Source organism: Caretta caretta, chromosome 6 (assembly GCF_965140235.1).
Source record: "Caretta caretta isolate rCarCar2 chromosome 6, rCarCar1.hap1, whole genome shotgun sequence".
NCBI classification, from domain to species: domain Eukaryota; kingdom Metazoa; phylum Chordata; order Testudines; family Cheloniidae; genus Caretta; species Caretta caretta.
Genome location: NC_134211.1, coordinates 3,801,330 through 3,873,418, shown reverse-complemented (window position 1 = coordinate 3,873,418; position 72,089 = coordinate 3,801,330). Strand labels below are relative to the sequence as shown.

The 72,089-nt window shown below is 44.2% G+C and overlaps 2 protein-coding genes and 1 pseudogene across 2 annotated transcripts; all 3 read left to right on the top strand.

Moving 5' to 3' along the window:
- Positions 1–32,160: 32,160 nt before the first annotated feature.
- On the top strand, positions 32,161–33,099 carry LOC142072282 (olfactory receptor 5AR1-like). Its single transcript, XM_075128978.1, has one exon. It carries the CDS (start codon positions 32,161–32,163, stop codon positions 33,097–33,099), a length of 939 nt encoding a protein of 312 aa, XP_074985079.1.
- A 19,570-nt stretch (positions 33,100–52,669) lies between these two features.
- On the top strand, positions 52,670–53,606 carry LOC125629844 (olfactory receptor 5W2-like; annotated as a pseudogene).
- Positions 53,607–62,049: 8,443 nt separating this feature from the next.
- LOC142072281 (olfactory receptor 5W2-like) lies at positions 62,050–62,988 on the top strand. Its single transcript, XM_075128977.1, has one exon. The coding sequence runs from the start codon at positions 62,050–62,052 to the stop codon at positions 62,986–62,988; it is 939 nt and encodes a 312-aa protein (XP_074985078.1).
- Positions 62,989–72,089: the final 9,101 nt, after the last annotated feature.

The window sequence follows — 72,089 nt, the reverse complement described above, 5'->3', positions numbered from 1 at the left end:
CTCCTCCCTGGATTGGAACTGGTGATGCAAAGGGGAAAGGCACCTTGTCTCATCCTCAAAACCTTCAGCCATTCCCTTTCCCCAAAACTGTCTTTCTTAAAATCCTTCCTCTTTATCCCCCAACCACATTACTCAGCAATTAGCTCACTGCTTCAATTCTGCAGAGCAGACCACCACACATCAGAGAGAGGAGAGAGACTTTTTTAAACTTGATATCACTGTAAAGGCTGTACTGACCTGTGGGGCAATGTAAGTGATTTGTCCAGTTTGTGGCAGAGCAGAAGAATGAACCCAGGTCTGCTGAGTCCGAGTCCAGCAGACCATCTGCCCTCCATGGATCAGGGAGAGATGGATGAAATGATTCCTTCTCCTACCCAAAAGAATCTGCTATCCTGTGACCCTAAATCTTTACATAAATACACATTGGGTCAAATTTAATACCCCAAACCAAAACTCATGGATGTCCCATTATAAGAACATAAGAACGTTAAGAATGGCCATACTGAGTCAGATCAAAGGTCCATCCAGCCCAGTATCCTATCTACCAATGGTGGCCAATGCCAGGTGCCCCAGAGGGAATGAACCGAACAGGTAATGATCAAGTGATCACTCTCCTGCCATCCATCTCCACCCTCTGACAAACAGAGGCTGGGGACACCATTCCTTACCCATCCTGACTAATAGCCATTAAAATGGACTTAACTTCCATGAATTTATCCAGTTCTCTTTTAAACCCTGTTATAGTCCTAGGCTTCACAACCTCCTCAGGCAAGGAGTTCCACAGGTTGACTGTGCGCTCTGTGAAGACGAACTTCCTTTTATTTGTTTTAAATCTGCTGCCCATTAATTTCATTTGGTGGCCCCTAGTTCTTATATTATGGGAACAAGTAAATAATTTTCCCTTATTCACTTTCTCCACACCACTCAAGAATTCATATACCTTTATCATGTCCCCCCTTAGTCTCCTCTTTTCCTAACTGAAAAGTCCTAGCCCCTTTAATCTCTCCTCATATGGGACCCGTTCCAAAACCCTTATCATTTTAGTTGCCCTTCTCTGAACCTTTTCTCATGCCAGTGTATCTTTTTTGAGATGAGGAGACCACATCTGTACACAGTATTCAAGATGTGGGAGTACCATGGATTTATATAAGGGCAATAAGATATTCTCCATCTTATTCTCAATCCCTTTCTAATGATTCCTAACATCCTGTTTGCTTTTTTGACTGTCGCTGCACACTGGGTGAACGTCTTCAGAGAACTATCCACGATGACTCCAAGATCTTTTTCCTGATTAGCTGTAGCTAAATTAGCCCCATCATATTCTATGTATAGTTGGGGTTATTTTTTCCAATGTGCATTACTTTCCATTTTTCCACATTACATTTCATTTGCCATTTTGTTGCCCAAGTTTTGTGAGATCTTTTTGAAGTTCTTCACAGTCTGCTTTGGTCTTAACTATCTTGAGCAGTTTAGTATCATCTGCAAACTTTGCCACCTCACTGTTTACGCCTTTCTCCAGATCATTTATGAATAAGTTGAACAGGATTGGTCCTTGGACTGACCCTGGGGGAACACCACCAGTTACTCCTCTCCATTTTGAAAAATTACCATTTATTCCTACCCTTTGTTCCCTGTCTTTTAACAAGTTCTCAATCCAAGAAAGGATCTTCCCTCCTATCCCATGACAACTTAATTATCCCTTCCATCTATTATGTACCCATGTCAGTTGCTATAAGACATTATATCTCATTGGCTTAGCCAGTCCCCTTGTTGTTCTGCAGTTCCTCACTGGTGACTTTTTACCAGGTTATTCAAGAGATTCACTGAGTAAAGTACAAATGTTTCTTCTCTCAGGCTTACAGAATGATCGTTCTGTGACATGTACTTCTGAAACTGTCTGTCTGCCTCTCTGTCTACCTATCTACATTCTTATACAGGGCACATCACAGTCGAATTGGAGAGCCTTACAGACTGTTAAAGTGAGCAGATATGGGTCTCTAAAACTATTTTAAGGTCAGTGATTTCATGCCAAGCTTTCAGTGAGCATTTCTATGAGATGTGGTTATTATTTGCGTCACCTATGGAAAGAGCAAGTGCCAGAGAGAGCAGCCACCTCAAAGACATTCCCCGAAACAATACAGAGAGGAGATGAATATGTTTGTTATTGGTTATTAAAATTACAAGAAAATGCATTCATCTTGAAACCACTTCCCCTCCCCAGTGATCTCCCCTGTGCGTCCTTCACCTCCTTGTTTCTCAGGCTATGGATCGGGGGTTCAGCATGGGGATCGCCACCGTGTAGAACACTGAGGCCACCTGGTCTTGGCTCAGTGAGTAGCTCATGTTGGGGGATAAGTATGTCAAGATCAGAGTCCCGTAAAACATGGTGACTGGACTTGATGGCCTCTCGAGGTCCCTTCCAATTCTATGATTCTCTGAGCTGGGGAACAATTCATGTTCTGATCATGCAGTAACATTTATATTGCACTGGGAACTCTGGAACCACAAAGGAGACCTCCTCAAACCCCAAACCTCCTAATCTCCTAATTGTACTAAGCAGTTAAACAGTGCAGCCTCAGAACAGACTGGTTTAAATACATATTCAAATTTCAAAAGGAAACGCAGATGCTTAGATCTGCGCATCCTGCAGGACAGGACACTAAATGGAAAACATTAAAATCAAACCCAGCTATAGTTTTTGAGTGACTATTCTCGGAAAATAAACCATCCAAGAGGCTGAAGAGGGGAGGACAGAGTAACTCTTGGGAATGAGTTTTACTCCTTTTCCACTCAAGACATCAGATTGAAAGCTCAGCTGATAGTGATCAGAAATTGTGATTTATCTTAAGTCTGACTGATGTCCTTTGTGCAATGAGTTGGGTCCCTGACTGCATCTTCTAGCACGATAGGTGGCCACATCTAGAGCTGGTTGGGAATTTGTTTTTCCACTGAAAATTTCACATTTTCATTGAAAAATCATCATGTGTCATATTCTGGCTGTGCACTGAAATATTTTGACTTGGAAATGCTGTTGCAGTGCCCCATGGGATTTGTAGGCCAAGAGCCTCTTGCTCCCACTTTTCTCTCCAGGCCGCACTCCCTGGTTGGCCTGCGTGTTCCACGGTGCACTGTGGTCTCCCTTCTTGGTGAGGGGAGGAGGTGTATCATTACAGATACATGGCCCCAGTGCATCATGGGAGATGCAGTGGCGAATTGAAACATGAGTTACTGGAGCTACAGCTCCCATGAGGTACCCTGGCAGCATTTCAGAATTGAAGTATTTTAGTTTTCAAATTAAATCCAAAAATATTTGGGCTTTCAGGGATTCAGGTTTCAGAGGACAAAAAAAAAAAAAAAAAACCACTTAGGTGAAAGCCTAATATTTAATGAAAAATAATTTTGATGGAAAATGTTTGACCAGCTCTGCCCACATCATAAATTCCACCATTGCAATTAGTGCTTATTGGTACCTTGCTGGCAACTTCAGCAGAGAAAGCAAAGGGTGACGAGGCCGCAGAGACTGAATGCTCCTATCATCCCCTGGAGATGTTGCTTCTAAGTCAGCATTGAGGCACATTAGTTGGAACTGGCTGGCGTGTAACTTTATTGTAGCTGCCCACAGTGTGGCTGATGTGGGTGACTGAGAGCAGTCTTCAGTCTCCAGAGCTGTCCGTCAGACACCTATCACTCGCATCATGTTCACTTTAAGATGTAGTGAGCTCTTTGAAAAGTCACTTAGTAAAAAATGGCATCAAGGCTCTCAGTGTTTATTGTCTCTCACTAATATCTACACCAAGTATGCTCAGATCATATCTCACTGCTAACCTGGGAGTTTTTTGAAAACTTTGCCTGCTCTCTGAGAGTGAAATGGGGCATTGTCCATCTCATGCATCATCATCACGAGCCAAACAGGGCCCTCAGTGACACCTCTCCAGACACAGCACCTTCAGTAGGTTTGCCCAGATGTAAATGATTGGATCTGAAGAAACAATTTTACTGATGATGCATCAGATTGGAAAGTGTCCAGCTCCTTCTCTCTCCTCAATGTCAGTTCTCCAGAGCTAACAGAAATAATCAGCAGTAAAAACTGATTTCTGTCACTGAATATAGAAGATGTGACTGTAATGCAGACAGGGAGCAGGTCTGTGGTGTAGGCAGGTGACATTTTTCCACAGTCAGTTTTCAGAGATTGCCTGTGCTTGGTATGAGTGGGGAAAAGATACACACCAGAGAGGTTTATAGCCTTACTGTTCCTGGCCTTTACATAGATAGACAGGGTAAGAATGGCACAGCTGAGGAGGTTTTATGGGAGGGGGCGGAGCTGACAAGGAGGAGGCGGGGCATTCTGCATCCTGCCTCCAAAGCAGTTCCATCAGCATCCAGTTGCTATCAGCATCAGAGTTTATCCTGTTTCTTCATGAGCACTGGGGTCCCTAATCCCTGAGGCATGATTGTGACAGGCGTTCCCGGGGTGCAACCTGGAACTGGGGCACTGCTAAGCTCTCTGTCTTACCAACCCGGGCTCCCTTCCATATTGTAATAATGCAACAGGTGTTGCACTGACACAAACACTCACAGGCAGGGACACACTCAGCTGAGTTCCATGAATGCTTTTGCCAGCTGCTACGAACCAACAATAGGCTTCAGTCAGTTCCCTCTTGCTCCCCAGACTACGATCCCAGCCCTGTATTGTCCTGCCCTGGTCAGAAGCCTGACCAGTGTAAGTTATTACCCCATCCACCCTCCCTCAATGTGGAGAGGACAATGCACCAGCAGATTTCCCTTTCCACTTCAAACAACACACTGTTTTAGGTAAAAAAACATAAAACAGGTTTATTAACTACTGAAAGACAGATTTTAAGTGATTATAAGTAATAAGTGTACAGATCAAAGTAGATTACCTAAGAAATAAAACAAAATCACAATCTACGTTCTATAACCTAGACAGGATTTGAATCAAGCAGTTTCTCACCGTGATGGTACAAACAGCTCACCAGTCTTCCACAAACAGGCTGGAATTCCTCCTTTTCCGCCTGGGGCCACTTCCCCAGTCAAAGTCTTTGTCCTCTAGCCATCTTTCCAGGTGTTCAGTTGAGGGGGGAGTGAAGCCAAGTGATGATGTCACTTCCCCCTTTTATAGCTTCTGAGGTGTGGAGGAACTTCATTGTCCCAAACAAAGCCCCTAGCACAGTTAGTGGAAAAGTACAGGCACAAGATGGAGACCAGTGTCATAAGAGCTGATCACATGCCCTTGCATGCTTTGATGACTCACTGCAGGGGCCATTACCTATATGCTGGTGACAAAGTCTGCAAAATATCTATTGGGTCAGTGTTAGGATATAGATATTCAGGCCTGTCTGTGAAGGCCTATACTGTAAGAATTTAGATGTATTCTTATCACTTGGCTAGTTAGGGGTATAAAAGAAAGAATCAAAATCACTGTCTGCTGGTGTGAGAGCCTTCTCTTACTGTGACAGTCTGAGCCTGTGTGCTGAGGCTAAGATCTTTGGCTAAGCAGCAGAGGCAGCCATAAGCTGAGAGAGCGACCGGTCACATCCTCACCTTCCAAACTAGTCACATTGAAATAAGGTACTATTCGGCTGTTAGGAATACAATCCTGTCCTGTCACCTCCAGAGAAAGGGAAGTACCGAGAAAATGTAAAAGGAAACTTAGTTTGATAGCATCCTGTCTGGCAAGAACTCACTTATCAATACCTGGGACGTGAAATCCTCACTTCTGTATTGTTTTGTCATTATAGTTCCCACTTTGCTATTGTTTGTCTGTATAATCTCTGTCTGGTTCTGTGATTGTTTCTGTCTGCTGTAAAATTAATTTTGCTGGGTGTAAACTAATTCAGGTGGTGGGATATAATTGGTTAAATAATCATGTTACAATATGTTAGGATTGGTTAGTAAAATTTCAGTAAAATGATTGGTTAAGGTATAGCTAAGCAGAACTCAAGGTTTTACTATATAATCTACAGTCAATCAGGAAGTGTGTGTGTGTGTGGGGGGGGGAAATAGGAACAGGGAATGGGGTTTAGGAAATTGGAATCATGTTTTGCTAAAGGGGTAAATGGAAACAGGAAATGGGGGTAGGGAAATTGGAATAATGTTTTGCTAAGGGGGGAATGGGAACAGGGACAGGGAACAGGGACACAGGTTTAAGGCTCTGTGGTGTCAGAGCTAGGAAGGGGGACACTAAGGAAGGAAACTGGAATCATGCTTGCTGGAAGTTCACCCCAATAAACATCGAATTGTTTGCACCTTTGGACTTCGGGTATTGTTGCTCTCTGTTCATGTGAGAAGGACCAGGGAAGTAAGTGGGTGAAGGAATAAGCCCCTTAACAGTCAGGATAGCCTTATTCTCATTGCCCATCACTCTCACGATGTGATAACTTGTTTGTAGAAAGTTTCTTCCTAACACCCACTGGTTAGAGGTTGGTTTCTGCTCTAATGAATATGGTTTATATCTGTCCCTGCAAGGAGCAGAATGGGGTGGGACTAAGCCGTTGTTTCCGGTGCTGGGGGCTCCCCCACTTGCTCTGACCTAGGGCCCTGGGAGACCTTTATCCATCTCTGGTTGCCAGCCCAGATTCTACTATGCCTTAAACCTGTTGTCACAGTTTGAATGTCACGACTCTCCCAAAACTTAAGAATCTTTGTGCCGGCAATAAAGTTTTCTGTGCCATGGCTAGACCAGGACTGTCAGGCACAGGCTTATGCTGCACGGCCTGGGCCAGATCCTCAGCTGGTGTCAAACAGTGTAGCTCCATTCTCTGGCCCTTTGGTGCACTGAAATTTGGCCACAGATTACAAGGTAGGAAATTTCCTAGGCAACGCCTTTGTTAGCTAAAAGTGACAGCCGTCTTAGGGCAGACAATCCCAGTGATGCTGATGACCGACACAATCAATGTCAGTCTGAGAGCAGCCACTAGGAGGCAGTACCCCACACAAAGACTAATACATGACAGAAATGCAAGAAAATACATGACATATGGTCAGGGCTGATGTAGGTTGGCAGGGAGGGAGAACAATTGTACCAAGGCCCCAGGCTGAGGGAGGGCCTCAAAACGTCTGTAACTGGGGTGAAATGGAAGGGGTAGAGCTGCAGTGAACATGATATATCAGGTCCCCTGCCAATAATACAAGGTTAATGTGCTGTTGCTTGTCCCAAGACATAGGATTTGTGCCTGTAGGGTATTCCCTCTTTGAGGTGGTTAGCCCCAAAATTATATTAGGCCTTACGTCTGCACAGCAGGTTCTGTGAGGTGTTGTTAGTCCAAAAAATATTGAGATTTATATCTACAGAGCAGTTGCATTGCCAACCCATGGATTACCAGCCCTTAGATAGACCTGCAGAAAAATCATTGATGTTGTTAACTCAAAGACTATCAGATATAAGGCCTCCAATGTGATTTCTGTGTGGGGTGATGCAAGCTTAAGTCGTGTCATTTTTATATGTGTATAATACAGTGATGATGTGGTGTTGGATTCATATCTGAAGGATGAAGTCTGTTCTGTTGCTTTCCCAAAGATTATGACGCCCAGATGCCTGCGGGACAGAACCAGTGTGGCATTACTGACCCAAAGAGTATCAGGCCTTTTAATTATTAATAACTATCAGTATTATCTGCAGTGTAGCTGTGCCCATGTTGGTCCCAGGATATGCCCACTTCATTCTGAATGGTTTCTTGCAACAAGTGTTCATTCTTTATGTTTAACCATCTGTTCCACCTTGCATTTAGCTGTGACACTCTGAGTACCTTTCCCAGACCTGAAGCAGAGCTCTCTGGGAGCTTTGTCTCTTTCAGCAACAGACGTTGGTCCAAGAAAAGATATTATCTCACCCATCTTGCCCCTATTATTATTACAGCAGACGATCGCATGCGGCAATCCTTATTATTTAATCCTAAAGATTATTTGACTTTATGCCTGTGCAACATAGTTAGCCTCAAGCCTCTCCAGGAATTTATGCACGAAAAGATGTGTTGGGTCATGAGACTAACCAAACAGCTACTAGGCCTTTGCATCCGATGAAGTGAACTGTAGCTCACAAAAGCTTCTGCTCAAATAAATTTGTTAGTCTCTAAGGTGCCACAAGTCCTCCTTTTCTTTTTGCAGATACAGACTAACACGGCTGCTACTCAGAAACTAGGCCTTTGTGGTGTTTCTCGCCTAAAGACATAAGAATTTTGTAGACAGGGCCATCTTGTGGTGTGTTGCTAACTTTAAGGTGATAAAGCCTGATGTTCGCTCTGTTTTGCCACCATTTCAAAGATAATTAAACCTTTTCCTTCCCGGGCAGTGTCTTTGTGTGATGTTGGTAGCTTGAAGATTAAAACAGATGCTTGTGAAATACACTGAATTAGTGCATCTGATAGTGACAGTTCCCAACCACGGTAAAAGCATATTTCTTTCATTTAGCTAAAAAGATCTTTGGATGTCTTCGGTTTGATCTTTGTTGAACGTGTGAGTCCTTCTTTCACAGGAAAGCCTCATTACACCTGCCCATCGGTGTCTTTGTGGTATTAATGGCTCCAAGGAGATGAAGGCTAATGACTGCAGGGCAGGGTTTGTGAGGTGTCTCTAGCCCAGTAATTGTTAGGTTGTCTGTCTGGCCAGCAGGTTCTGTGTGGGGTTGCTAGCCCCAGAAATATTAGGAATGAGGCATATATGGCTATACCTGTGTGATGCTTCTGGGCCAAAGATCATTGTGCTTCCAGGGTTATTTGTGCCTGCGACATGTACTCGTCAAAAAACTAGGTCTTAAACGTACAGGATAATCCATACTGTTGCTAGCCTGGAGACCATCAGGTCTAAAGCCTTCTGGACAGCCTCTGCTGGTTCCTTCACTCGTGTCATTTCTTTTGTGTATCCTGAGGCCAAATAATTTTTAGGTGAGCAATACCACACAGGTTCTCCCCTACGGGCTTGAAGCTTTACAAACCTTAAGTGCACTTACCTCACAGTGGTGCCAACTCTCAAATTGCTATCAGTGAATGAGATTAATTATTACACAGTAATTATGTGCTCTTAGTAACTTAACAATTACTAGGCCTTATGCCTCTGTATTACACTGGCTTTGTGTGTGTGTGTGCACACGCACACATGTATGAATGTACGACCTTCCAGTAGCAGGCCTGGGGAGCAGTAGCAGTCAAGTAGCAGTCAAGCCATGTACTAAAGTTAAAGGGAATCACATTCAGCTCAGATAGTATGGAGCTGAGGATGGGCAAGAATGATGGCAGAATGGGCAGGAATGGCATCCCTAACCCTCTGTTTGCCAGAAGCTGGGAATGGGTGACAGGAGATGGATCACTTGAGATTACCTGTTCTGTTCATTCACTCTGGGACACCTGGCATTGGCCACTGTTGCAAGACAGGAGACTGGGCTAGATGGACCTTTGGTCTGAACCAGTCTGTCCATTCTTATGTTGACCTGTTTTTTCTGTGCGGAAGACCTCATAGTGAGTCTTTGCTGATAATCAAGATGCTCTCATGACTCATTAAATCTCCACAGCAGATTTGCATATATTTGCTTACCTACACGTTATTAGACTGCAAGCCTGTCGGGCAGTGCCCATGAGGTATGGCTTACTTACGGATTGTTAGTAGAGCGGATCAGAAATTTTCCAATGGCATGTTTTTTTACCAAAAAAAAATCATTTCCGTGGGAAAATGTTGATTTTTGCAGGGGAGGGGAACTCATTAAGAAAAAGAAATAATTGAAATGAAGGGTTTTGGTTGTAGTGTGGGAACATTTTGATTTTCTGTTCCAACATGACTTTTGGTTTCCCCCTTAGGACACTAGCCTATGTGGTATTGCTCTCCTAAATATTATTAGGCCTTGAGCCTAGATGGGAGTAGCTGTGTGGTATTTCTCCCCTAAATATTTGTAGGCCTTTAGCCTAGATGGAAGCACCTGTGAGGTATAACTGACCTCAAGATTACTGTATGTCAATACTTGTATAGCATTCCTCACCTACAAATGATTAGGCCCCTCATAACTGCCAGGCAGGGCCTGTGACATATTGCTCTCCTAAAGTGTATGAAGTCACCAGCCTGAAAAGCCGTACCTGTGTGGTATTGCTCACCCAAGTATTATTAGGCCATATGCCTGCACGACATTATGCATCTAGAGATGATTAGGCTTCAAGTAGTCCTTGTGAGGTTGTGACAGATGTTTTCCAAGGATTTTGAATTAAGGTGAAATATCTTTGGAGTCCATTGCATTAACTACAAAGCTCATGCATCAATGTGGGCCTGGATGATCAAAGTGCCATATTGAATAAGGTGGCAGAGAAGAATGGCCTTTTAGAACAATACATGTGAAGTGGATTTCATGGCCAATATCTAAGGAGAGGTGAAGACAAATTTCCCACCTCCAGTTATGCAAAACCCCAGCTTATTGAAGCTGTGGCCTGAACAGTGGGCCTTTTTCTGCCTACTACCTGTTCCCAGAGGCACAAGATCAGTGGCCAAGCTGTACAAAGTATAGACTGACCTATTCACAGGGGCGGGAGTTCTGAGCTGAGGCTGTTATGAACTTGTAGTCACAGGGAAAACCCCTAAGTGTGGTTTGAAAGACTGACTCCTACCAGAGCCCCTGCTGGATTTGGGAGGTGATTTGGGGTAACCTTATTAGCAGGTGTGTAGGTTCTCTTATTGTTTTTAATATATTTTTTCTGTAATAATTTCAGCATAAGAATACTTGTGCCAGTTTATCAAGGTCTGTGTAGTAATTTATAACTGCTGACAATTACACTGTTCATAATCTTTGATGAGAAAGCAAAGCACCGAAGCTGGCCTGTTTAGGCAGTCTGATTTGCAGGGGATATCACAGTGCAGGAAGGGAACTGGAAAATCCCCAGTTAGGTGGGGGAGAGATGCAGATCTCCGTCCAAGAGAGGTGTTGGCTGAGGAGCTGGGGGCCTAGAACGGATGCCCTTGGTGGACCAGTAGAGTAACCAGATGTCCTGATTTTATAGGGACAGTCCCGATTTTGGGGTCCTTTTCTTATATAGGCTCCTATTACCCCCCACCCCCTGTTCTGGCTTCAAAAAAGACTCCAGTGAGAAACTGCAGAACTGGAATTAATTTTCAAACTGGACACCATCAAATTAGGCCTGAATAAAGACTGGGAGTGGATGGGTCACTATGAAAACTAATATCCCCCTACTGTTGCTCACACCTTCTTGTCAATACTTTGAAATGGGCCACTCTGTCTACATTGGCCCCATTACCACTTCAAAAGTGATTTGTCCTCCCTTGGTATTCTACTATTGAGATTAGCCCACTTCCACTTTAACTGAATTGTCTCGTTAGCACTGACCCTCCACTAGGTAAGGCAACTCCCATCATTTCATGGACTGTGTCTATATACCAGCTTACTGTTTTTTTCCACTCCATGCATCTAATGACGTGAAAGCTTATGCCCAGATAAATGTGTGAGTCTCTAAGGTGCCACAAGTACTCCTCACTGTTTTTGTATAAATCCAGCTTCTCTTTCGACAGGATTCTTTTGGTTTAAGAAGCCTCTCAGAGTTCCCAAAGTTAGGACAGCAATCATCAAGCTTGGTCATTGATCTCTGGGAGCTGCTGATTTCAATGAATGTTTGCAATATCTTTGAAACACATTCTGGAAATCCTGGGCGCCCCATCATCTCAGGCATTGGCACCCTGACAGCAGGATTGTCTGGCTATGTAGACTCCCTCCTCAGGCCCTACGCTACCAGCACTCCCAGCTACCTTCGAGACACCACTGACTTCCTGAGGAAACTTCAATCCATTGGTGATCTTCCTGATAACACCATCCTGGCTACTATGGATGTAGAAGCCCTCTACACCAACATTCCACACAAAGATGGACTACAAGCCGTCAAGAACACTATCCCCGATAATGTCACGGCTAACCTGGTGGCTGAACTTTGTGACTTTGTCCTTACCCATAACTATTTCACATTTGGGGACAATGTATACCTTCAGATCAGCAGCACTGCTATGGGTACCCGCATGGCCCCACAGTATGCCAACATTTTTATGGCTGATTTAGAACAACGCTTCCTCAGCTCTCGTCCCCTAAAGCCCCTACTCTACTTGCGCTATATTGATGACATCTTCATCATCTGGACCCATGGAAAAGAAGCCCTTGAGGAATTCCACCATGATTTCAACAATTTCCATCCCACCACCAACCTCAGCCTGGTCCAGTCCACACAAGAGATCCACTTCCTGGACACTACAGTGCTAATAAACAATGGCCACATAAACACCACCCTATACCGGAAACCTACTGACCGCTATTCCTACCTGCATGCCTCCAGCTTTCACCCTGACCACACCACACGATCCATCGTCTACAGCCAAGCTCTGCGATACAACTGCATTTGCTCCAACCCCTCAGACAGAGACAAACACCTACAAGATCTCTGTCAAGCTTTCTTACAACTACAATACCCACCTGCAGAAGTAAAGAAACAGATTGATAGAGCCAGAAGAGTTCCCAGAAGTTACCTACTACAGGACAGGCCTAACAAAGAAAATAACAGAACGCCACTAGCGGTCACCTTCAGCCCCCAACTAAAACCCCTCCAACGCATTATTAAGGATCTACAACCTATCCTAAAGGATGACCCAACACTCTCACAAGTCTTGGGAGACAGGCCAGTCCTTGCCTACAGACAGCCCCGCAACCTGAAGCAAATACTCACCAACAACCACATACCACACAACAGAACCACTAACCCAGGAACTTATCCTTGCAACAAAGCCCGTTGCCAATTGTGCCCACATATCTATTCAGGGGACACCATCACAGGGCCTAATAACATCAGCCACACTATCAGAGGCTCTTTCACCTGCACATCCACCAATGTGATATATGCCATCATGTGCCAGCAATGCCCCTCTGCCATGTACATTGGTCAAACTGGACAGTCTCTACGTAAAAGAATAAATGGACACAAATCAGATGTCAAGAATTATAACATTCATAAACCAGTCGGAGAACACTTCAATCTCTCTGGTCACGCAATCACAGACATGAAGGTCGCTATCTTAAAACAAAAAAACTTCAAATCCAGACTCCAGCGAGAAACTGCTGAATTGGAATTCATTTGCAAATTGGATACTATTAATTTAGGCTTAAATAGAGACTGGGAGTGGCTAAGTCATTATGCAAGGTAGCCTGTTTCCTCTTGTTTTTTCCTACCCCCCCCCCCCAGATGTTCTGGTTTAACTTGGATTTAAACTTGGAGAGTGGTCAGTTTAGATGAGCTATTACCAGCAGGAGAGTGAGTTTGTGTGTGTATGGGGGTGGGGGGGATGTGAGAAAACCTGGATCTATGCAGGAAATAGCCCGACTTGATTATGTAAAGAGTTGTCACTTTGGATGGGCTAGCACCAGCAGGAGAGTGAATTTGTGTGGGGGGGTGGAGGGTGAGAAAACCTGGATTTGTGCTGGAAATGGCCCACCTGTTGATCACTTTAGATAAGCTATTACCAGCAGGTCAGTGGGGTGGGAGGAGGTATTGTTTCATATTCTCTGTGTGTATATAAAGTCTGCTGCAGTTTCCACGGTATACATCTGATGAAGTGAGCTGTAGCTCACGAAAGCTCATGCTCAAATAAATTGGTTAGTCTCTAAGGTGCCACAAGTACTCCTTTTCTTATTCCGATTTTAATGATGCACAGTGGACCCACTTTAACCACACTTCCAAACTTGCTTGCCAAGTTACGCAATCTCAGTTTGGCAGACACAAACTTTCTCCTCATGCCCACAGAGAGCTTATTAAAATGATCAGAAGCTAATACCGTTTCTGGAGAGATGGGTCAATGACACTAAATTGATCGCCTCAGGTCCTGGAAGTATAACCTCCCTGGAATTTGCATTTTTGTTTTGTTGCCAGAGCCAGGCTGGTTATTTTGAACCAGCACGCATAATCTCCAAAGTGCATTACCTTGTTCCTCACAGGGGAATTAAAGAAATTACCAGCAGAGAATTCCCTATGAGGGAATATACAGAGACAGAGACTAATCATTTGATTTGTAATTGCAAAACTGCACAGAAGATACATTTTAAATTCAGAACTGTTGTTCCAGTGACAATATTAGTATCAGTCAAATAATTCTATAATTTCTACTAATGTCAGACCTACAAATCCACCTCTCTTTCTATAGCCCACACACCCTCTCCCCAGACCTTGGAGACCAGGACACACACATCTTGATTGGATGCACCTCAATACCGTGGGGAAACAGCGAAAGAATATGGACAGAATAAACAGGTTTTAAACTGAAACTGCTTTCACAGCTACAGGTTACGAAACAGGCTCTCCCATAGGATAGAATAATTCCCTGTGCTGCAGGAATGATTGGAATAGTCTGACCTGTGGCATGCAGGACATGAGACTATCTGATAATCATGACCTTTTCTGGCCTTAAAATCTATGGACCCGTGTACAGACTTAATTTCCTGTTTAAAAATAATGCAAAGAGAAGCCTCTGTGTTCAGAACTGTTTGGGTGAATGCAGAGTGGAATACAAAAAAAAAAAATAAAACCAGTTGCTAAAGACAGAAAAGAATATTTTGAAAATCCACCCACTCCCCAAATAGACAGTACACTTCATTTCAGATCTGTCACAACCCTCCTGGCATATCTATTTCTACTCCTGGATCCCCTGCCATTCCAGTCCTGTCCATCTCATCTCTAATCTGCAGGATTCCCACACATGCCCCCAGCTCTGCATCAAATCCTAATTTGCATCCCCTTGATTTTCATTACATTAAATATGAAGGATATGTGCGCACACACACACACACACACACACACACACTCTCTCTCTCTCTATCAACACACTTTAGTTGAGAGGATAGATAGCCCAGCATTTAGGGGACCTGTGGCAGGGCAGGGAGGCTAGCCGTAGTGGGGGCAAAGACACAATTGGAGGTTGGGAACTGGCTAGAGCAACATTTCGGGTGCTAGCCTGTTAGATGAGGTGGGTTCATGTCCCTGCCCCCCGTCAATGAGATTTTGACAGTCAATAATATTTACATTTCTAAGTGCCCCAAAACCTTTTTAAAATGATATTGGAGCAACATACCCTACGAAGGGCGTGACACCCGAAGAAGTTGTTGACTGACGTGTGCAGGCAGCAGCAGAGGGCGCCAGAGAGCTACCTCTGCCTGCAGCGCCAACTCCAGATTGCAAGGGGCTCCAACACTGTGAGAACAGGAGCCACATAAGGAACTTAGCTAACGAGACCTGACCTGTAATAACCCCTCTAATTCTTTGCCTGGAGCCCCTGGAATTGCAGTCATAGCCTGTCCACACAGCTCTGCTGATGCCCCTCAATCCTGTTGTGCTAGAGGCCACCCCCACCGTTATGTTTCAGTCTTTGCCCCCTCACCACACCTCACACAGCTCTGCTAAAGTCTTTTCCATAAAATATTCCATGAGTAAATGCACTGAATTCGTTTCAGCTGATAAAGCCTTAGGTGCAATGCAATGAAACTCTTGGGCAGAATTGTTGATACACGGTGAGCTTTGTGTCCTGAAGGGGGGCTGGTTTTTCCTGCAATCTCCATCCTAAAGAAAGTCTAAAGTCCCCAGGCCATTTCCTTCCTGGAAGCGCCTTAGTCTGCTCAGTGGTTCCAAGCTCACTGTGGACCAATGCTGAGCAAGGAAGCACCACTTGGACTGAGTGTCCTGCCACTCCCTGCAACTGACGAAGTTGGTTATAGCCCACAAAAGCTTATCCCCAAATAAATGTGTTAGTCTCTAAGGCGCCACTGGACTCCTCGTTGTTTTTGAGTGTACTGAATTTCTCTGCTCCCACACTACCCTTGTGCCTCTGAGAGGCATCACAAAGACAAGGGAATGTGTAGCAGAGCATGTCCGGGGACAGGAGTGGGGGTGTGTATTATGGTGTTGGGCCCAATAGAGATAGTGTAATGAACCTGCTGGCTCGTGGTCTGGTCCCAACTCCCACCCCACTCTAGAATTAGCTGGAGGAAAAGGATGGGGCTACAGCTCATCCTGGGAGGGGATCTGGTTCATGTATGTCCACCAGAGGGCGCTGTCTGTACCGAAGTTCCGCATCGTGACAGCGGAGGGGTCCATGTGAACAGGCAAGGTGGTAACACCCAGAGGGCAGGAGAGGATGAGAGTCAGCCAGGGAGCTACTGAGAATGGGCAGTGGCCAGCCAGAGGCTGCAGCCTGGGAGGCGCCCGTGGAAGGACAAGTAGCAGGCAGCCTGAGAGCAGGGACAGAGGCTGGGGATGAGAAGTTGTAAGCAGAGCATGAAAACACCTGAGGCTCTCAGAAGGCAAAGTGTTTAATGGGGACCCACCCAGGGATGGAGAACCCACCAAGAGCCTAGTGCTTGGAGGGCCCACGGCTCTGACCTCTGTGCTCATGTTACACAGAGCTCACTAGAAGGGACTGGTAAACTCACAGCAACACCCTCCAGTGGGGACAGTAGATTCGATAGCAGCAAAGGAAGAGTGGGACTGTTCCTTGCATCGTTCGGGCCCCGATTGTGCCTAATTCACATTGAACTCAATGGGGCCCAGATATGAAATCAATAGATCTATTAACTTCAGTGGGATTTACAGCAGGCCCATAGCTAACAGCACATCCTCCCGTTCAGGTCCAGTCATCTCTGCTGCCTTCTAAGAGGAAGGGGGAACATGACCCTATCTCCCCCCTGCTTGTCCCCTGCTTTTGGGGGACAGCTCGCAGCCAAAAGGGGATGAGCAGGGAGCGATGCTTGGACTCAGGAAAGCAAAGAGAATGCAGTCATGCCTGCTGTCTGTGCAGGGGTGCTATGGTATTCACTGTTGTCTTAACCCTGCTCATTCAAGCAAGGACAATGTGATCGCAACTGCTCTCCTAGAAACTTAGCTGTGCACAAATCCCCAGGCCTAGAAAACATGTCCTGCCTGAAAACTGTGTGTCATAATTGCTTATAGGACCCAAGACCTTCAGCACCAAAGCATAGGCCCTTGAGCGCATAGTTACTCCATTTGCTGGTCGCTGTAATAGATTTTTATCTTCCCTACGGACCAGCCACTAGATGGGGGCAGGGAGCATTTAGCTCGTATGTTACCTTCACTCCAAGTTTTCCCTGTGGAAAACGCTCCCATAGAACTTTTAATTTGCTGGAATCTTGGTGTTTCAGGGTTTAATAGAATATTTCTCTTTCAGAACCTCTTCACGTAGAGAGTTTCAAAGGCTGGAGTGATGAGGCATGAATGACCAAGAATGGAAAAAGCTATTTGTTTAGGCCCAGTCTACCCTAGAAAGGTTTGCCTGTTTAGCTATACTGGTACAGCTACGCAGGCAAACCCGCATCGCGTAGCCTCAGTTTATGTGAGCAAAGGAGCATTTTTGTCTCTATAACTTATATCCTTTCCCCAAAAGAAATAACTAAATCAGCAAAAACACTTTTTTTTTTGCCATTATACCTGCATCTCCATTAGGGGCTGGGTTACACTAGAAACTTAGATCGACCCGGCTTTGTTACTCAGGGGTGTGGAAACATCACACCCCAAGCAATGTAGTTAAGCCAACCTAAGTCCACAAGTAGGCAGCACTAGCTAGCACCTCTCAAGGAGGCGGATTACCTCTGCCGACAAGAGAACACCTCCTGTCAGCACCGATAGCCTCTACACTGAGGAGCTACAGAGGTGTCCCTGTAACAGTCCAAGTGTAGACAGGACCTATGGATTTTGCTGGTACAGAAATGTTGTTTAAAAAAAAAATCACACGCCTAACCCACATTCTTATACTGGCAAAAAGTTTTTAGGGTACACCTGGCCTCAAGCAGGTCAAATACCAAAACCATAATTTGTGAGAGTTTTAACGAATAAAAGTGCCATTGTCGGCCGGCTCTGATTCCTATGGACATAGTATAGAAGTTACCCAAAGGAGGCTGTGCATTGGTGATCCTTAGCTCAGATCCTCGGCGGGTGCAAATTGGCTCAGGAGTCACACCTGCAGTGGCTCCGGCCTGTTGGCTCTTCGGGACCACTCCAATTTACACCACCCAGAAGCTCGAAATGACTGATGTCAGTTACACCAGCAAAGAATCTGGTGTCGTGACTTCGATGGGGCTTCTTTGCTTCACACCACCTAAGGATCTGGCCCACTGACTTCAGTGGATCAAAGCTGATTTATGCCAGCTGGGGATCTGGACCCTTTGAATTGCATAGTGTTTGTGGCCAATGTACATTGTCAGGAGATCTGGGCAATTAACTTGAATAGAGCATTTCTTATTTACACCTGGTCCATTGGCATCAAGAGAGTTATGCTGATGCAGACCAGCCATGAATCAAGCTGTCACATGGCTGAGTGGGGAAAAACAGTGATGTTTAAAGAATGCTGTCAAGGTTCCTTCCCCACTCTGAACTCTAGGATACAGATGTAGGGACCTGCATGAAAACCTCCTAAACTTACTTTTACCAGCTTAGGTTAAAACTTCCCCAAGGTACAAATTAATTTTACCCTTTGCCCTTCGATTTCCACTGCCACCACCAAACTTTATCTGGGTTTACTGGGAAACGTAGTTTGGACACATCTGCCCCCCCCCAAATCCTCCCAACCCTTGCACCCCACTTCCTGGGGAAGGTTTGGTAAAAATCCTCACCAATTTGCATAGGTGACCACAGACCCAAACCCTTGGATCTTAGAACAATGAAAAAGCATTCCGTTTTCTTACAAGAAGACTTTTAATAGAAGTAAAGGAATCACCTCTGTAAAATAAGGATGGTAGATACCTTACAGAGTAATTAGATTCAAAACATAGAGAATCCCTCTAGGCAAAACCTTAAGTTACAAAAAAGACAAATAGGCAGGAATAGTCATTCTTTTCAGCACAACTCTTTTCTCAGCCATTTAAAGAAATCATAATCTAACACATACCTAGCTAGATTACTTACTAAAAGTTCTAAGCCTCCATTCCTGTTCTGTGCCCGGAAAAAGCAGCATACAGACAGACACAGACCCTTTGTTTTTCTCCCTCCTCCCAGCTTTTGAAAGTATCTTGTCTCCTCATTGGTCATTTTGGTCAGGTGACAGTGAAGTTACCTTTAGCTTCTTAACCCTTTACAGGTGAGAGGATTTTTCCTCTGGCCAGGAGGGATCTCAAAGGGGTTTACCCTTTCCTTTATATTTATGACAAATGCTAATACGAGTTTGATTCCCATTCGTACTCACTCCCTTTATGGGTTTGGTTCTGAGGTGGGGGACGAAGGCTAGAAGAGTGAAGCTGCTCACTAGAGTCAAGCTTTTCAAAAGTGAATAGTGATTTTGGGTACCTAGCTTGAAGCACCTCAAAAGGACTGGACTTTCAGAGAGCGCTGAGCACCCACCTGTGATGGGTTGGACCACAGAAACCCCCTTAGGAGCTGCCAACTTATGTGTCGAGACTACTTCTGCACCTGCTTTCCTGCCCTGGCAGCTTGGGACTTCAGTGCCCTGCCTGGTTTGAGCCAGACCCGCTAGCCTGCTGCAAACCCAGACCCAGGTCTGAACCATGTCCCCTAACAACTGTCGGTTTTCCTGGAAGCAGCTTAAAAAATGTTCATGTCTTTAACACTCAGATGCTCAACTTGCAATGGGGCACTTAACTTGCACATTCCTTACCCCACAAGCTGACCAAATGCTCTACTAGGCTACTTAAAATCAAGCAAGTACACAGCCAATATTCATAACTCCATCTACAAAAATGATACGTGCATACAAATAGAAGGAATATATCCAGGAGATCATAACCTCTGTAGAGATATGTTACATGGCCTATCTAGCATAAAACATATTCCAGTTATGTCATATTTACAGTTATAAGCATATTTCTAGAAAGCATTATGGGGTGTAATGTCACACCCTCCTCCTGAACATACTGCCAGAGACTTGGACACTGTCTGTGGCAGAGACAGTACATGTAAAATCCCTGTTTGTTTCTGGTCACAACCCCTTTTAGTGCCTTTAAACCATAGGAGGTCATTCATAGGTGTTCAAACAAGGTTTGGGGTTCCTGGTATCATAGAATCATACAATATCATGGTTGGAAGGTACCTGAGGAGGTCATCTAGTCCAACCCCCTGCTCAAAGCAGGACCAATCCCCAATTTTTGCCCCAGATCCCAAATGGCCCCCTCAAGGATTGAACTCACAACCCTGGATTTAGCAGGCTAATGCTTAACCCACTGAGCTATCCCTCCCCCGTGGTCCCTGGATGCCTGAAAACAAGTTGGGGTATAGTATTGCTAACAGAATGCAGACAGCAATATCTGTTAAAGTGGAGTTGTCTTGGCATTTAGCCACAAATGCCTTGAGGCGGAGTGCCTCAGTTTCCCCTTCCACACAGCAATGTAGGCCTGTTATGCTTTTCCTGTGGTGCCAAACTTCCAGCCTGTTTACAGGTATAAGCTGAATAGCAACATGCTTGTTGGACTGTCTTGCCACCATCCCTAGCATGAACAAAAGTTGTTTTTGTTTTGTTTTTTTTCCCACAAAGTAGGTGTGTCCCACACGTTTAAAGGATTTACCACTCGTATTAGCTCCTTTGTCTTGACCCAGAAATGAAGAAGTAAAAGACACACGATTAACAGGAAATCTTCCGCATACAGGCTTTGTTCACACAATTTAGCTTGTTTAGTGTCTATTGCATTTCCCAACTCCTTTGTGTACCCTGGCAGGGGCTCTGATGCAGATTCTTCTGCCTCTTTGGAGAAGGCTTTTAATTCAGGCCTGTGTTTGAGGCTTTGGCAAGGAAAGGGGCACTGCAACTTTGCCTGCCCTCGGCCTCTCCCTCTTGTGAAGCTTCCCAAGTGCAGAGTTTTTCTCCCACCAGCCTTGAAGAGAGAGTGTTATTTTTTAAAAGGGTAACAGGAATAACATTCTTTAATAGAGTGCTCTGGATCGGTAAGATCCCCTCAGTTACCCCACTCTCTGCTTCCAACAGGTCAGCTGGGTGGGCACTCCCCTCCAGGAGATCTGACCCTCTGTCTTCCCTTAAAACCTGATTCACAGGAGAGGGTTCTGGCATTTTAAATGCAGATTTTTCACCCTCCTCCTGGGAAAAAGCCCCCCTACAAAATGTGGGCAGACCCTCCGGTCTCCCCTCACCTTCCTCTCTTGGCTCCCCACTGGGGCAGACACTCCTGTGTCCCTGAAAAGGGAAGGGGACCCTGGTCCAGCTGTGGGCTACCAGCTATGACAGACCATTCCCTGGCCAATACTATCCCCATCTTTCCCTCAGGTTGGGCTTGCTTCCAGCTACAGAGTCTCTGGGGTCTGTTCCCACCTCAGCTGTTACCACGACCCCAACTTCCACCTTTGGGGTACTTGTTTCTGTGCACCCCAGGGAGGGCCTCTCCCCTACCAACCTGCAACTTCCTGGCAGGCTCTATCTTTCTCATCAAAAAACTTTGTTTTATTGTTTTAGCTAATTCAGTGTGTTTTAATAGAAGTGTCTGAGAAACTAAGTTGCATGCATATTAGTGCTGTTAAAGAAATAATGGACAATGTAGCTTGTATGGTCCAGGAGAGGACTGGGCAGCACAGGACGTACATTTCTGGTCGGAAATCAAAGATTGGAGAATGTGCTGGGGTCACCCTCCAGTATAGCCAAGGGTGGTGAGAGCCTGAGTGTAGCCCAACTATTCCTGGCCAGGCTGCAGTTACACCCACATGCTCAGGGTGTGGTTTGTATGTGAGATGGTTGTTTCTGAGTGGCCCAGGTGGAAGCCACTTCAGCAAGGCATTGCAAGGTTGCGGGCAGGTATGACACAGCTGCTGATTAGTCTGGGTTGGACCCTGGTATGTCACAGCCACCAACCTAGAAAATATCCCAGTAACACCAAAGGTGTAATGCTGATGACAGTTGGGTTCAATTGATATGAAAGTGTGAGATCACCACAGGGATGGGCCCATGCACTGATTCATGGCTGCAGATGCACAAGGACATTGTAGTCATCACCTCCCCACAAGGAGATCCCTGGCAGTCCCAGAGATGACTCTTCCCTTCTTTACTATGGTAGGGGAAATTATCCCCCATGGGTCTGCAGGCTTGGCTGGTATTATCAGTGCTTCAGGGAATGTTGGTGCCCCCTTCTCCTAGGTGGTGCCAACCTGTGAGGCATTGCAGGGTTGATTGTATTAGGAGGAAAAATTGATGATCCAAGTCAGCTATATTCTTTGGAATAATCCGTGGGGGAGGGGTTTCAAAGAATGGAGGGAAAGTTCTGCTTCCCTGAACACCAGTAGAAACAACCAACAACTAGCAATCTCTGTATTCAGAAACTCCCAAGTCTGTGACTCCAGGTCTGTGCCCAGGAAACACTATGCCCTACTTACTCTCTAGGTCATGCTCATAACTCCTCCTCCTGGTTTCTCTGCCTACTGTGACCTAGAGCTGCCTGGACAGTCCTCACTGAAAATGCCAAGGTCAGGGCAGGCTGCAAAAATGAGAAATTTCCCCAAACTGGTCATTAACACTGAAGATCTCTGCATCATCTCTGCAGATGTTCCTAAAGTATATCTCTGAGCAAGTCAGCTCCCTCCCGATTCTTTTGTTCATTTTATTTATTTCATATAATATATAGTCCGTGAAACAGAGTGTGACGTCGCACCCCATAATGTTTTGTAGAAATATGCTTATGAATGTAAATATGACGGAACTGGAATGTGGTTTATGCGAGATATGCGATGTAACATATCTCTTCAAAGGTTACCATCTACTGGATATAGTCATCCCATTTCCATGCATGTATCATTTTTGTATTCGAAGTTATGAATATTGGCTATGTACTTGTTTGATTTTAAGTAGACTCAGTGAAGTGGTTGGTCAGTTTCTTGAGAAAAGATTATTCTCTGGAAGTGCCCTTCCAGAAACACTTAAGCTAAGAATGAACTTTGAGAGAAACCAGTCCACATGTGAGCTTTCCTGGGAATGTGGCTTCGGCCTGTAAGGGACTGAGTCATGCATGGACATGTGACTTGCCCATATGGCTCCAAAACTCCATCTTGGAGCTGGATTCTGCAGAGGAGAGGGGAAGGGGTTTCCACCCCCAAGAGAGAGAGTATCTAAGCTTTTTGTAAGTATTTACTGTATTAGGCTTAGACTTACATGTTTTATTTTATTTTTTTGGTAATTCTCTTTGTTCTGTCTATTACTCCCACTTAAATCCTACATTTTGTAATTAATGATATCACTTTTTACTTTTTAAGTAATACCTGGCTGGAGGGAAAACAGTGTTATAGAGGGCAAACAATTAATGAGTTTACCCTGTATAAACATTAAACAGGGTTAAACGGATTTATTGGGGTTTGGACCCCACTGGGAGCTGGACCTCTGAGTGCTGGAGACAGGATCTCTTCTTAAGCTGTTTTCAGTTAAGCCTGCAGCTTGTGTGGGACATGGTTCAGACTTTGGTCTTGGTTTTCAGCAGGCAATCGTGCCTGGCTCATACAAGTTAAGGTACTGAAGTCCCAAGCTGGAAGGGAAAACAGGGTCAGGGGTAGTCTAGGCACATCAGGTGGCAGTTTCAAAGGGGTTTCTGACACGCAACCCGTCACACAGAGTTTAAGAATAAAATTGCAAAATAATGTGGGAGTAGGGGAAGGATAGGACAAGGACCGATGGACTTCAATTCCAGCATGGGCGGTTTAGATTGGACAATAGGAAAAACATCCCAACAGTGAGGGTGGCTAAGCACTGACATAACTTGCCCAGGAAGGTTGTGGAATCTCCACCAGTGGAGATTTTTTGAGAGGAGGTTTGACAAACAGCTGGCAATGAGATAGGACTAGATTTGACAACTGGTCTTTTCCATGGGCAGCTTCTCTGAGGCCTGGTTTATGCTTAAAAATTAGATCAACAGAGCTCTGTAGCACAGGGCGGGGAATCTTTTCACAGCCTGTGCGAGGCATTTAGCTTGTACTGACCCTCAGTGTAATTCTTTCATTGACCGAGCTACTTCCTCTCAGGGACATGGATTAACTACATTGAAGGAAAAACTCTTCCATCAACGTGGAAAGCATCTACACGAAAGCGCTGCTGCACACCATAGCTGAGTCAATGTAATGGCCTTAGGATAGACATTATCTGACTTGATGGGGGAGTTTTCCCCCTTCCCATTAAAGCGATTTTTCTCTCCTTTTCCATCATTCTTCTCCCTCCCCTGTAAAGATCTTTCCTTCTTTTGATAGGTAAATAAGTTCAGAAATTTTTCCTCTCAGCATAATTCCTTCCTTTGCCTCCCATGAATGTCATTTCAATTAAAGGCTGAAATGCTCTGAAACAGACTTGTTTGCCCATGACTTGGTGGTACCTCTTTCTTTTTCCTCCCGTCACTTACAATGAGTTGAGAAGGACGGAAGCAGTACCTGATAAGAAACTCTAAAATCAGACATAGAGTCGAGTCTTTCCCTGTTTGCTAACCACACCAATGTTCCCCTTTATACCTCTGGAACTGCTTCCTTGGCAGGGGAGGTTAAATTTGGCTTTGATGACTTTGAGATTTGCTCCCTGGAGCATCTTTGCTCCCAGGACAACAGGTGTGCCCAGCACATGCAATGAATGTTCTTGCTGTGTCTTTCCTTGTGGAAATGGAACACAGACGGCCAGATCATCAGCTGGCCTGGATCGCTGTCTCTCCCGGAGGTCATTTTAATATGATACAAAACTGAGGTGACTGTATTCCACTTTATTTGTTCGTCACCTCTCCAAATGTCTTTTTAAGTAATTTACCAGCATTGTGACGCAAAGGTGTCTATAAATCAGTGAATTACTTCGGGACTAATCATTTATTGTCAAAAACAATACCGTTTGGATTGACCTGAAACTCTTCACGAATGTGTTACAAATATGCCAAATTGCTTTGTCCCAAAACAATGGGTGTGTGCGGGGGGAGGATTTTCATACCGGTCGCAACACAGCCACTGTAGGAGGCAGTGCTGGGCCTTACCTTTGTAATTTTTAATCCAATATTTGGGGTGTTCACTTGTGAGGTGGGAGATCTGAGTTCAATTCCCCCTTCTGTCCAGTGCTGGGCAAAGCTCTGTATGACATTGCACTCCATATTCTTTATGAAAATATGCTTCTAAATATGACATCACTGGAATATGCTTTATGCTAAGTGCCCCTTGCAACATGTCATTATAAAGCCTATAATCTACAAAGTGTGTTCATCCTATTTGTTTACTTGGATTATTTTTATGTCTGGAATTAGGAGAATAAGATATTAACTTGTATTACTGATTTAGACATATTAAATGAAAGCCTTTAAAGATGCTTCAGAATCAATGAACTGTGAATGGCTTTGTTTACACTCAAGCCTTCCTGTGTACATGTGGGAGAAACCATGAAGAATGGAGACTGGGGTCTTACAGTGACATGTGACCATGTTGCCAGATACCGAACTCCGTCTTGAAGCTGGTACTATTCCTGAGCGGGGTGGAATTCCAAACAAAGGTTTCCCGCCTTGGGGAAGTTCTATATAAAGTGGGGAAGCAAACAATGAGTGTCTTCAACTGGCTTAAGAGACAGCCTCCCCACCCCACAGAGATACCCACAAGCACCTGGAAACAAAAGGACTGTAAGTACAAGGGTGGGTGAGGCCAGGCTGGACCCAGGTCAGAAAAAGCATCTGATCTGAGAAGGATTTTACCTAAAGTAACAACTGGGGTGAGAAGTTAAAATTTGTAACTGATTTCTGAGTGTATTAAGCTCAGCCTTGCACAATTTACTTTGTGATTTACTTTATTCTATCTGTTACGACTTAAAATTACTTAAATCCTACTTTTTATACTTAATAAAATCACTTTTGTTTATTTACAAATGCAGTGTGAGTAATTGTTGCCTTGGGTGGCAAACCGCTGTGCATATCTTTCCTGAAGTGATACAGGGCCGAACATGTATCATTTTACCCTGTATAAGCTTTATACAGAGTAAAATTGATTTATTTGGGGTTTATATCCCTCTGGGAGCTGGGTGTCTGCATGCTGTAGGCAGGTGTCCTACTGAGCTGGTTTCCGTCTAGATCTGCAGCTTTGGGGGTGTGGCCTGGACCCTTGGTCTGTGTTGCAGCAGGCGAGCATGTCTGGCTCAACAAGGCAGGGTTCTGGAGGCCCAGGCTGGCAGGGAAAACAGCACATCAGATGACATGAGGGAGGGAGGGGGGTGGCATGCTTGGAGATACTTTGTTGCAGCATCTGCAGAGATGCTGCAGGGGTCTTCAGTGTTAACCACCAGTGACCAGCAAATGAAGGGGAACACAGTCACCTCAGTTTCGTACTACATTCAAAAGGCCTCACGGGAAAGAGAGCAATCGAGACCAGCTGATTCTCTGGCCCTCTGTGTTCCCTTTCCACAAGGAAAGAAACAGCAACAACATGAATTGCATGTGCTGTGCACACCTGTCATTGTGGGAGCAAAGATGCTTCTGGGAGCAAATGTCAAAGCCATCCCAGGAATCAGCTCCAGAGATATTAAGGGTGATGTTGGTGTGGTTAGCAAACAGCGAAAGATTCAACTTTTGATTTCACGGTTCTGATTTTAGGGTTCTGAGCAGGTACTGCTTCCGTCCTCAACTCATTGTAAGTGAAAGGAGGGAAAACAAAGAGGTACCACCAAGTCACAGGCAAACAAACCAGATTCAGAGCTTTTCAGCCTTTAGTTGACATGACAGTGAGCCATTCATGGGAGGGAAAGGAAGGAAGGAAGGAACTATCCTGAGAGAAGCTATTTCAACTTTTCTGAACACATTTACTTTCAAAAGAAGATAAGAGCTTTACAAGGGAGGCAGAAGAATGATGGAAAAGAGGAGAAAATCGCTTTAATAGGAAGGAGGAAAACTCACCCATCAATTCAGGGAATGTCTATACTAAGGCCATTACATTGACTCATCTATGATGTACAGCCGCACCACAGTGTAGATGCTTTCCACATTGATGGAAGGGTTTTTCCATCATTGTAATTAATCCACTTCTCCGAGAGGCAGTAGCTCGGTCAATGAAAGGATTACACTGAGGGTCTGTACAAGCTAACTGACTTGCACAGGCTGTGAAATGTTTCCCCGCCCTCTGTGACGGAGCTCTGTTGTTCTAATTTTTAAGCATAAACCAGGCCTCAGAGAAGCTGCTGATCAAAAAGAACAGTTGGAAAATCTCGTCCTATCTCCCTGACAGGTGTTCGTCTTACCTGCTCTCAAAAAATCTCCAGTGGTGGAGATTCCACAACCTTCCTGGGCAAGTTATTCCAGTGCTTAGCCATCCTCGCTGTTGGGGTCTTTTTCCTATTGTCCAACCTAAACCGCCCTTGCTGCAATTGAAGTCCATCCAGTCTTGTCCTCTCCTTCACCTACTCCCACATTGTTTTACAATTTTATTCGTAAACTGTGTGTGACGGGTTGTGTCACAGTAACCCCTTTGGGACTGCCACCTGATGTGCTTAGACTATCTCTGATCCTGTTTTCCCTGCCAACTTGGGACTTCAGTACCTTAATTTCTTTGAGCCAGGCACGATTGCTTGCTGCAAACATAGATCCAAATCTGAACCACGTCCCCCACAAGCTGCAGGCTTAACTGAAAACAGCTCAAGAAGTGTTCCTGTCTCTAACACTCAGATGCCCAACTCCCAATGGGATCCAAACCCCAATAAATCTGTTTAACCCTACATAATGTTTATACAGGGTAAACTCTTAAATTGTTAGCCCTCTATAACACTGATATGCATAGCTGTTTGCCCCCCCCCCACACACACACACATCCACCGTTATTAATACATACTCTGGGTTACTTAATAAGTAAAAAGTAATTTTATTAAATACAAAAGTGGGATTTAAGTGGTTCCAGGTAATAACAGACAGAACAAAGTTAATTGCCAAACAAAATAAAATAAAACACGTAAGTCTAAGCCCAATACAGTAAAAACTAAATGCAGGTAAATCTCACCTCAGAGATGTTCCAATAAGCCTCTTTTACAGACGAGACTTCCTCCTAGTTTGGGTCCAGCAATCACTCACATCCCTGTAGTTACTGTCCATTGTTCCAGTTTCTTTCAGGCATCTCCTTGGGGTGGAGGGGCTATATTTTGTGCCAGCTGAAGACAAAATGGAAGGGTTTCCGAAGGGGCTTATATAGTTTCTCTCTTCTTCCTTCACCTCTCCTCTGCAGAATCCATCTCCAAGATGGACTTTTAGAGTCACATGGGCAAGTCACATGTCCATGCATGACTCAGTTCCTTACAGGCCGATGCCACATTCACAGGAAAGCTCAGTTGTGGATTGGCGTCTCTCAAAGTTCATTGTTAGCTGAAGTGTTTCTTGACTGGGCACTTACACAGAATAGTCTCTTCTCAAGAAGCTGATCAACTGCTTCACTGAGGCTACTTAAAATGAAACAAGTACATATCCAATATTCATAACTTTGAATACAAAAATTTTACATGCATGCAAATAGGATGAATATATCCAGTAGATCATAACCTTTTCGGAGATATGTTACATGGTCTATCTAGCATAAAACATATTCCAGTTATGTCATATTTACACTCTTAACAATATTTTTATTAAGCATTATGGGTGCAACGTCACACTATGTTTCACTGACTATAATTTGTAGGAAATAAATAAAATGAACAAAAGAATTGAGAGGGAGATGGCTTGCTCAGAGATATTTTGAAGCAGCATCTGCAGAGATGCTGCAGAGATCTTGAGCGTTAACCACCAGTTTGGGGAATAGTCTCCTTTTTGCAGCCTGCCCTGACCATGGCATTCTCAGTGAGGACTGTCTCAGGCAGCTCTGGGTCACAGGAGGGAGAAAGCCAGGAGGAGGAGTTATGAGCATGACTCTTAGAGGAAGTAGGGGCACAGTGTTTCCTGGGCACAGACCTGGAGTGACAGACTTTGGAGTTTCTGAATACAGAGATTGCTGATTGTTGGTTGTTTCTACTGGTGTTCAGGGAAGGAGGATGTTGTGTATATTCTTTGTAACCCCTCATCCACAGATTGTACTAAAGAATATAGCTGACTTGGATCATTAATTTTTCCTCCTAATACTATCGACCGTGCAATGCCTCACAGGTTAGCACCACTTCAGAGAAGCGGGTACCAACATGCCCTGGTGCACTGATAATACCAGGCAAGCCTGAACACTCATGAGGGATAATTTCTGCTACCACAGTGAAGAAGAGAAGGGTCATTACTGGGCCTGCCTTGGATCTCCTTGGTGGGAGGTGATGACCACAATGTCCTTGTGCATCTGCAGCCATGGATCAGTGAATTGGCCCATGCCTATGGTGACCTCACCCTTTCATGTCAATCGAACACTACTGTCAGTCCGCACCACACCTTTCATGTTATTGGGATATTTTCTAGGTTGGTGGCTGTGACATACCAGGGTTCAACCCAGACTAATCAGCAGCTGTGTCATACCTGCCTGCAACCTTGCAATGCCTTGCTGAAGTGACTTCCACCTGGGCCACTCACAGACAACCGTCAAGCATGGAAATCTCACCTGAGGCATGTGTGTGTAACTGCAGGCTGGCCAGGAATAATTGGATTACACTCAGGCTCTCACCAACCTTGGTTATACTGCAGGGTGACCCCAACATATTCCCCAGTCTTTGATTCCCTCCTGAAATGTACGTCCTGTGCTGCCCAGTCCTCTCCTGGACAATACAAGCAACATTGTCCATTATTTCTTTATCAGCACGAATATGCAGGCAACTCTCAGACATTTCTATTTAAACACACTGGATTAGATAAAACAATAAAACAAAGTGTATTGAATACAAAGATAGATTTTCAGTGAGTGCAAATGAGAAGGCATAGAAGTCAGACATGGTTAAAAGAAAAATAGAGCTAGAATGCAACATTTGCCTCAGTTAATAAATTATGTGTAATTCAAAGGAAAAGTTTCCTCTTCAGACGCAGTAAATCAATGGGCAGAGAGAAAGAGAGAGAAAGAGAGAGAGTGGTGCCTTGGGAAATCTGCCCCTTCTTTTTATAGTCCTATCCCTACTTTGAGGAACATTTCCACCTGCTTACCGGAAGAGAAAAAAAATCTATGTAGAAGGATGTTCCCTTCTGCTTTTTCCTCACCTTTTGGGGATACCTTTGTTTCCTTTCCTGCTTAATGACTCTGATTACTGTTTAGATACAAAATTAAGTAGAGTGAACATTTCTTTGTTGAAGAGAGACCAGTTTGCCAGCCTCAGTTTGGAACGTGTATGAATAACATGATACAGTGTGATCTTTTAACTTCTCATACATTATCAAAAAATGTTTTAATATGTGTGATGGGATCATGACTATTTCTAGTTGACTCATAAATTTATTTTGCATCTAAAACTGAGCTCTGTGTGCAAATAATATGCAGATAATATTCATGCAAAAGGAGTAGTTTTGTGAACTGCAGAAGTCCGTAGCATGCTGTGGTCTCCTCCTGAGCGCCTGAACTCCTCTGGTCATCATGTGGTCTCCAGCAAGCAAAAGGCGTGAACCGATCTTTTCTACTTTAGGGAGTAACCTAGCAAAGGAAGGACATAGGATATCATGGTGATTGGCATCCTATAAATAGCTTGATAATCTGGAGTCCTCTTACATGTCTTACAGGCTCTACATTCCACTTCTTGGGGCCAGGACAATGAGGTTACTCTCAAACCAGGAATAACTGAGAAGATACCATCTACAGCTGCAAACAGTTTGTACATTTCACCTGTATCTAACTTTCAGTTCCTTTGATTCCAAATTTGTTGCTAAGGCTGGTTGAAATTTTTTCTTAAGACTTTTTTCCATGGAAAATTGGATTTTGCATTCAACAATTTTTTTCATGAAATTATTCTTCCATGGAAATTATCAGCTTTCTGTCAAAATACAAAACTTCCCTCCTCCCTAAATTATGGCTGTGGGACTCTGATGAAGTTCCAGAGCAGTTCAGCAAGAGGAGAGACCATCATGCATAGGGGGGAATGTAATCCAGCCTGGGCGCCAGGAACATGGAAGAGATTGGTGGTGTGTGGTATCTGAGGCACCCCCGGGGTACTTCCAAGTGAAAATATTAAGTTTTTAGCTAAAAGATTTTGGTCACCACAAAAAAAAAAAAACCCTTTGTGGATTAGGTCTACACAGTACCCAACTTACATTGAATACACCAGGATGAAATATACCTTAACCTCATACTCTGTAACTCTGGTAGAATTTGCATCATTTAATAACACAGTAGGAAAGAGTAGGTCAAATTAATCCCCAGGGCACCAAATACACCAAGCTGGCTTTAGTTCACCGAATGCATTAATTAGGTGTTGTGGGTCTCTGAACTCAGGTATTCCCAGTTGCTTCTTGAATCATGGGCCATAGATGGCACATCTCAGTATAAAATTCCCTGCATGCTCCCAGACTGGCAGTTTCTATTGACGGGGAAATGCCACCACATCTCTCTCTCTCTCTCTCTTCTCAGCAGGTACGTGCTATTGTCCTGAATTACAGTCAGACACACAGAGAGACACCATGGGGATCAGCATCTATTCAATTCCAGACCTCCAGCACTAAAAGCCTCAGCCCCAACTCCTACCCCTTCAGCTAAAGGACCTACCTCATGGGCTGGAAAAAAATAGGCAATTACAAAGTCACTGAAGCCAGGGCTTCCCATGATGTCGCTGGGTTTTCATACAGGCTCAAGTAAATGCCAAAAAGCTTAATTAGAACAGTAAGCAACTTTACCCAAAATGGACGTGCCAAGCCACAGAGCTCCCCTTGCCCAAAGAGGGTCAAAAGATTGACACTCCTTCACTCTCACCCCTTCTTTAGATAAGGAATAATCCCTTCAGACTGATTCTCTCCCAGCAGAGTTACAAGTCACTGTTTTCTGTTTGGATTAGTGAACAGGAGTCTTTGTGTGTGTGGGGGGGGGCATGATTAACCTGTGTGTCATTGTATTTGCACAGTGTCTGCATTTTATCGAACATCTGGAATGACCAGCTGTGAACATCTGGCTCTGTGGACTAAGCCTTTCCCTGAGCTCGTACTGATGACCATTAAGAAACTGATCTCCATTTATCTTCAGTTTCTTCATTGCAGAGAAGGGACAGGTTTTCCTCACTATCTACCTGCCCACATCTCTGTAGCTGTCCGATCTCTGTTGAGAGGAGATGGAAAAGGGAAATCACTCGGAGGCGACTGAGTTCATTCTCTCAGGACTGACAGATAATCCACAGCTGCAGGTTCCCCTGTTTGGGGTGTTCCTACTGATTTATGGTATCACCCTGCTGGGGAATGGGGGGATGATCTTGTTAATCACGATTGATCTCCGACTCCACACCCCTATGTACTTTTTCCTCAGGAATTTGTCTTTCTGTGACCTTTGCCTTTCATCAACAATTTCCCCTAAGATGCTGCTGAATTTCTTAGCCGAGAGGAAAAGCATTTCTTTCACTGCCTGCGCTGTGCAAATGTATCTCTCTATCCTTTTTGCAGATGCTGAGTGCCTCTTGCTGGCTGTGATGGCATATGACCGTTATGTAGCCATCTGTAACCCGCTGCTCTATACGGTCACCATGTCCAAGCAGCTTTGTAAAAAGCTGGTGGTTGGTGTGTACACTGTGGGGTTGGTGGATTCAGTGTTAAACACGTGTTGTACATTTCGGCTGTCATTCTGCAGCTCCAACATCATCAATCATTTCTTCTGTGACGTCCCCGCGCTGCTGGCTCTCTCCTGTTCTGAGACCCACATCAATGAGATTGTGATGTTTGTTTCAATGTGCTGCATTCAAGTCATCAGCTTTGTGACTGTCCTCCTCTCCTATGTTTATATCACCTCCACCATCCTGCAGATGTGCTCTGCCGAGGGCCGACACAAAGCCTTCTCCACCTGCACTTTCCACTTGACCGCTGTGGTCCTGTTTTATGGCACTAGCCTCTTCATGTATTTACGTCCCAACTCCAGCTATTCCATGGATACAGACAAAGTGGCCTCTGTGTTTTACATGCTGGTGATCCCCATGTTGAACCCCCTCATCTACAGCCTGAGGAACACGGAGGTGAAGGACGCCCTGAGGAAAGCAATGAATAAACTGCTAACCAATTCTTGAATCTGTTTCATTCAGTACTGGTTTAGTGGAGGGGACTGGAAACAGGTGAATTCAATTCTCAGCCCATGATAAAATAATTTCGGAGAGCCCCTGGTAGTTTGTTCATTATTATATTGTTATTATTATTAATTTGTTTGTATTCCAATGAGGTCTGCAGTCCCCAATGGAGATCAGTGGACAAAAAATGGAAGCATCACAGAAAATGCAGGAAACCCAAGTCCATAGTGTGCCGGGTTCGGTCACAGAGACCCTCAATGGAAGTGTCACCTCATATGCTGAAATTACCTCTGAGCCCATTTTCCCTTCCAGCCTGGGCCTCCAGAACCCTGTCTTGTTGAGCCAGACACATGAGCCAGCTGCAACACAGACCTAGGCTCTGGGTGATTCCCCCAAAGCTGCAGATCTAGACTGAAACCAGCTCAGCTGGACACCTGTCTCCAGTACACAGATACCCAGCTCCCAATGGGATCTAAACCCCAAATAAATCTGTTTTACTCTGTATAAAGCTTATACAGTATAAAATGATAAATGCTTGCCCTCTATATCACTGCAAGGGAGATATGCACAGCTGTTCCCCCCCCCACACACACACACACCGGTGACAATTACTTATACTAAGTTTATAAATAAAGAAAAGTGATTTTATTAAGTATAAAAAGTAGGATTTAAGTGTTTTTAAGTAATAACAGACAGAACAAAGCAAAATAAAACAAAACACTCAAGCTAAGCTTAATACACTCAGAAATCAGTTACAAATGTTCCAGTTTTTCTGAGGATAGAGGACTGTTGCCTGCAAGCAGTGAAAGGTTTGAATAAGCCAGATGAACACCATTTCCTCCATGTCATCCTTCTTTATTAATTTATTCAAATCCACCACAAATGGTATTTATTACCACACATTTTTTTATTGCCATAACTCATTTCATTTTCTTCTTTCAGTCCTTCTGGGAGCAACCATAATATTTTTTAATAAAGTTATAGGTCAATAAACACTCGTCTTTCTCATGTTCTGTCCCGCTTTCTAGAAGAATGAAAAAGCTGTGGAAAGAGGTGCAACCACTCAAAATGGATCTCAGCATCTGCTCTGCTGCTGAGATAATGTCCTTGGCTTTCCCCATGGTGCTGTTTCCATACATGGAATGTTGGTCCCATTCGCTGAACAGGGTGTGGGGAAAAAAAAGATCTGTGACCTAAAGCTGAAAACAATCGTATCCCATTTCAAGACCCATCATCTTTCTGGGCTCATGGATCTTGACCTCCTCCCTGGACTGGAACTGGTGATGCAAAGGGGAAAGGAACCTTGTCTCAGCCTCAAAACCTTCAGCCATTCCCTTTCCCCAAAACTGTCTTTCTTAAAATCCTTACTGTTTATCCCCCACGCACATTGCTCAGCAATTAGCTCACTGCTTCAATTCTGCAGAGCAGACCACCACACATCGGAGTGAGGAGAGAGACTTTTTTAAACTTGATATCACTGTAAAGGTGGTACTGATCTATGGGGCAATTTAAGTGATTTGTCCACTTTGTGACAGAGCAGAAGAATGAACCCAGGTCTGCTGAGTCCGAGTCCAGCAGACCATCTGCCCTCCATGGATCAGGGAGAGATGGATGAAATTATTCCTTTCCTACCCAAAAGAATCTGCTATCCTGTGACCCTAAATCTTTAAATAAACAAATATTGGGTCAAATGTAATACCCCAAACCAAAACACATGCATGTCCCATTATAAGAACATAAGAACATTAAGAATGGCCATACTGAATGAGACCAAAGGTCCATCCAGTCCAGTATCCTGTCTACCAACAGTGGCCAATGCCAGGTGCCCCAGAGGGAGTGAACCTAACAGGTAATGATCAAGTGATCACTCTCCTGCCATCCATCTCCACCCACTGACAAACAGAGGCTAGGGACACCATTCCTTACCTATCTTGGCTAATAGCCATTAAAATGGACTTAACCTCCATGAATTTATCCAGTTCTCTTTTAAACCCTGTTATAGTCCTCGCCTTCACAACCTCCTCAGGCAAGGAGTTCCACAGGTTGACTGTGCGCTGTGTGAAGAAGAACTTCCTTTTATTTCTTTTAAACCTGCTGCCCATTAATTTCATTTGGTGGCCCTAGTTCTTATGTTATGGGAACAAGTAAATAACTTTTCCTTATTCACTTTCTCCACACCACTTATGAATTTATATACCTCTACCATATCCCCCCTTAGTCTCCTCTTTTCCTAGTTGAGAAGTCCTAGCCCCTTTAATCTCTCCTCATATGGGACCTGTTCCAAACCCCTTATCATTTTAGTTGCCCTTCTCTGAACCTTTTCTCATGCCAGTGTATCTTTTTTGAGATGAGGAGACCACATCTGTACAAAGTATTGGAGATGTGGGCGTACCATGGATTAATATAAGGCTAATAAGATATTCTCCATCTTATTCTCTATCCCTTTTTTAATGATTCCTAACATCCTGTTTGCTTTTTTGACTGCCGCTGCACACTGTATGGACGTCTTCAGAGAGCTATCCACGATGATCCAAGATCTTTTTCCTGATTAGCTGTAGCTAAATTAGCCCCCATCATATTGTATGTATACTTGGATTTTTTTTCCAATGTGCATTACTTTATATTTCTCCACATTACATTTCATTTGCCATTTTCTTGCCCAAGTTTTGTGAGATCTTTTTGAAGTTCTTCACAGTCTGCTTTGGGCTTAACTATCTTGAGCAGTTTAGTATCACCTGAAACTTTGCCACCTCACTGTTTACGCCTTTCTCCAGATCTTTTATGAATAAGATGAATAGAACTGGTCCTCAGAAGGACCCTGGGAGAACACCACCAGTTACCCCTCTCCATTTTGAAAATTTACCATTTATTCCTACTCTTTGTTACCTGTCTTTTAACCAGTTCTCAATCCATGAAAGGATCTTTTCTCCTATCCCATGACAACTTAATTATCCCTTACATCTGTTTTGTAATCATGTCTGTTGCTATAGGACATTTTATCTCATTGGCTTAGCCAGTCCCCTTGTTGTTCTGCAGTTCCTCACTGGTGACTGTTTACCAGGTTAATCAAGAGATTAACTGAGCAAGAACCTCAGGAGAGAGATGATGATTAAAATGTAGGCGATGAGGACAACGAGGAGGGAGATGATTTCCATGGAACTGCCATAGTTATAGAGAAGGAGTTGATTGAGGGAAGTGTCGGAGCTCAAGAACTTGAGGAGCTGTCAGGGTTCCCTCCCCACTCTGAACTCTAGGGTACAGATGTCAGGACCCGCATGAAAGATCCCCTAAGCTTTTTTTTCGCCAGCTTAGGTTAAAACTTCCCCAAAGCACAAATTCTTCCTTGTACCTTGGATTAGGTAAACGCTGCCACCACCAAGTGATTCAACAAACATTTAGGGAGGACCACTTGGAGCCCTATCTTCCCCCTAATTTCCCCCCAAGTCCTACACCACCTTTCCTGGGGTGGCTTGAGAATAAACAAGATGACCACAGACCAACCTTGGGTTTTTTTAAGACAGAGAACTTTATTAGAAAGAAAAAAGGTAAAAGAAGCACCTCCGTAAAATTAGAATGGAAGATAATCTCACAGGGCAATCAGATTCAAAACACAGAGGATTTTCCTCTTGGCAAAACCTTAAAGTTACAAAAAGAAAAAAAAATAACCAGGAATACAACTTCCTCTCAACACAGAGAAAATCACAAGCCAAAACAAAATATAATCTAATGTATCCCCTTGCTAGTGCTTACTCATTGTATACGAGTTGAATTGCTTGCTTTCTTGATCTGACTCCGGAAAGACCCAAACGGAACAGAAAGAACAAATCTGTACCCTCCCTCCCCCCAGATTTGAAAGTATCTTGTCCCCTTATTGGTCATCATGGTCCAGTGCCAGCCACGTTACTTGAGCTCCTTAACCCTTTTCCGGTAAGAGGATTTTGTGCCTCTGGCCAGGAGGGATTTTACAGTACTGTATACAGAATGGTGGTTACCCTTCTGTCATAAATATAAAGGGAAGGATAAACCCCTTTAAAATTCCTCCTGGCCAGTGGAAAAATCCTCTCACCTGTAAAGGGTTAAGAAGCTAGGATAACCTCACTGGCACCTGACCAAAATGACCAATGAGGAGACAAGATGCTTTCAAAAGCTGGGGGGAGGGAAAAAACAAAGGGTCTGTCTGTGTGATGCTTTTGCCAGGGACAGAACAGGAATGGAGTATTAGAATTTAGCAAGTAATCTAGCTAGATATGTGTTAGATTAGGATTTCTTTAAATGGCTGAAAAATTAAGTTGTGCTGAATAGAATGGATATTCCTGTCTGTGTGTCTTTTTTTAACTTAAGGTTTTGCCTAGAAGGATTCTCTATGTTTTGAATCTAATTAGCCTATATGGTATTTACCATCCTGATTTTACAGAGATGATTCTTTTTTACTGTTTCTTCTATTAAAATATTTCTTTTCCAGAACTGAATGCTTTTTCATTGTTCTAAGATGCAAGGGTTTGGGTCTGTGGTCACCTATGCAAATTGGTGAGGATTTTTACCAAACCTTCCCCAGGAAGTGGGGTGCAAGGGTTGGGAGGATTTTGGGGAAAGATGTTTCCAAACAACGCTTTCCTAATAAAAATAAACCCAGATAAACGTTTGGTGGTGGCAGTGGAAGTCTAAGGGCAAAGGATAAAATAGTTTGCACCATGGGGAAGTTTTAACCTAAGCTGGTAAAAGTAAGTTTAGGAGGTTTACTTGCAGGTCCCCACATCTGTACTTAAGAGTTCAGAGTAGGGAAGGAACCTTGACATGGTGGCAGAGCGGTGGGGTTAACTTGAAATCATTTTGAGATCAATTTGAGATTTTTTGAACCAGAAAAACAGATTTTAAAAGGAAATTTTTAAAATCCTTTGGGCTGCTAGAAAGCAGGTCTCCAAGTGGAAATAGTTGGAAGGTTTTTTTTTGCTTTGCTTTGGGGCCAAGGCAGAGACAAAAGGGAATTAACTTTTGTGAATTGCAGTTTTCTCTACCTAAAGGCAGAGTCGTTAACCTCCTGCAGGGAAATTCACAAGTCTTCTCAGACCTGAAGATTTTTTTTTACCTAAAAGTAACTGGAGGGGTTTTCTGCCTATTTCCCTGGAGGCAAAAGTGTTAGGGTTTGGGGGAGGGGGGTGGTTTGAATTTTTTTTATTCTTGTTGTTGTTGGGGTGTTGGTTTTTTTTGTTTGTTTGTTTTTTTGGATTTTTCTGTAGGCTGACAATCCCTATCAGAGAATATAGGTATCCTATTACAGAACAGCAAAATTTTACAAGCCAAGTTTTGTTTGTTTTATTTCTAACCCTCGGGTGTAAAGTTAGTTAAAAACAGAGAGGTAAAAATGACAGACACCAAGGCACTACACAAATTGGAGTTAGCCAAACTGGAGGCAGTGAAAGCAGCCAAAAAAGCCCTAGAAGCTACTCACAGGAGAGAAATGGAGGCAAAGGACAAAGAAAGGGAGGCAGCAAAAGAGGCAGAACAACACCAAGTGGCTGCTCACAAGAGAGCAATGGAGGCAAAGGAAAAAGAAGTGGAGGCAAGGGCCAAAGAACTGGAGGAGAAGGAAAAACAAAGGGAGCATGAACTGGAGATGGAGAAGGCAAAGGCTCAGCAGAATATATCAACAAACCCTAGCAATCCTTCTCCAGGTACCACTTCCCATCCCACAAAGTTCCCCACCTACAAAGGGACCCCAAAATCTGGACTGTCCCTATAAAATCGGGACATCTGGTTACCCTACTGGTCCACCAAGGGCATCCGTTCTAGGCCCCCAGCTCCTCAGCCAACACCTCTCTTGGACAGAGATCTGTATTTCTCTCCCACCTAACTCGAGATTTTCCAGTTCCCTTCCTACACTGTGATATCCCCTGCAAATCAGACTGCCAAAACAGGCCAGCTTCTGTACTTTGCTTTCTCATCAAAGATTATGAACAGTGTAATTGCCAGTAGTTATAAATTACTACAGAGACCTTGATAAGCTGGCACATGTAGTCTTAAGGTGAAATTATTACAGAGAAAACATATTAAAAACAATAAGAGAACCTACACACCTGCTAATGAGCTTACCCCAAATCACCTCCCAAATCCAGCAGGGGCTCTGGTAGGAGTCAGTCTTTCAAACCACACTTAGGGGTTTTCCCTGTGACTACAAGTTCATAAGAGCCTCAGCTCAGAACTCCCGCCCCTGTGAACAGGTCAGTCTATCCTTTGTACAGCTTGGCCACTGATCTTGTGCCTCTGGGAACAGGTAGTCAGCAGAAAAAGGCCCACTCTTCAGGCCACAGCTTCAATAAGCTGGGTTTTTGCATAACTGGAGGTGGGAAATTTGTCTTCACCTCTCCTTAGATATTGGCCATGAAATCCACTTCACATGTATTGTTCTAAAAGACCATTCTTGTCTGCCACCTTATTCAATATGGCACTTTGATCATCCAGGCCCACATTAATGCATGAGCTTTGTAATTAATACAATGGACTCCAAAGATATTTCACCTTAATTCAATATCCTTGGAAAACATCTGTCACAACCACACAAGGACTACTAGAAGCCTAATCATCTCTGGATGCGTAATGCCGTGCAGGCATATGGCCTAATAATACCTGGGTGAGCAACACCACACAGGTACGGCTATACAGGCTGGTGACTTCATACACTTTAGGAGAGCAATATGTCACAGGCCCTGCCTGGCAGTTATGAGGGGCCAAATCATTTTTAAGTGAGAAATGCTATACAAGTGTGGACATACAGATTTGTGGCCTAGTAATCTTTAGGTCCGTTATACCTCACAGGTGCTTCCATCAAGGCTCAAGGACTAATAATATTTAGGAGAGGCATACCACATAGGTAACACATAGGCTACTGTCCTAACGGGAAAAAAAAAAGAAACAAAAAGTCATGTCAGAACACAAAATCAAAAGGTTCCCTGTCCAATGCCACCAAAACACTTCATTTCAATTGTTTATTTTTCTTAATGAGTATCCTTCCCCCCCCGCCCCAGAATAAACATGTTCCCATGGAAATGACAGTGTTGACTAAATGATTTTTTTTTTTTTTGGTAAAAAAACATTCCATTGGAAAATTTACGATCCTATCTACTAACAATCCATAGGTAAGCCATACCTCCTGGGCACTGCCCTACAGGCTTTTAATCTAATAACGTGTAGGTAAGCATATATATCCAAATCTGCTGTGCAGGTGTAATGAGCCATGAGGGCATCTTGATTATCTACAAAGACTCACGATGAGGTTTTCGGCACAGAAAAAACAGATCAACAAAAGAATGGCCAGACTGGGTCAGACCAAAGGTCCATCTAGCCCAGTCTCCTGTCTTGCAACAGTGGCCAATGCCAGGTGCCCCTGAGGGAATGTACAGAACAGGTAATCTCAAGTGATCCATCTCCTGTCACCCATTCCCTGCTTCTGGCAAACAGAGGGTTAGGGATGCCATTCCTGCCCATCCTCAGGTCCATACAATCTGAGCTGAATGAGATTCCCTTTACTTTAATACATGGCTTGACTGCTACTGCTCCCCAATCATGCTTCTGGAAGGTCATACATTCATGCATGTGTGTGCGTAAACACACACACACACGAAGCCAGTGTAATACATAGGCATAAGACCTAGTAATTGTTCAGTTACTAACATCACCTAATTACTATGTCCGTTGTTGACTGATAGCATTTTGAGAGTTTTAGAGTAACAGCCGTGTTAGTCTGTATTCGCAAAAAGAAAAGGAGTACTTGTGGCAACTTAGAGAGTAACCAATTTATTTGAGCATAAGCTTTCGTGAGCTACAGCTCACTTCATTGGATGCATACTGTGGAAAGTACAGAAGATCTTTTTATACACACAAACCATGAAAAAATGGGTGTTTACCACTACAAAAGGTTTTCTCTCCCCCCACCCCACTCTCCAGCTGGTAATAGCTTATCTAAAGTGATCACTCTCCTTACAATGTGTATGATAATCAAGGTGGGCCATCTCCAGCACAAATCCAGGGTTTAAGAAGAACCTCTGGGGGGGTGGGGGTAGGAAAAAAGAAAGAGAAATAGGTTACCTTGCATAATGACTTAGCCACTCCCAGTCTCTATTCAAGCCTAAGTTAATTGTATCCAATTTGCAAATGAATTCCAATTCAACAGTCTCTCACTGGAGTCTGGTTTTGAAGTTTTTTTTGTTGTAATATCGCAACTTTCATGTCGTAATTGCGTGACCAGAGAGATTGAAGTGTTCTCCAACCAGTTTTTGAATGTTATAATTCTTGACATCTGATTTGTGTCCATTTATTCTTTTACGTAGAGACTGTCCAGTTTGACCAATGTACATGGCAGAGGGGCATTACTGGCACATGATGGCATATATCACATTGGTGGATGTGCAGGTGAACGAGCCTCTGATAGTGTGGCTGATATTATTAGGCCCTGTGATGGTGTCCCCTGAATAGATATGTGGACACAGTTGGCAACAGGCTTTGTTGCAAGGATAGGTTCCTGGGTTAGTGGTTCTGTTGTGTGGTATGTAGTTGCTGGTGAGTATTTGCTTCATGTTAGGGGGCTGTCTGTAGGCAAGGACTGGCCTGTCTCCCAAGATTTGTGAGAGTGTTGGATCATCTTTCAGGATAGGTTGTAGGTCCTTAATAATGTGTTGGAGGGGCTTTAGTTGGGGGCTGACGGTGACGGCTAGTGGCGTTCTGTTTTTCTTTGTTAGGCCTGTCCTGTAGTAGGTGACTTCTGGAAACTCTTCTGGCTCTATCAATCTGTTTCTTCACTTCCGCAGGTGGGTATTGTAGTTGTAAGAATGATTGATAGAGATGTTGTAGGTGTTTGTCTCTTCAAAGAGAATGCAGTCGTGCATGGTATCTGTGCAGGAGCGAAATGGTGGATACTTTCCTTGCATTGTCTCCTTAACCCTGCACATTCAAGCAAGGACAATGTGACCATTTGCAGGCAACTCCTCCCCTAGAAACTGAGCTGTGCACAAATCCCCAGGCCTAGAAAACATATCCTGCACCAAAACTATGTGTCATAATTGTGGAAACATCACACCCCAAGCGACGTAGTCAAGCCAACCTCAGTCCCCAAGTAGGGAGCACTAGCTAGCACCTCTCAAGGAGGCAGATTACCTCTGCTGACAAGAGAACACCTCCTGTCAGCACCGAGAGCCTCTACACTGAAGCACTACAGAGGTGCCCCTGTAACAGTCCAAGTGTAGACAGGACCGATGGATTTTGCTGGTACAGAAATGTTGTTAAAAAAAAAAAAAATCACATGCCTAACCCACATCGCAATACTGACAAAAAGTTTCTTGCATAAAACCTGGCCTCAAGCTGGTCAAATACCAAACCCACAATTTGTGAGAGTTTTAATAAATAAAAGTGCCATTGTCGGCCGGCTCTGATTCCTACGGACATAGTATAGAAGTTACCCAAAGGAGGCTGTGCATTGGTGATCCTTAGCTCAGATCCTCGGCGGGTGCAAATTGGCACAAGAGTCACACCTGCAGTGGCTCCGGCCTGTTGACTTCAATGGGAACATTCCAATTTACACCACCCAGAAGCTCCAAATGACCAGTGTCAGTTACACCAGCAAAGAATCTGGTGTCGAGACTTCGATGGGGCTTCTTTGCTTCACACCACCTAAGGATCTGGCCCACTGACTTCAGTGGATCTAAGCTGATTTATGCCAGCTGGGGATCTGGACCCTTTGAATTACATAGTGTTTGTGGCCAATGTACATTAGCAGGAGATCTGGGCAATTAACTTGAATAGAGCATTTCTTATTTACACCTGGTCCATTGGCATCAATAGAGTTATGCTGACACAGACCAGCCAGGAATCCAGCTTTCACATGGCTGAATGGGGAAAAACAGTGATGTTTAAAGAATGCTAATATGAGTTTGATTCCCTTTAGTACTCACTCCCTTTATCGGTTTGGGTCTGAGGTGGGGGACGAAGGCTAGAAGAGTGAAGCTGCTCAGTGGAGTCAAGCTTTTCAAAAGCAAATAGTGATTTTAGGTACCTAGCTTGAAGCACCTCAAAAGGACTGGACTTTCAGAGAGCGCTGAGCACCCACCTGTGATGGGTTTGATCACAGAAACCCCCTTAGGAGCTGCCAACTTATGTGCCGAGACTCCTTCTGCCCCTGCTTTCCTGCCCTGGCAGCTTGGGACTTCAGTGCCCTGCCTGGTTTGAGCCAGACCCGCTAGCCTGCTGCAAACCCAGACCCAGGTCTGAACCATGTCCCCTAACAGCTGTAGGTTTTCCTGGAAGCAGCTTAAGAAATGTTCCTGTCTTTAACACTCAGATGCTCAACTCCCAATGGGGTCCAAACCCTGAATAAATCTGTTTTACCATGTATATTGCTTACACAGGGTAAACTCACAGATTGTTCACCCTCTCTAACGCTGATAGAGAGATATGCACAGCTGTTTGCCTGCCCCACCCACCCTCCCCCGGTACTAATACATACTCCAGGTTAATTAATAAGTAAAAAGTGATTTTATTAAGTACAGAAAATAGGATTTAGTGATTTCAAGTAATAACAGACCGAAAAAAGTGAATTACCAAGTAAAATAAAATAAAACATGTAGATCTATCTCTAATACAGTAATAAAACTGAATACAGATAAAACCCTCACCCTCATTTGTGTTCCATTAAGCTTCCTTTTACAGACTGGTCTCCCTCTAGTCTGGGTCCAGCAATCACTCACACCCCCTGTACTTACTGTCCTCTGTTCCAGTTTCTTTCAGATATGCTTGGGGTGGGTCAGCTTGTCTTTTGCCAGCTGAAGACAAAATGGAGGGATCTCCCAGAGATTTTTATGGACTTTCTCCTCTGGGTGGACACCCCTCCCACTCCCTGTGTAGAATCCAGTTACAAAATGGAGTTTTGGAGTCACATGGGCAAGTCACATGTCCCTACACAATTGAGTTCCTTACCAGCCAAACCACATTCCTGGGGAAGCTCAGATGTGGATAGGCATCCCCAAGTTCTATCGTCTGTTAAGTGCTTCTTGATTGGGCACTTAACTTGCACATTCCTTACCCCACAAGCTGACAAAATGCTGTACTAGGCTACTTAAAATCAAGCAAGTACACAGCCAATATTCATAACTCCAACTACAAAAAATGATACATGCATACAAATAGAAGGAATATATCCAGGAGATCGTAGCCTTTGCAGAGATATGTTGCATGGCCTATCTAGCATAAAACATATTCCAATTATGTCATAGTTGCACTCATAAGCATATTTCTAGAAAGCATTATGGGGTGTAATGTCACACCCTCCTCCTGAACATACTGCCAGAGACTTGGACACTGTCCATGGAAGAGGCAGCACATGTAAAATCCCTGTTGGTTTCTGGTCACAACCCCTTTTAGTACCTTTAAACCGTAGGAGGTCATTCACAGGTGTTCTTGCAAGGTTTGGGGTTCCTGGTCCCCAGATGCCTGAAAACAAGTTGAGGTGCAGTATTGCTAACAGAATGCAGACAGCAATATCTGTTAAAGTGGAGTTGTCTTGGCATTTAGCCACAAATGCCTTGAGGTGGTGTGCCTCAGTTTCCCCTTCCACACAGCAGCGTAGGCCTGTTATGCTTTTGCTGCAGTGCCAGGCTTCCAGCCTGTTTACAGGTATAAGCTGAAAAGCAACATGCTTGTGGGACTGTCTTGCCACCATCCCTAGCATGAACAAAACTATTTTATTTCCCAGAAAGCAGGTGTGTCCCACATCTTTCAAGGATTTACCAGTAGCATTAGCTCCTTTGTCTTAACCCAGAGAGGAAGTAGCAAAAGACACAAGATTAACAGGAAATCTTCAGCGGACAGGCTTTGTTCACACAATTTAGCTTGTTGAGTGTCTATTGCATTTCCCAATTCCTTTGTGTACCCTGGTAGGGGCTCTGATGCAGATTCTTCTGCCTTTTTGGAGAAGGCTTTTAGTTCAGGCCTGTGTTTGAGGCTTTGGCAAGAAAAGGGGCACTGCAACCATGCCTGCCCTCGGCCGCTCCCTCTTGCGAAGCTTCCCAAGTGCAGAGTTTTTCTCCCACCAGCCTTGAAGAGAGTGTGTTATTTTTTATAAGGGTAACAGGAATAACATTCTTTAATGGAGTGCTTTGGATCGGAAAGATCCCCACATTTACCCCACTTTCTGTTCCCAACAGGTCAGCTGGGGGAGCGCTCCCCTCCAGGAGATCTGACCCTCAGTCTTCCCTTAAAACCTGATTTACAGGAGAGGGGTCTGGCATTTTAAACGCAGATTTTTCACCCTCCTCCTGGGAAAAAGTCCCCCTACAAAAAGTGAGCAGACCCTCCGATCTCCCCTCACCTTCCTCTCTGGGCTCCACACTGGGCCAGACACTCCTGTGTCCCCTAAAAGGAAAGGGGACCCTGGTCCAGCTGTGGGCTCACAGCTACCAGCTAGGACAGACCCTTCCCTGATCAGCAAAATCCCCCTCTTTCCCGCAGGTTGGGCTTGCTTCCAGCTACAGAGTCCCTGGGGTCTGTTCCCACCTCAGCTGTTACCACTACCCCAACTTCCACCTTTGGGGTACATGATTCTGTGCACCCCAGGGAGGGCCTCTCCCCTGCCAAACAGCAACTTCCTGGCAGTCAGCATCTGGGACGGCCTCCCTGTTACATGGTGGAACATTCCCCTCCCCCAGGCAGATGATCACAGGACAGGAGCTGGCTTTGTCCAGCCCCTCCCGCAGGGACTTGCCTTTAGCCCCGGGGCTACAGGAACTGGTTACAGCCATTCCTGCCCCCAAAGCTGCATGCTTCACTGCTACAGAGGAATTTAAGATACTCTCTCCTATTCCCCCACTAGCCCATGTGTCTTCACACACACATCCTGCCCGGGGGCTTTGAGAACAAGATTCCTTCTAGCTGTTAACCAAGCCTGGGACAGATTCTGCCACATGAAAGAAATCATTCCCCGGTCAAAATGGTGCAAAATTGTGTGCCACTGTGGCAACAGTCAGCTCAGCCTGCACATCACCAGTTTCCATGTGCGCCTTAACTAAAGGGGCAAGGACTTTCGAACCTCCCACCAGTTCTAATTCTGCCATTTCCCCAGCAACAAATCCTTCTCCTGGATCAGGTCCATCCTGACCACAGAAATCTCTGCACCTGTGTCCCTCAATCCCAGAAGAACTTTCCCATTCAGTTTAACAGCATGCATTTGCTCACTGCTTGGCTGGGGCAAAGCTCCCTTTACAAATCCTGGGTGGAAAGAGGCAGCAGCCTGGCTCTGAGAAGCAGCAGCTTCATGTGTTACCTGCTGCCTGTTCCCACTCAGCAAAGGACATTTATTCCTCCGGTGCTCAGTGGACTCACAATCCGAGCACCTCTTGGGCTCCTCTACGCGTACAGGAGACTTGGGACGAGTAACAGGGGAATGGGGAGATGGACACCCGGCCTCCTCTTTCCCTGGGGTAAAACAGTGATTCTGCTTTCCCCCAACCCTGTGTCCCTCTGCCACTGTTTTCTGTTTAATGGCCGCTTGCGACGGCTCAAAAGAGTCTGCAAACTCAGCCAATCCACCCACGGCATCCATCTTTTTCTCCCACTAATACTGTTTTACATCATCACTGCACATATTCAGGAATTGTTCCTGAGTAACCAAATCACACATTTCTTCCAAGCTTGTTATGCCTTTTCCCTTCACCCACTTAAAGAACAAATCTCTCATTTCATTTACATAAGCCACATTACTCAATCCAGATCCCCGCTTAAGACTCCTGAGTTTAACCCTGTAGGTTTCAGGTGTAATCTGAAACTGTTTCAAAACCAGTTTCTTAAATTTACCATAGTTTGAAGCATCATCATTTCCCTTATCTGAAATAAGCAATCAGAAAATAACAAACCAGTAACCACTTTGTCTATTCTCCACCCACCACACCCAAAACCCACTTAAAATCACTACCAGTGTCTCAAAGCAATCAGCTGTGCACAGATCCTGCTCGACTACGCCACTGTGACGGGTTGGGTCACAGAAACTCCTTTGGGACTGCCACCCGATGTGCTGAGTCTCCCTCTGAGCCTCTTTTCCATGCCAGCTTGGGACTTCCATACCTTACCTTGTTTGAGACAGACACACTTGCCTGCTGCAAACCCAGATCCGAGTTTGAACCACATCCTCCAGAAGCAGCAGGCTTCAGTGAAAACAGCGAAAGAAGTGCTCCTGTCTCCAGCACTCAGATATCCAGTTTCCAGTGTTGTCCAAGCCCCAAATAAATCCATTTTACTCTGTATAAAGCTGATACAGGATAAACACATACATTGTTTGCCCTCTATAACACTGATACAGAGATATGCACAGCTTTTTGCTCTTCTCCCAGGTATTAAGAAATACTCTAGGTTAATTAATATATAAAAAGTGATTTTATTAAATACAAAAAGTGGTATTTAAGTGGTTCTAAGTAATAACAAAGTGAATTACCAAACAAAGAACAAAGTGAATTACCAAACAAAATAAAATAAAACACAGAAGTCTAAGCTGAATAAAGTAAAAACTAAATGCAGGTAAATCTCACAATCTGAGATGTTCCAAAAAGCCTCTTTTATAGACTAGACTTCCTGCTAGTCTGGATCCAGCAATCACTTACAACCCTATAGTTATTGTCCTTTGTTCCAGTTCCTTTCCGGCATCTCTCTGGGGTGGAGAGGCTATCTCTTGTGCCAGCTGAAGACAAAATTGAGGGGTTTCCCCAGGGGCTGATATATTCTCTCTCCTGTGGGTGGAAACCCCTTCCTTTCTCCTATGCAGAATCCAGCTCCAAGATGGAGCTTTGGAGTCACATGGGCAAGTCACATGTCCATGCATGACTCAGTTCCATACAAGATGACGGCACATTCCCAGGAAAGCTCAAATGTGGATTGGCGTCTCTCAAAGTTCATTGTTAGCTAAAGTGTTTCTAGATTGGGCACTTACACAGAATAGTCTTTTCTCAAGAAGCTGAACAACTGCTTCACTGAGGCTACTTAAAATCAAACCAGTACACAGCCAATATTCATAACTTTGAATACAAAAATGATACATGCATGCAAATAGGATAAATATATCCAGTAGATCATAGCCTTTGCAGAGATATGTTACATGGCATATCTGGCATAAAACATATTCCAATTATGTCATATTTACATTCATAAGCCTATTTCTATAAAGCGCTATGGGGCACAACGTCACGCTCTGTCTCACAGACTGTAATTTATTGGAACTAAATAAAATTAACAAAGCAGATATTTTGTAGAAGCACCTGCAGAGATGCTGCAGAGATCTTGAGTGTTAACCACCAGTTTGTGGAATACTCTCCTTTTTGCAGCCTGCCCTGCCCTGACTTTAGCATTTTCAGTGAGGACTTCCCCAGGCACCTCTGGGTCACAGGAGGCAGAGAAACCAGGAGGAGGAGTTACGAGCATGACTCCTAGAGGAAGTAGGGGAATATTGTTTCTTGGGCACAGACTTGGGAGTTTCTGAATACAGAGCTTGCTTGCAGTTGTCTGTTTCTTCTGGTGCCCAGGAAAGCAGGACTTTGTGTACATTCTTTGTAACTTCCCACTCCTCCCACCTCATGGATTATACCAAAGAATATAGCTGACTTGGATCATCAATTTTTCTTCCTAATACAATGAACCCTGCAATGCCTCACAGGTTGGCACCACTTATGAGAAGGGGCACCAACATGCCCCAGAGCACTGATAATACCAGTGAAGCCTGCACACCCATGGGCGATAATTTCTGCTATCATAGTGAAGAAAGTAAGAGTCATCACTGGACCTGCCACGGATCTCCTTGTGGGGAGGTGATGACCACAATGGTCTTGTACATCTGCAGCCATGGATCAGTGCATGGGCCCATCCCTGTGGTGACCTCACCCTTTCATGTCAATTGAATACTACTGTCAGTCATCACTACACCTTTGATGTTACCGGGATACTTTTTAGGTTGGTGACATACCAGGGTCCAACCCAGACTAATCAGCAGCTGTGTCACACCTGCCCAAAACCTTGCAATGCCTTGCTGAAGTGGCTTCCACCTGGGCCACTCACAAACAACCATCCAGCATGCAAATCACACCCTGAGCAGCCAGGCCAGGAATACTTGGGTTACATTCAGGCTCTCACCACCCTTGCTCATACTGCAGGGTGACCCCAACACATTCCCAGTCTTCGGTTTCCCTCCCGAAAAGTACGTCCTGTGCTGCCCAGTCCTCTCCTGGACAATACAAGCTACATTGTCCATTATTTCTTTAATAGCACTAACATGCCTGCAACTTTGTTTCTCAGACATTTGTATTTAAGCACACTGGGTTAGATAGAACAATGAAAAAAGTTTATTGATCACAAAGATAGATTTTAAGTGAGTGCAAATAAGGAGGCATAGAAGTCAGAGATGGTTTCAAGAAAAATAAAGCTAGAATGCAACTTGTGCCTAAGTTAACAAATTATGTGAAATTCAAAGCAAAAGTTTCCTCACACATTCTCTCAGCTGTCTCACTGACCAAACTTCTTATGTCAGGACCCCTCCCCCAGTCCAATGGTTGCTTCCTTTATTGCCTCAGATGCAGTGAATCAATTGGGAGAGAGAGAAAGAGAGGGAGATCGGTGCGTTTGGATGTCTGCCCCTTCTTTTTATAGTCCTATCCCTCCTTTGAGAAACATTTCCATGTGGTTACCAGCAGACAAAATGTCTATGTAGAAGGATGTTCCCTGCTGCTTTCCCCTCACCTTTTTGGGGCTTCCTTTGTTTCTCTTCCTGCTTGATGACTCTGGTGACTGTTTAGATACAAAATTAAGCAGAGTACACATTTCTTTGTTTGAGACAGACCAGTTTGCCAGCCTCTGTTTGGAACATGTATTAATAATATGATACCGTGTAATATTATAACTTCACAAACATTATAAAAATTATTAACAATTATAACGAGAGCATGACTATTTCTAGTTGACTCAGATTTATTTAGCATCTGTCATAAATATAAAGGGAAGGCTAAACCCCTTTAAAATCCCTCCTGGCCAGAGAAAACAAATCTTCTCACCTGTAAAGGTTAAGAAGCTAAAGGTAACCTTGCTGGCACCTGACCAAAATGACCAATGAGGAGACAAGATACTTTCAAAAGCTGGGAGGAGGGGGAAAAACAAAGGGTCTGTGGCTGTCTGTGTGATGCGTTTGCTGGGGACAGAGCAGGAATGGAGTCTTAGAACTTAGTAAGTAATCTAGCTAGGTATGTGTTAGATTATGATTTCTTGACATGGCTGAGAAAATAGCTGTGCTGAATAGAATGAATATTCCTATCTGTGTGTCTTTTTTGTAACTTAAGATTTCACCTAGAGGGATTCTCTATGTTTGAATCCAATTACCCTGTAAGGTATCTACCATCCTGATTTTACAGAGATGATTCTCTTTTTACTTCTATTAAAAGTCTTCTTGTAAGAAAACGGAATGCTTTTTCATTGTTCTATGATCCAAGGGTTTGGGTCTGTGGTCACCTATGCAAATTGGTGAGGATTTTTACCAAACCTTCCCCAGGAAGTGGGGTGCAAGGGTTGGGAGGATTCTGGGGGGAAAGACGTGTCCAAACTACGTTTTTTCAAGAACCCAGATAAAGTTTGGTGGTGGCAGTGGAAATCCAAGGGCAAAGGATAAAATAATTTGTACCTTGGGGAAGTTTTAACCTAAGCTGGTAAAAGTAAGCTTAGGAGGTTATTCATGCAGGTCCCCACATCTGTACCCTACAGTTCAGAGTGGAGAAGGAACCTTGTAAAGCATCTTACAGCCGAGCTCTGTGTGCAGATAATATGCATGCAAACGGGATAGTTTTGTGAACTGCAGAAGTCCGTAGCATGCTGTGGCCTCCCTCTGAGCTCCTCTGGTCACCATGTGGTCTCCATCAAGCAAAATGAGTGAACCTACCTTTCCTACCTTTGGGGAGTAACCTAGCAAGGGAAGGACATTGGATACCATGGTGATTGGCATGCTATAAAAAGGATGATAATCTGGAGTACTTTTACATATCTTATAGGTTTTACATTCCACCAACTGGGGCTAGGACCATGTGGTGATTCTGAAACCAGGAATGACTGAGAAGATGTCAGCTAAACCTGGAAATAATTAGGACATTTCACCTGTATCTAACTTTCTGTTCCTTTGATTCAAAATTTCTTGCTAAGGTTGGTTGAAAATTTTTCTAAAGAAATTTTTTTGAAGGGAAATTGAATTTTCAATTTAACTATTTTTTCTAAGAAATTATCTTTTCCCTGAAAATTATAATCTTTCCATCAAAATAGCAAACTCCCCTCCTCCCTAAACTGTGGCTTTGGGGCTCTGGTGATGTTCCAGGGCAGTTCAGCAAGAGGAGAGACCATCATGCTTCATGGGGGATGTACTCAAGCCTGGCCCATGGAATAGATTGGTGCTGTGTGGTATCTCAGGAACCTCCATGGTCCTTCTGAGTCGAAATACTAAGTGTTTAGCTCAAAGATTTTGGCCTCCACAAAAAAAACCCCTTTGTTCATCAGCTCTTAACAGTACCCAACTTGCACTGAAAACAGCAGGATGAAATATACCCCTAACCTCATACTCTGTAACTCTGGTAGAAATGGCATCATTTAATAACACAATAGGAAAGAGTAGGTCAAATTAATCCCCAGGGCACCAATAACACCGAGGGTGGCTTTGGTTCACTGAATGCATTAATTCAGTGTTGTGTCTGTCTGAGCTCAGGTATTCCCAGTTCCTTCAAGAATCATGCCCCATAGATAACACATCTCAGTATAAAACTTCCCGAATGCTCCAAACTGGCAGTTTCTGTGGATGAGGAAACACCAACACATCTCTCTCTCTCTCTCTCTCTCTTCTCAGCAGGTATGTGCTATTGTCCTGAATTACAGTCACACACCTAAACGCAGACACCATGTGGATCATCAAGTACTGAATTTCAGACCTCCAACACCAAAAGCCTCAGCCCCAACTCCGACCACTTCAGCTAAAGAAGCAACCCCCTTGGTTGGAAAAAATAGGCAATTACCTTGTCACTGAAGCCAGGGCTTCCCATGATGTCTCTGGGTTTTCATACAGGCTCAAGTAAATGCCCAAAAGTTAATAAACACAATAAGTATCGTTACCCCAAAAGGACATGCCAAGCCACAGAGCTCCCCTTGCCGAAAGAGGGTGGAAAGTTTGACACTCCTTTATTCTCACCCCTTCTTTAGCTGAGGAATAATTTCTTCAGACTGATTCTCTCACAGCAGAGTCACAAGTCACTGTTTTCTGTTCAGATTAGTGAACAGGAGTGTTTGTGTGGGGGGCATGATTAACCTGCGTGTCATTGTGTTTGCACAGTGTGTGCATTTTATCGAACACCTGGAATGACAAGCTGTGAACATCTGGATCTCTGGACTAAGCTCTTCCCTGAGTGGGTACTGATGTCCATTGAGAAACTGATCTCCATTTATCTTCACTTACTTCATTGCGGAGAAGGGACGGGTTTTCTGCACCATACACCTGCCGACATCTCTACAGCAGCCTGATCTCTGTTCAGAGGAGATGGAAAAGGGAAATCACTCAGAAGTGACTGAGTTCATTCTCTCAGGATTGACAGATCATCCGGAGCTGCAGGTCCCCCTGTTTGGGGTGTTCCTACTGATTTATGGTATCACCCTTTTGGGGAATGGGGGATGATCTTGTGAATTACAATTGATTCCCGACTCCACACTCCCATGTACTTTTTCCTCAGGAATTTGTCTTTCTGTGACCTCTGTCTTTCCTTGATAATTTACCTAAGATGCTGCTGAATTTATTAGATGAGAGGAAAAGCACTTCTTACACTACTTGCTCTGTGCAAATGTATCTCTCTATCATTTTTTCAGATGCTGAGTGCCTCTTGCTGGCTGTGATGGCGTATGACCGTTATGTGGCCATCTGTAACCTGCTGCTCTATACGGTCACCATGTCCAGGCAGCTTTGTAAACAGCTGGTGGCTGGGGTGTACGCTGTGGGGGTGGTGGATTCAATGATACACACGTGTTGTACATTTCGGCTGTCATTCTGCAGCTCCAACATCATCAATCATTTCTTCTGTGACATCCCCCCACTGTTGGCGCTCTCCTGTTCTGACACCCGCATCAATGAGATTGTGATGCTTACTTTGACGTGCTGCATTATAATGACCAGCTTTGTGACTGCCCTCCTCTCCTATGTCTACATCATTTCCACCATCCTGCAGATCCGCTCAGCCAAGGGCAGGCACAAAGCCTTCTCCACCTGCACTTTCCACTTGACAGCTGTGGTTCTGCTTTTTGGCACCCTCCTCTTCATGTATTTACGTCCCACCTCCAGCTATTCCATGGATACAGACAAAGTGGCCTCAGTGTTTTACGCGGTGGTGATCCCCATTTTGAACCCCCTCATCTACAGCCTGAGGAACAAGGAGGTGAAGGATGCCCTGAGGAAAACAATGAATAAATTCCTAAGCAATTCTTGATTCTGGTTAATTCTGTACTGATTGAGTAATGGGGAGTGGAAACACGTGAATTCAATGTAATTTCACAGAATTCATGGTAGTATTGTTCATTCTTGTATTATTATCATTATTAATTTGTTGGTAGTCCAACAAGTTCTGCAGGCCCCAACTGAGATCAGTGGACAAAACCTGAGGAAAACTCACAGATCCATAAAGAAAGAATAATTTTATAAGCTGGTGGCTAGGGGCTTCCACCTAGAGTGAGAGATGTTCACCTTCACTTCTCAGGACATCGGGTGGCAGTTCCAAGGGGTTTCTGTGACCCAACCCGTCACACAGAGTTTAGGAATAAAATTGCAAAACAATGTGTGTGGGAGGGTGGGGAGGATGAGGGGAAAGCAGAGGATGTGTTGTTCCTTGACTTTAGAAATGCTTTTGACACGGTCTCCCACAGTATTCTCGCTAGCAAGTTAAAGAAGTTTGGGCTGGATGAATGGACTATAAGGTGGACAGAAAGTTGGCTCGATTGTCAGGCTCAATGGGTAGTGATTAATGGCTCCATGTCTAGTTGGCAGCCGGTATCAAGTGAAGAGGCCAAAGGGTCGGTCCTCGGGCCGGTTTTGTTCACTATCTTCATTAATGATCTGGAGGATGGTGTGGATTGCACCCTCTGCAAGTTTGCAGATGACACTAAAGTAGGAGGAGAGATAGATAAACTGGAGGGTAGGGATAGGATACAGAGGGACCTAGACTAATTAGAGGATTGGGCCAAAAGAAATCTGATGAGGTTCAACAAGGACAAGTGCAGAGTCTTGCACTTAGGACTGAAGAATCCCATGCACAGCTACAGACTAGGGACCGAATGGCTAGGCAGCAGTTCTGCAGAAAAGGACCTAGGGGTTACAGTGAATGAGAAGCTGGATAGGAGTCAACAGTGTGCCATTGTTGCCAAGAAGGCCAATGGCATTTTGGGATGTGTAAGTAGGGGCATTGCCAGCAGATTGACAGATGTGATCATTCCCCTCTATTCGACATTGGTGAGGCCTCATCTGTAGTCCTGTGTCCAGTTTTGGGCCCCACACTACAAGAAGGATGTGGAAAAATTTGAGAGTCCAGCGGTGGGCAACAAAAATGATTAGGGGACTGGAACACATGACTTATGAGGCGAGGATGAGGGAACTGGGATTGTTTAGTCTGCGGAAGAGAAGAATGAAGGGGGATTTGATAGCTTCTTTCAACTGCCTGAAAGGGGGTTCCAAAGAGGATGGATCTAGACTGTTCTCAATGGTAGCAGATGACAGAACAAGGAGTAATGGTCTCAAGTTGCAGTGGGGGAGGTTTAGGTTGGATATTAGGAAAAACTTTTTCACTAGGAGGGTGGTGAAACACTGGAATGCGTTACCTAGGGAGGTGGTGGAATCTCCTTCCTTAGAAGTTTTTAAGGTCAGGCTTGACAAAACCCTGACTGGGATGATTTAGTTGGGGATTGGTCCTGCTTTTAGCAGGGGGTTGAACGAGATGACCTCCTGAGGTCCCTTCCAACCCTGATATTCTATGATTCTATGACAGAACAAGAACCAGTGGACTTTAATTGCACCAAGGGCGGTTTAGGTTGGACATAAGGAAAAACATCCCAACAGTGAGGGTACCTAAGCATTGGTATAATTTCCCAGTAAGGTTGTGGAATTACCACCACTGGAGATTTTGAAGAGGAGATTAAAGAAACACCTGTCAGAGATGGTCTAGATAATACTCAGTCGTGCTGTGAGTGCAGGGCAGGGGAATAGATGACCTCTTGAGGTCTCTTGCAGTCCTATTATTCTATGATCTCACAAGGAGTCCTATACTGGGAGGAGGGGAGACGCCAGCCTGAGCAGTGGTCAGGGCAAGGGACACACACCTGCCTCCACTTGACATTCAGCTCCACTGTACCCCACACCACATGCACACACATAGTGCCCACTGCACACCAAACACACACACACACACAAACAGAGTGCCCACTACACACACACAGTCTGACACTGAGCTTGATCAGAATGCAGAATAATCTCTACTGGGAAGCTGGGACAGCTGCAATATTTCCAGCTTGCCTGAACAAAAAGAACCGAAGGGGATTGTGCTGCCCTGGGGGAGAGATAGGACTAGATTTCCCAACTGGTCTTTTCCATCAACAGCATTTCTGAGGCCTGGTTTATGCTTAAAAAGTAGATCAACAGAGCTCCATTAAACAGGGTGGGGAAACCTTTCACACCCTGTACGGGGCAGTTACCTTGTACTGACCCTGAGTGTAATTTTTCCATTGACCTAGCTATTGCCTCTCGGAGACGTGAACATCCCAACTATTGGGCTAACAATTACAAAGAGAAGGCCCACCCCTGCCTCCTACAGTGGCTATGTTGTGACTGGTATCAAAATCCTCCCCCCCCCCACATTATTTTGGCACAAAACTTTTAGGAGTATTTGAAACACATTTGTTAATAGTTTCATGTTAATCCAAAAGGTATTGTTCTTGACAGTAAATTATTAGTCCAGAAGAAATTCACTCATTTCTAGACACCTTTGCGTCCCAACCCTGGGAAATTACTTAAAGAGACATTTGGAGAGGTGACCAACAAATAAAGTGGAATACAGTTACCTCCATTTTGTATCATGTTAAAATGACCTAACAGGAGAGACAGTGATCCAGGCCAGCTGATTTTCTGGCCGTCTGTGTTGCATTTCCATAAGGAAAGACACGGCAACAACATTAATTGCACGTGCTGGGCACACCTGTTTTCCAGGGAGCAAAGATGCTCCAGGGAGCAAATCTCAAAGTCCTCAAAGCCAAATTTAAACTCTGCCACCCAAGGAAGCAGCTCCAGAGGTATTAAGGGTAACGTTGGTGCAGTTAGCAAACAGGGAAAGATTCGACTCTTACTCTCATTTTAGGGTTCTAAGCTGGTACTGCTTCCGTCCTCAACTCACTGAAAGTGAAGGGAGGAAAAAGAAAGAGGTACCACCAAGTCATGGGTAAACAAGTCAGTTTCAGAGCATTTCAGCCTTTAATTGAAATGACATTCATGAGAGGGGAAGGAAGGAATTATGCTGAGAGTAAAAATTTCTGAACATATTTACCGATCAAAAGAAGGAAAGAGCTTTACCAAGGGAGGGAGAAGAGTGATGGAAAAGGAGAGAAAACATTGCTTTAATAGGAAGGGGGAAACTCCCCCATCGATACAGGGAATGTCAATACTAAAGCCATTACATTGACTCAGCTATGGTGTGCAGCAGTGCCATAGTGTAGATGCTTTCCACATTGATGGAAGGGGTTTTTCCTTCAATGTGGTTAATCCATGTCTCCAAGAGGCAGTAGCTCGGTCAGTGAAAGAATTACACTGAGGGGTCAGTACAAGCTAACTGCCTCACACAGGGTGTGAAAAGTTTCCCCACACTGTGTGACAGAGCTCTGTTAAACTAATTTTTAAACATAAACCAGGCCTCAGAGAAGCTGTCGATCAAAAAGAACAGTTGGGAAATCTAGTCCTATGTCCCTGCCAGGTGTTCGTCAAACCTCCTCTTAAAAAATCTCCAATGGTGGAGATTCCACAACCTTCCTGGGCAAGTTATTCCAGTGCTTACCCACCCTCACAGTTGGGATGTTTTTCCTTTTGTCCAACCTAAACCGCCCATGCTGCAATTGAAGTCCATCGGTCCTTGTCCTATCCTTCCCCTACTCCCACATTGTTTTGCAATTTTATTCTTTAACTCTGTGTGACGGGTTGCGAGTCAGAAACCCCTTTCGGACTGCCACCTGATGTGCCTAGACTACCTCTGAGCCTGTTTTCCCTGCCAACTTGGGACTTCAGTACCTTAACATGTATGAGCCAGGTACAATTGCCTGCTGCAAATCCAGATACAAGTCTGAACCACTTCCCGCATGAGCTGCATGCTTAACTGAAAACAGCTTAAGAAGCTTTCCTGTGTCCAACACTCAGATGTCCAGCTCCCAATGGGGTCCAAACCCCAATAAATCCGTTTAACCCTGTATAACATTTATACTGGGTAAACTCATGAATTGTTCCCCCTCTATAACACTGTTTGCCCCCTGCCACAGGTATTACTTTACAAGTAAAAAGTGATTTTATTAAATACAAAATACAAAATGTAGGATTTAAGTGGTTCCCAGGAATAACAGACAGAACAATGTGAATTACCAAACAAAACAAAATAAAACACCGAAGTCTAAGCCTAATACAGTAAAAACCAAATGCAGGTAAATCTCCAATAAGCCTCTTTTACAGACTAGACTTCCTTCTAGTCTGGGTCCAGCAATCATGCACACCTCTGTAGTTAGTGTCCTTTGTTCCAGTTTCTTTCAGCTATCTCCTTGGGGTGGAGAAGGTATCTTTTGTGCCAGCTGAAGACAAAATGGAGGGGTTTCCCAGGGGGTTATATACTCTCTCTCTTGTGGGTGAAAACCCCTTCCCCTCTCCTATGCAGAATCCAGCTCCAAGGTGGAGTTTTGGAGTCACATGGGCAAGTCACATGTCCACGCATGACTCAGTCCCTTACAGGCCGAAGCCACATTCCCAGGAAAGCTCACATGTGGATTGGTGTCCCTCAAAGTTCATTGTTAACTTAAGTGTTTCTTGATTGGGCACTAACAGAGAAAAGTCTTTTCTCAAGAAGCTGACCAGCTGCTTCACTGATGCTGCTTAAAATCAATCCAGTACACAGCCAATATTCAAAACTTCGAATACAAAAATGATAAATGCATGGAAATGGGATGAATATATCCAGATTATGGTAATCTTTGCAGAGATATGTTACATGTCATATCTCTCGTAAAACATATTCCAGTTATGTCATATTTACATTCATAAGCATATTTCTATAAAGCATTATGGAGTGCAAGGTCACAGTCTGCTTCACAGACTATAAATTATATGAAATAAATAAAATTAAAAAAAGAATCGGGAGGGAGCTGGCTTTCTTGGAGATATTCTGTAGGAGCATCTGGAGAGATGATGAAGAGATCTGCAGTGTTAATGACCAGTTTGGGGAATATTCTCCTTTTTGAAGTCTGTCCTGACCTTGGTATTTTCAGTGAGGACTGCCCCAGACACCTCCGTGTCACAGGAGGCAGAGAAGCCAGGAGGAGGAGTTATGAGCATGAGTCCTAGAGGAATTAGGGGCATAGTGTTTTCTGGGCACAGACCTGGAGTGACAGACTTGGGAGTTTCTGAATACAGAGATTGCTTGTTGTTGCTTATTTCCACTTGTATTCTGGGAAGCAGGACTTTGTATCCATTTTCTTGTAACCCCACCACCACGGATTATAGCAAAGAATAGAGGTGACTGGGGTCATCAATTTATCCTTCTAATCCAATCAACACTGTGATGCCTCACAGGTTGGCACCACTTATGAGAAGGGGCACCAACATGCCCCAGAGCACTGATAATACCAGCCAAGCCTACACACCTGTGGGGGATAATTTCTCCTCACACAGTAAAGAAGGGAAGAGTCATCACTGGGCCTGCCATGGATCTCCTTGTCAGGAGGAGATGATCACAATCTCCTTGTCCATCTGCAGCAATGGATCAGTGCATGGGCCCATCCATATGGTGTCCTCACCCTTTTCTGTCAATTGAACACGACTGTTAGTCAGTAACATACCTTTAGTGTTATTAGGATATTTTCCAGATGGTGGCTTTCAGATACCAGGGTCCAACCCAGACTAATCAGGAGCTGTGTCACACCTGCCTGCAGCCTTGCAATGCCTTGCTGAATTGGCTTCAACTTTGGCCACTCACAAACAACCATCTAGCATGCAAATCACACCCGAGGCATGTGTGTGTAACTGCAGCCTGGCCAGGAATAGTTGGGCTACACTCAGGCTCTCACCACCCTTCCTTATACTGCAGGGTGACCCCAACACATTCCACAGTCTTTGATTTCCCTCCAGAAATGTACGTCCTGTGCTGCCCAGTCCTCTCCTGGACAATACAAGTTACATTGTCCATTATTTCTTTATCAGCACAAATATGCACACAACTCTCAGACATTTGTATTTAAACAAACTGGATTAGATAAAACAATAAAACAAAGTTTATTGAACACAAAGATAGATTTTAAGTGAGTGCAAATGAGAAGGCATAGAAGTCAGACATGGTTACAAGAAAAAAAAAGCTAGAATGCAACTTGTGCCGAAGTTAACAAATGATGTGAAATTCAAAGCAAAAGTTTCCTCACCACATGCTCTCAGCACTCTTACTGACCAAATTTCTTAGGTCAGGACACACCCCCAGTCCAATGGCTGCTTCCTTTATCCCTTCAGATGCAGTGAATCAGTGGGCCAAGAGAGAGAGAGATCGAGAGAGAGAGCAAGCGGTTCCTTGGGATGTCTGCCCCTTCTTTTTATAGACCTATTCCCCCTTTGAGAAACATGTCCACCTCGTTACCAGAAGACAAAAACTCTGTGTAGAAGAATGTTCCCTGCTGCTTTTTCCTCACCTTTTTGGGCTTCCTTTGTTTCCCTTCCTGCTTGATGACTCTGCTTAATGTTTAGATACAAAATTAACATGTATTAATAACAAGATACAGTGTCATCTAATAACTTTACATACATTATCAAAATGTATTAATATTAAGATGAGAGAATGACTATTTCTGGTTGACTCATAGATTTATTTAGCATCTTACAGCTGAGCTCTGTGTCCAGATAATATCCATCCAAGAGGGTAGTTTTGTGAACTGCAGAAGTCCATAGCATGCTGTGGTCTCCTCCTGAGCTCCTCTGGTCATCATGTGGTCTCCATCAAGAAAAAGGAGTGAACCTGTCTTTCCTACTTTGGGGAGTAACCTAGCAAGGGAAGGACATAGGATACCTTGGGTGATTCACACTCTATAAATAGCTAGATAATCTGGAGTACTATTACATGTCTTGCAGGTTTTACATTCCACCTATTGGGGCCAGGACAATGAGGTGATTTGGAAACCAGGAATGACTGGGAAGATATCAGCTACAGCTGGGAGCAATTGGTACGTTTCACCTGTATCTGACTTTCTGTTACTTTGATTCCAAATTTGTTGCTAAGGCTGTTTGAAAATTTTTCTTGAGAAGTTTTTTGTATGGCAAATTGGATTTTCCATTCAACTATTTTTTCCATGAAATAATCTTTTCCTTGGAAATTATAAGATTTCCATCAACATACGAAACTCCCCTCCTCCATAAACCATGGCTGTGGGACTCAGGTGATGTTCCAGGGCAGTTCTGCAAGAGGAGAGACCATCATGCATGCTGGGGGACATAGTCCGGACTAGGAGCCTGGCCCATGGAAGAGATTGGAGGTGTGTGGTATCTGAGGCACCCCCATGGTATTTCAGAGTCAAAATATTAAGTTTTCACCAAAAAGATTTTGGTCTCCACAAAAAACAAACAAACAAAAAAACCCTTTGTGGATCAGCTGTACACAGTACCCGGTTGCACTGAAAACAGCAGTATAAAATCTACCCCTAACCTCATAATCTGTAATTCTGGTAGAAATTACATCATTTAATAACACAATAGAAAGAGTAGGTCAAATTAATCACCAGGGCACCAATTAACCGAGGGTAGCTTTGGTTCACTGAATGTATTAATTAGGTGTCGTGCCTCTCTGAGCTCAGGTATTCCCAGTTGCTTCAGGAATCGTGTCCCATAGATCACACATCTGAGTATAAAATTTCCCAAATGCTCCCAACTGGCAATTTCTATTGATGGGGAAACGCCACCACATCTCTCTCTCTCTTCTCAGCAGGTAGGTGCTATTGTCCTGACTTACAGACACACACACACACAGACACCCTGGGGATCAGCAGATATTGAATTCCAGACCTCCAGCACCAAAAACCTCAGCTCCAACTCAAAACACCTTCAGCTAAAGGAGCAACCTGCTGGGTTAGAAAAAATAAGCAATTACCTAAGTCACTGAAGCCAGGGCTTCCCATTCTGTCTCTGGGTTTTCATACAGGGTCCAGTAAATGCCCAAAAGCTTAAGGAGCACAGTGAGCAACTTTACGCCAAACCGACATGCCAAACCACAGAGCTCCCCTTGCCCAAACAGGGTGGAAAGATTAACACTCCTTTCCTCTCACCCCTTCTTTTGAGAAGGAATCATCTCTTCAGACTGATTCTCTCACAGCAGAGTGACAAATCACTGTTTTCTGTTTGGATTAGTGAACAGGAGTGTTTGTTTGGGGGGCATGATTAACCTGCCTGTCATTGTATTTGCACAGCATGTGCATTTTATCGAACACCTGGAATGACCAGCTGTGAACATCTGGATCTCTGGACTAAGCCCTTCCCTGAGCGGGTACTGATGTCCATTGAGAAACTGATCTCCATTTATCTTCTCTTACTTCATTACAGAGAAGGGACAGGTTTTCCACATCATCCACCTGCCCACATCGCTGTAGCAGCCTGATCTCTGTTCAGAGAAGATGGAAGAGGGAAATCACTCGGAGGTGACCGAGTTCATTCTCTCAGGACTGACAGATCGACCGGAGCTGCAGGTTCCCCTGTTTGGGGTGTTCCTACTGATTTATGGTATCAGCCTGGTGGGGAATGGGGGGTTGATCTTGTTAATCACGATTGATCTCCGACTCCACACCCCCATGTACTTTTTCCTCAGGAATTTGTCTTTCTGTGACCTTTGCCTTTCATCAACAATTTCCCCTAAGATGCTGCTCAATTTTTTAGCCAAGAGGAAAACCATTTCTTACACTGCCTGCGCCGTGCAAATGTATCTCTCCATCATTTTTGAAGATGTTGAGTGCCTCTTGCTGGCTGTGATGGCGTATGACCGTTATGTGGCCATCTGTAACCCGCTGCTCTATACGGTCACCATGTCCAGGCAGCTTTGTAAACAGCTGGTGGCTGGGGTGTACGCTGTGGGGGTGGTGGATTCAATGATACACACGTGTTGTACATTTCGGCTGTCATTCTGCAGCTCCAACATCATCAATCATTTCTTCTGTGACATCCCCCCACTGTTGGTGCTCTCCTGTTCTGACACCCGCATCAATGAGATTGTGATGCTTACTTTCACGTGCTGCATTATAATGACCAGCTTTGTGACTGTCCTCCTCTCCTATGTCTATATCACCTCCACCATCCTGCAGATCCGCTCTGCCGAGGGCCGACACAAAGCCTTCTCCACCTGCACTTTCCACTTGACTGCTGTGGTCCTGTTTTATGGCACCCTCCTCTTCATGTATTTACGTCCCACCTCCAGCTATTCCATGGATACAGACAAAGTGGCCTCAGTGTTTTACACACTGGTGATCCCCTTGTTGAACCCCCTCATCTACAGCCTGAGGAACGCGGAGGTGAAGGACGCCCTGAGGAAAGCAATGAATAAACTGCTAACCAATTCTTGAATCTGTTTAATTCAGTACTGGTTTAGTGGTGGGGAGTGGAAACAGGTGAATTCAATTCCCAGCCCAGTACAAAATAATTTCGGTGAGCCCGTGGTAGTTTTGTTCATTATTATATTGTTATTATTATTAATTTGTTTGTATTCCAACAAGGTCTCCAGGCCCCAACTGAGATCAGTGGACTATACACGGGAAGCATCACAGGAAATGCAGGAAACCCAAGTGCATAGAGTGCTGGGTTATGTCACAGAGACCTCCTTGGAACTGTCACCTTATGTGACGAAATTACCTCTGAGCCCATTTTTCCTTCCAGCCTGGGCCTCCAGAACCCTGTCTTGCTGAGCCAGACACACTCGCCAGCCGCAACACAGACCCAGGCCCTGGGTCATGTCCCCAAAACTGCAGATGTAGACTGAAACCAGTTCAACAGGACACCTGTCTGTAGTACACAGATACCAAGCTCCCAATGGGGTTGAAACACCAAATAAATCTGTTTTACTCTGTATAAAGCTTATACAGGATAAAATGATAAGTGCTTGCCCTCTATATCCCTTGAAAAGAGATATGCATAGCTGCTTGCCCCCCCACTCCCACCCCCAGGTAACAATTACTTACACTGAGTTTATAAATAAACAAAAGTGATTTTATTAAGCATAAAAAGTAGGATTTAAGTATTTTTAAGTAATAACAGACAGAACAAAGCAAAATGAAACAAAACCCTCCAGGCTGAGCTTAATACACTCAGTAATCAGTTACAAATGTTCATGTTTCTCTGAGGACAGAGGACTGTTGCCTGCATGTAGTGAAAGGTTTGAATAAGCCAGATGAACACCATTTCCTCCCTATCTTCCTTCTTTATTAATTTATTCAAATCCACCACAAACGGTATATATCACCACACATTTATTTATTTCCATAACTTGTTTCATTTCCTTCTTTCAGTCTTTCTGGGAGCAACCATAATATTTTACAATAAAGTTACAGGTAAATAAACACTTGTCTTTTTCATGTTCTGTCCGCTTTCTAGAAGAATGAAAAAGCTATGGAAAGAGGTGCAGCCAGTTAAAATGGATCTCAGCATCTGCTCTGCTGCTGAGATAACATCCTTGGCTTTCCCCATGGTGCTGTTTCCATATATGGAATGTTGGTTCCATTCACTGAACAGGATGTGGGAAAAAAAGATCTGTGACTGAAAGCTGAAAATGACCGTGTCCCATTTCAAGACCCATCATCTTTCTGGGCTCACGGATCTTGACCTCCTACCTGGTTTGGAACTGGTGATGCAAAGGGGAAAGGCACCTTGTCTCAGCCTCAAAACCTTCAGCCATTCCCTTTCCCCAAAACTGTCTTTCTTAAAATCCTTCCTCTTTATCCACCACCCACATTGCTCAGCAATTATCTCACTGCTTCAATTCTGTGGAGCAGATCACCACACATCAGAGTGGGGAGGGAGACTTTTTTAAACTTGATATCACTGTAAAGGCGGTACTGATCTATGGGGCAATTTAAGTGATTTGTCCACTTTGTGACAGAGCAGAAGAATGAACCCAGGTCTGCTGAGTCCGAGTCCAGCAGACCATCTGCCCTCCATGGATCAGGGAGAAATGGATGAAATGATTCCTTTCCTACCCAAAAGAATCTGCTATCCTGTGACCCTAAATCTTTAAATAAACAAATATCAGGTCAAATTTAATACCCCAACCAAAGCACTTGCATGTCCCATTATAAGAACATAAGAACATTAAGAATGGCCATACTGAATGAGACCAAAGGTCCATCCAGCCCAGTACCCTGTCTACCAATAGTGACCAATGCCAGGTGCCCCAGAGGGAGTGAACCTAACAGGTAATGATCAAGTATCACTCTCCTGCCATCCATCTCTACCCTCTGACAAACAGAGGCTTGGGACACCATTCCATACCCATCCTGGCTAATAGCTATTAATGGATTTAACCTCCATGAATTTATCCAGGTCTCTTTTAAACCCTGTTATAGCCCTCGCCTTCACAACCTCCTCAGGCAAGGAGTTCCACAGGTTGACTGTGCGCTGTATGAAGAAGAACTTCCTTTTATTTCTTTTAAACCTGCTGCCCATTAATTTCATTTGGTGGCCCTAGTTCTTATGTTATGGGAACAAGTAAATAACTTTTCCTTATTCACTTTCTCCACACCACTCATGAAATCATATACCTCTATCATATCCCCCCTTAGTCTCCTCTTTTCCTAGCTGAAATGTCCTTGCCCCTTTAATCTCTCCTCACAATGGACCCTTTCCAAACCCCTAATCATTTTAGTTGCCCTTGTCTGAACCTTTTCTAATGCCAGTGTATCTTTTTTGAGATGAGGAGACCACATATGTACACAGTATTGGAGATGTGGGCGCACCATGGATTGATATAAGGCCAATAAGATATTCTCCATCTTATTCTCTATTCCTTTTTTAATGATTCCTAACGTCCTGTTTGCTTTTTTGACTGCCGCTGCACACTATGTGGACGTCTTCAGAGAACTATCCACGATGACTCCAAAATCTTTTTTCCTGATTAGCTGTAGTTAAATTAGCCCCCATCATATTTTATGCCTAGTTGGGGTTATTTTTTTCAAATGTGCATTACTTTACATTTATCCACATTACATTTCATTTACCATTTTGTTGCCCAAGTTTTGTGAGATCTTTTTGAAGTTCTTCACAGTCTGCTTTGGGCTTAACTATCTTGAGCAGTTTACTATCATCTGCAAACTTTGCCATGTCACTGTTTACGCCTTTCTCCAGATCATTTATGAATAAGTTGAATATGATTGGTCCTCGGACTGACCCTTGGGGAACACCACTAGTTACCCCTCTCCATTCTGAAAATTTACCATTTGTTCCTACCCCTTTGTTCCCTGTCTTTTAACCAGTTCTCAGTCCATGAAAGGATCTTTCCTCCTATCCCATGACAACTTAAGTATCCCTTACATCTGCTTTGTACCCATGTCTGTTGCTATAGGACATTATATCTCATTGGCTTAGCCAGTCCCCTTGTTGTTCTGCAGTTCCTCACTGGTGACTCTTTACCAGGTTAATCAAGAGATTCACTGAGCAAGAACCTCAGGACAGAGATGACGATGAAAATGTAGGAGATGAGGATGACAAGGATGGAGATGATTTCCACGGAGCTGCCATAGGTATAGAGAAGGAGTTGATTGAGGGAAGTGTTGGAGCACAAGAACTTAAGTAGCTGTCAGGGTTCCCTCCCCACTATGAACTCTAGGGTACAGATGTGGGGACCCGCATGAAAGACCCCCAAAGCTTATTTTTACCAGCTTAGGTTAAAACTTCCCCAAGGCACAAATTCTCCCTTGTACCTTGGATTACGTAAACGCTGCCACCACCAAGTGATTCAACAAACATTTAGGGAGGGCCACGTGGAGCCCCATCTTCCCCCTAATATCCCCCCAAGCCCTACACCCACTCTCCTGGAGAGGCTTGAAAATAAACAAGATGACCACAGACCAACCTTGGGTTTTTAGGACACTAAAAAAAAAAACCAATCAGATTCTTAAAAAAAACCAGAACTTTATTGGAAAGAAAAAAGGTAAAAGAAGCACGTCCGTAAAACTAGAATGGAAGATAATCTCACAGGGCAATTAGATTCAAAACACAGAGGATTTTCCTCTAGGCAAAACCTTAAATTTAGAAAAAGAAAAAAAAACATATTTGGAATACACCTTCCTCTCAACACAGAGAAAATCACAAGCCAAAACAAAAGATAATCTAACCTATCCCCTTGCTAGTGCTTACTAATTCTATAGGAGTTGAATTGCTTGCTTTCTTGATCTGACTCCCGCAAGAGCCACAAGGAACAGACAGAATAAATCCTTGCCCCGCCTCCCTTCCCCCCCCCCACCCCGCTGCCAGATTTGAAAGTATCTGCAGAAGAGAAGAATGAAAGGGGATGTGAATAGCTGCTTTCAACTGCCTGAAAGGGGGTTCCAAAGAGGATGGATCTAGACTTTTCTCAGCTGTAGCAGATGACAGAACGAGGAGTAATGCTCTCAAGTTGCAGTGGGCGAGGTTTAGGTTGGATATTAGGAAAAACTTTTTCACTAAGAGGGTGGTGAAACACTGGAATGTGTTACCTAGAGAGGTGGTGGAATCTCCTTCCTTAGAAGTTTTTAAGGTCAGGCTTGGCAAAGCCCTGGCTGGGATGATTTAGTTGGGGATTGGTCTTGCCTTGAGCAGGGGGTCAGGTCCTGCTTTGAGCAGGGGGTTGTACTAGATGACCTCTTGAGGTCCCTTCCAACCCTGATATTCTTTGATTCTATGATCTTGTCCCCTTGGTCATTTTGGTCAGGTGCCAGCCATGTTAATTGAGCTCTTAACCCTTTACCAGTAAGAGGATTTTGTGCCTCTGGCTAAGATGGATTTTATAGTATTGTATACAGAAAGGCGGTTACCCTTCCCTTTAAAATTATGACAGGAGCCGAGGTGGGTCTTCCCACCCCCTTACCTCCCTATGACTGGGGGGTGTTAACAGGCCACTTTCACCTTGAATTGTCCCTTGAAATATGTGTGAACTACTTACACTAAACAATCTGTTCCACCTTGTATTTACCTGTGATATTCTGAGTTAGTTTCCCAGACCTGAAGAAGAGCTCTGTGTCAGCTCAAAAACTTGTCTCTGTCACCAACAAAAGTTGGTCCAAGAAAAGCTATTACCTCCTCCACCTTGTCTCTGTACAGTTCTGTTCAGTTATTGTACCAGCATCCCTTTGCTCTCAATGGCTAAGGTCATGTCTACACTAGAGAGCTTACAGCAGCACAGATGTACTAATGCAGCTGTGCCACTGTATGATCACTCATGTAGCTGCTCTGTGCTGATGTGAGAAAGCTCTCCTGTTGGCCTAATAAAACCACGTCTATAAGTGACAGTAGTTGTGTCGGTGGGAGAGCTTCTTTTACCAACATAGAATCGTAGAAGATTTGGGTTGGAAGAGACCTCAGGAGGTCATCTAGTCCAACCCTCTGCTAAAAGCAGGACCAACCCCAACTAAATCATCCCAGCCAGGGCTTTGTCAAGCTGGGTCTTCAAAACCTCTAAGGATGGAGATTTCACCACCTCCCAAGGTAACCCATTCCAGTGCTTCACCACCCTGCTAGTGAAATAGTGTTTCCTAATATCCAACCTAGACCTCCCCCACTGCAACTTGAGACCATTGCTCCTTGTTCTGTCATCTGCCACCACTGAGAACAGCCGAGCTCCATCCTCTTTGGGATGCCCCTTCAGGTAGTTGAAGGTTGCTATCAAATCCCACCTCACTCTTCTCTCCTGCAGACTAAATAACCCCACGTCCCTTAGCCTCTCTTTGTAAGTCATGTGCCCCAGCCCCCTGATCATTTTTGTTGCCCTCCGCTGGACTTGCTCCAATTTGTCAACAACCCTTTTGTAGTGGTGGGCCCCAAACTGGGTGCAATAGTCCACATGTGGCCTCACCAGTGCCGAATAGAGGGGAATAATAACTTCCCTCGATCTGCTGGTACTGCTCCTACTAATGCTGTTCACACCGACGCTTCTGATGGTGTAACTTATGTCGCTCACGGAGGTGTTTCTCTCACACCCCTAAGTGACATACGTTATACCGACAAAAGTGGACGTGTAGACCTGGCCAAAGATGATTCCATTCAAGCACAGTCTAAAACAATACAGGCACCTGTAATGGATGAGGGCGTAAGTGGCGGATATAATTAATTTTCATGGTCTCAGGAGAACGAGCCTCTTTGTATTTGGGTCACATATTCATGATGGGCCTCTGAATGAAGGCAAAATTCTCTGATTTGAACTTTCATCCATGATCTTTCCATCAACAAGTGGCTCTCTCCTGATGTTCAAAGGAGACATTCGTAGTACTTACAACCTGGGTTTAATGACGCAATAACAATGCAACACTGTAATAGCAATATATGTTTGGGGAAAGAGAAGCCAGGGGCTGTTGAGCTCAGTGTTTGTTGTGTGGTTATTACACTAATGGTATATGTAGCTGTACATTGTTTTCCTTCTTTTAAAGCACATGAAGTTCATTTACTCTATGCCATCCTGCTGTATGGCTTGGCTGATACCGGAATGTAAAGTACAAATGTTTCTTCTCTGAGGCTTACAAAATGATCATTCTGTGACCTGTACATCTGAAACTATCTGTCTGCCTCTCTGTCTACCTATCTACATTCTTATACAGGGCACATCACCGTTGAATTGGAGAGCCTTACAGACTGTTAAAGTGAGCAGATATGGGTCTCTAAAACTATTTTAAGGTCAGTGATTTCATGCCAAGCTTTCAGTGAGCATTTCTACGAGATGTGGTTATTATTTACATCACCTATGGAAAGAGCAAGTGCCAGAGAGAGCAGTCACCTCAACCACATTTTCCGAAACAATAAAGAGAGGAGATGAATAGGTTTGTTATTGGTTATTAAAATGACAAGAAAATGCATTCATCTTGAAACCACTTCCCCTCCCCAGTGATCTCCCCTGTGCCTCCTTCACCTCCTTGTTCCTCAGGCTGTAGATCGGGGGTTCAGCATGGGGATCACCACCGTGTAGAACACTGAGGCCACCTGGTCTTGGCCCAGTGAGTAGCTGGTGTTGGGGCATAAGTATGTAAAGATCAGAGTCCTGTAAATCATGGTGACTGGACTTGATGGCCTCTCGAGGTCCCTTCCAGTTCTAGGATTCCTTGAGCTGGGGAACAATTCATGTTCTGATGGTGCAGTAACATTTATATTGCACTGGGAACTCTGGAACCACAAAGGAGACCTCCTCAAAGCCCAAACCTCCTAATCTCCTAGTTGTACGAAGCAATTAAACAGTGCAGCCCAGAAACAGACTGGTTTAAATACACGTTCAAATTTCAAAAGGAAACACAGATGCTCAGAGCTGCACATCCTGCAGGGCAGGATGCTAAATGGGAACACTAAAATCAAACCCAGCTATAGGTTTTGAGTGACTTTTCTCGGAAAATAAACCACCCAAGAGGCTGAAGGGGGAGGACAGAGTAACTCTTGGGAATGAGTTTCGCTTCTTTTCCACTCAAGACATCAGGGTGAAAGCTCGGATGACAGTGATCAGAAATTGTGATTAATCTTAAATCTGATTGATGGCCTTTGTGCAATGAGTTGGGTCCCTCACTGCATCTTCTAGCACGATAGGTGGCCACATCTAGAGCTGGTTGGGAATTTGTTTTCCCACTGAAAATTTCAAATTTTCATTGAAAAATCATCATGTGTCATATTCTGGCTGTGCACTGAGATGTTTTGACATGGAAATGCTGTTGCAGTGCCTCATGGGAGTTGTAGTTCAAGAGCCTCTTGCTCCCACTTGTCTCTCCAGGCCGCACTCCCTGGTTGGGTGACGTGTTCCACGGTGCACTACGGTCTCCCTTCTTGGTGAGGGGAGGAGGTGTATCATTACAGATACATGGCCCCAGTGCATCATGGGAGGTAAAGTCTGGCTGGGGAATGGGGCTCATCAAGGAGAATTGGAGCATGAGTTATTGGAGCTACTCATGAGGTACCCTGGCAGCATTTCAGAATTGAAGTATTTTAGTTTTCAAATCAAATCCAAAAATATTTGGGCTCTCAGGAATTCAGGTTTCAGGTGACAAAAAAAAAAAATCCATTTAGCTGAAAGCCTAATATTTCATGAAAAATAATTTTGATGGAAAATGTTTGACCAGCTCTGCCCACATCATAAATTCCACCATTGCAATTAGTGCTTATTGGTACCTTGCTGGCAACTTCAGCAGAGAAAGCAAAGAGTGACGAGGCCGCAGAGACTGAATGCTCCTATCATCCCCTGGAGATGTTGCTTCTAGGTCAGCATTGAGGCACATTAGTTGGAACTGGCTGGCGTGTAATTCTTTATTGTAGCTGCCCACAGTGTGGCTGATGTGGGTGATTGAGAGCAGTCTTCAGTCTCCAGAGCTGTTTGTCAGACACCTGTCATTCGCATCATGTTCACTTTAAGATGTAGTGAGCTCTTTGAAAAGTCACTTAGGAAAAATGGCATCACGGCTCTCAGTGTTTATTGTCTCTCACTAATATCTACACCAAGTATGCTCAGATCATATCTCACTGCTAACCTGGGAGTTTTTTGAAAACTTTGCCTGCTCTCTGAGAGTTAAATGGGGCATTGTCCACCTCATGCATCATCTTCACTAGCCAAACTGGGCCCTCAGTGACACCTCTCCAGTCACAGCACCATCAGTCGGTTTGCACAGAAGTAATCGATTGAACCTGAAGAAACAAGTTTACTGGTGATGCATAAGATTGGAAAGTGCCCAGCTCCTTCTCTCTCCTCAGTGTCAGTTCTCCAGAGCTAACAGAAATAATCAGCAGTAAAAACTGATTTCTCTCACTGAAGATAGAAGACGTGACTGTAATGCAGACAGGGAGCAGGTCTGTGGTGTAGGCAGGTGACATTTTTACACAGTCAGTTTTCAGAGATTGCCTGTGCTTGGCATGAGTGGGGAAAAGATACACACCAGAGAGTTTTATAGCTGTACTGTTCCTGGCCTTTACATGGTTAGACAGGCTAAGAATGGCACAGCTGAGGAGGTGGCGGAGCTGACAAGGAGGAGGTGCGGCATTCTCTTGGCATACCTTTTTGCTACTTAGGCTTTAAAAATTAAAATATTCAAAATAAAAACCAGATCTGTTTTTCCAACCTTTTTCTGGGTTTCAGTAGCTCAAGAAGGAATACACTGACACCTTCTAAACATGTAAATCTCTAGTTTCATGCCCAGGGTACATTTTTAAAAAGAATAAAGAGCAAATACAAGAAGTTACTAACATCTCGGTAGACATGGATGTGCGACAACTCACAGTTTTGCCAACTGCCATGAATTTATTGCCTACCTCATGACATTTGGTGCTTTCCTTAAAGATCCAGTGCCTGGAGTCAGGTGAATCTCAGCTTTCATTTCAAGACAATTAATTGTCTGGTGCTCATGATTACAAAGAAAAACTTGTAAACATGACCATATGTGCCCCCCAAAGGCTCAAAAACCAGAAGGCCAACAAATGAACCAAACTATGTATGTCTTCCTTAATCTTATGAGTTTGGAGG

What these genes read in the sequence shown, in the direction of transcription:
- LOC142072282 (XM_075128978.1), top strand. Translation starts at nt 32,161, where the DNA reads ATGGAAAAGGGAAATCACTCGGAGGCGACTGAGTTCATTCTCTCAGGA.
- LOC142072281 (XM_075128977.1), top strand. Translation starts at nt 62,050, where the DNA reads ATGGAAGAGGGAAATCACTCGGAGGTGACCGAGTTCATTCTCTCAGGA.